This window comes from Lampetra fluviatilis, chromosome 20 (assembly GCF_964198595.1).
Source record: "Lampetra fluviatilis chromosome 20, kcLamFluv1.1, whole genome shotgun sequence".
In the NCBI taxonomy this organism is placed as follows: domain Eukaryota; kingdom Metazoa; phylum Chordata; class Hyperoartia; order Petromyzontiformes; family Petromyzontidae; genus Lampetra; species Lampetra fluviatilis.
In genome coordinates, this window is record NC_136294.1 from 5,890,667 (window position 1) to 5,962,755 (window position 72,089).

At 42.0% G+C, this 72,089-nt stretch overlaps 2 protein-coding genes across 11 annotated transcripts in view; both read left to right on the top strand.

Moving 5' to 3' along the window:
• BCL10 (BCL10 immune signaling adaptor) overlaps positions 1–3,498 on the top strand; it is an 8,237-nt gene extending 4,739 nt beyond the window's left edge. Inside the window, exons 2-3 of one of the 2 annotated variants that reach the window (XM_078865190.1) lie at positions 1–201; positions 1,249–3,498. The exon at positions 1–201 is cut by the window's left edge and continues 88 nt beyond it. In XM_078865190.1, the coding sequence (XP_078721316.1) occupies positions 1–201; positions 1,249–2,084 (1,037 nt within the window). In that variant the 3' untranslated portion in view covers positions 2,085–3,498. The remainder of the gene's footprint in view (positions 202–1,248) is intronic. The other variant, XM_078865191.1, reaches the window with a different exon arrangement.
• Positions 3,499–8,785: 5,287 nt separating this feature from the next.
• PNPLA7 (patatin like domain 7, lysophospholipase) lies at positions 8,786–49,982 on the top strand. Of its 9 annotated transcripts, none has more exons than XM_078865484.1 (39): positions 8,786–8,857; positions 10,699–10,771; positions 12,287–12,364; positions 12,906–12,993; positions 14,262–14,344; positions 14,527–14,624; positions 19,985–20,125; positions 20,872–21,031; positions 22,169–22,249; positions 22,728–22,856; positions 23,458–23,538; positions 23,885–23,908; positions 25,376–25,523; positions 26,273–26,359; positions 26,828–26,860; positions 27,262–27,359; positions 27,611–27,838; positions 28,621–28,698; positions 29,006–29,211; positions 30,215–30,346; positions 31,430–31,553; positions 32,266–32,379; positions 32,545–32,620; positions 32,811–32,963; positions 33,907–33,970; positions 34,110–34,278; positions 34,743–34,925; positions 35,813–35,931; positions 37,002–37,158; positions 37,638–37,754; positions 37,950–38,019; positions 41,900–42,016; positions 43,857–44,005; positions 44,969–45,121; positions 45,971–46,087; positions 46,368–46,455; positions 47,284–47,355; positions 48,683–48,789; positions 49,762–49,982. In XM_078865484.1, exons 2-39 carry the CDS (start codon positions 10,718–10,720, stop codon positions 49,831–49,833), a joined length of 4,248 nt encoding a protein of 1,415 aa, XP_078721610.1. In that variant the 5' UTR covers positions 8,786–8,857; positions 10,699–10,717; the 3' UTR covers positions 49,834–49,982. The 9 variants fall into 9 exon arrangements, with proteins under 9 accessions (XP_078721610.1, XP_078721612.1, XP_078721609.1 ...); XM_078865486.1 differs by lacking the exons at positions 8,786–8,857; positions 41,900–42,016 and adding exons at positions 8,870–9,189; positions 41,127–41,243; XM_078865483.1 differs by lacking the exon at positions 8,786–8,857 and adding an exon at positions 8,870–9,189.
• The last annotated feature ends 22,107 nt before the right edge of the window (positions 49,983–72,089 follow it).

The following is a 72,089-nucleotide window of genomic DNA, read 5'->3' on the forward strand; positions in this document are numbered from 1 at the left end:
GCAGCGATACGGAGGAAATCTCGTACCAGTCGACGCGCCGACGGCAGGCCGAGCGACTCATCGAGTTCCTAGAGCTGCATCCGTTCGGGTTGGATGGCCTGCTCAGCTCGCTTCAACACGAGGGCACGCAGAAGCACATCGTGGACCGGCTGAACAATGAGTGGAAACGGCTTAGGCTCACCAGGACTGCACAGAACCCAGGTTAGTGGTGTTGGAAGTGGTTAACTTTGGATGTGGAACCAGACAAATCTTTATAGCTTCATGTTACCAAATAACAACGTGGGTTACACGTTTTCATAGGTGTAAGCACAGTAGAGCCCCGATTTACGTCTCCCCTAAAAGGTTGCGTCGATTTGCAAATAAGTCGTCGCTTTATTGATACCACTGCCTGATTTGTGTCGCCTCAACCTCACACGTAAGTTGCTGACAGCATCGTCCGTCCTTTCTCGTATTTGTCGCCTCTCCATCTTCGCCTCTACCTACTGTGTACACGGACGACTAAAGAAATGTTACAATACTGTCGTGTACAATCTATTATTTCTGTAAGTATTTTGGTGATTATTTATACTGTACTGTATCTTATTGTACCCTGTATCATTTGTGTTAAAGTTAACCGCTGTACACTCGTGTTGAGTCCTGTATTTTTAGTAATTTTATGTAACGTTGTGGATATGTCTGGGATGTAGGTGCGCCCATAAACACACCGCATCACCGTGTACCCTCTGTTGTCTGGGTTTGGCGCTCGTGTGAAAATTGCTGTAATTTACGTCGTTTCGATATTCGTCGTCGCAACTTTCAGGAACGCATCCCCGACGTGAACCGGTGTATTACTGTAGTCTGAGACTTTAAATTAGCGTCCCATAGAGCCAACCACCATGGGTATATTGCACATTCCTCTTGTCAACATCAGTGTGTTTAAATGTTTCGTCTAAGAATTTATATAGATTTTGCAAGAGGAATTATTATTTAATTTAAATATTTGTTACCAAAATATATCGTGCAACTTTACATGTCTCTTTCATGTGTGTTAAATTATTATTTAAAAAATAATAATAATATTAATGCAAATTCTTTGGAAAGGAACATTTTTTTGTGTAATACCAAATGAACTTGAAACAATTTGTGTTCAGTAAATGTTATTCTGCATATGGCTAATACTGGCTATTTTCTTTCCCATGTGCTTCTCAATGCTCTCCGTTGGAAATGGACTCCTTTCTGGTGCCAATGGTTGTTCTTTATCCTCAACAGCCAACGCATTAGACCGCTCCTTCAGCAGCCCCAGCTGTTTCCGAACAGTGCATCCTGAGAGTGAGAAAAGTGATACATCACTGGGGTCATCATGCTCTGGAAGCAGCTCTTACCAACACAGCCTCAGTGTTCCGGACAACTTGACTGGGTTGTCTCCAGACGCGTTAAGGCGCTCTCCACAGTGCGTTGTTAAAAGTCCTCCGCAGCAGTACTTGCACGATTGTGACAAACATTGTACCCATAGCACACACTTTTCGTTCCAGATTTCGAATATAACTTCCAGGCCAGGTGGTGCGTCAGACCAACCGTCGTACTACAGCAACCCACATATGCACACCACCTCAACACACGGAAGAAGCTCTCCAACTGCTGAGTCGATGGCTTCAGTACAGCCATTAAAATCCCCCAATGCTGATATGCTGCACAGAATACAACCTGGTTTACAAAGCAATCTCGGTGCAGAATCTCCACAACTTCCCAGCTCATCAATCGATCATGCTGGCCCCAGCAATGACTGTATGCCTCAATCTTTGTCAAGTCAATCTGTTCCTTTGAGAGAATTTCAAAAAATGAATCTTAGAACATCTCCTGAAATTAGAAAACCAGTGGAATCTGATGAGTTTGGAATGATTTATCACCCTAAGAATGTCGCTCTTAATGCTGCTTCGACGGATAGTTGTGGGAAAAAGTCACCTCCGAGTACCACGACAGGCCTTGGTAGCTACATGAGCATTTCTAAGGTGTGGCCGAGGGGTTGTGAGCCAGGCCATTTGCCGAGGCCAGGTGAAGAGGGTGGTCCGCCACTGCCAGAGGAGGACCAAAGTGATGAGGTGTGAATGTATGCATTGTAACGGCAGTCCACATCTGTGCTCAGAGATTGTGCTCGGATCTACTGAAAGAAGACGTCTTATTAGATGCAGCAACAATTGTGCTGTCTCTTTATTGGTTCTTTTACGTTTTTTGATGAAATGCCCATTTCTTACCGGACTATTAGAATTGTGACGTCAAGTTTACTGACTAAAAGCCAATCTGTCGTGTGGGTCTTGTAATGTTAATTGGCTTCACATTGGCAACTTTTTATATAAATGCAGTTTTCCTCATGGAGTTTTTAGCATAAGGTACTGGAATTTGGATGCATACGGCTTGTTTTTTTTGCAACAAAACGTCTGTGAGTAAAAAGGGAATTACTTACAAAGCCTATATATTTAGGTGTGTCAGTAATTTATATCAGGATTCAATAAAATGTTCAATGCAGTCATTCTCAGTAATTGAATGAACGGGTTGGTCGATGGTGTCGTGCAGGAGTTTTAAATCATGCTAAGTCACTTGTTACCAGCATTTTGTCTAACTAATTTTATCACGAATTCCCCATTCAAAAAGTATTATAAAATTCAGTACTTGTGATTTGTTCCTGATTTCAGATTCTGAAAATCAGAAACTTGAGCCGAGATGCTAAATTTTGGATCTGACAAGGGTATATGCCTTTTGTGATTTTTTTTTTTTCACACCAAAGGTGATGTGAAGTGGCATTGATTGATGTCACTATCAATAGGACAAAGACATTAATTTGGTACATATTTTAACTCAGCGGTCCCCAACCTTTTTGGCAGCAGGGACTGGTTTCGTGAAAGACAGTTTTTTTCACGGACCGGGGGTGGGTCTTTCCCCCTTTTCAAAGAAGCTCTCCAGCGACGTTTGTTTTTTACTAAATTTGGCTAGGGTGAGCTTGTGGGCTTACGAAAACTGTGACTAAGACAAGTGCAGCAGTGCGGGAAAGAGGCGCGGACGGAAGTGGTGAATAATAAAACAATGGGGGCGGGCCACGTGCGGACTCACCGCTCACCTCCTGCTGCTGTGCGGCCCGGTTCCCAACAGGCCACGGACTGGTACCGGTCCACGGCCCGGGGGTTGGGGACCCCTGATTTAGTTGATTTGAGTTTCCAAGGACATTCGAATTTGTGCTTTGAAATCCAAAAAAACTTTAATCCGAAACACATCGCTAATATGTACACATTGTATATCGCCGTATATATTTCTCTGTAAATACCTTTGTCTTTATTTGACCAAAGAATGTTAGCATATCTATAATTTGGACATGCTGCTAGACAAACAGACTGTATTTCCCTTATCTTTGTTCGCCAGTTTTACACACTTTTTTTAGCTAGAATTCAACGTTTTATATCTAAATAAACTGATTTATGAAATGTGTTTTTATTTGTCTTTGTGGCATTGGAAAGTGCCGCTGTGAAATACATGCTGCTGAACAGTCCAGGGAAAATGCTGTACAAGGTTTGATTATAAAGTTCCAAGAATAGTTTTCCTATTGGAATATCCTGAGGATAGACCTTGCACGTTTTACTCCAATTGCAATGGTAGCGATCTACAGGTAATGGAGAGATCACATCAGCTCATACTGGTGTGTGGCAGGCCTGCGCAGCAGAGGAAAATTTGCTGTATGCCAGGATTTCGATGCAGATGCTGAGAATTATCCAATTTTTCTTGAAAATCATAACGCAATGGAATAGAAGTGCATACATGATCCCAGTCACGAAGCAAAAGCTGCCAGTGTAAAACACTAAATTGACTGAGGCCAAACCTGTGAATATGCTGACCTGTTTAATCATAAAGCACTCGTCACCATGCATTTCTCCCAATGGTTCGCAAAGGAGACATTCTGACTGTCTATGAGATAGAGTTGACGCTCAAAAAAAACATTGATATTGCAGCATAATGGCAGGCACATGCCACACTTTCTGCCGTTCCAATACCCCCCCCATCAACATCTTGTACCATGTGACTTTTCATTTCCAAAACAAAAAATTGCTCTGAACATAATGATGTTTGAGTTTGCAATAATAATTTTTATAATTAAAGCAACGTTATAGGCTACAGAGGATCATGAAAGGACTAACAGATGCGTTTCCAGAAGTTAAAGGAACGCTGGAAAAAGTGTCCGTTAAAGAGACCACTTTGAATAAGGTGGCAACCTCATCGGGAAGTGTAAGGATACATTCAAATGCCACTTGAAACATTTGTCAGTCATCCTGCGTTTTAAGTATTCCAATTTCACATTGGATTAAATATACCATCAAGGAATGCTAAGCTGTGGCCCTCCAAATGCTTGTTCATGCCACGTTGACAGAAGGGCTTGCAACAGAGAAAATGAGTATATTTGATCTATTCCATTTGACCAGAGGTGGGCCGACCCCATTCACCATACGTGACCTGCAAATTATACTGCTGGGTGGACAGAAACTGGGGAATTACGAAATTTGTCTTTCTTATTTATGCGCTTGGACATGGAGTTGAACCTGCAACCTTTGGATTGCAAGTCTAGTGTTCTAACGAGTACACCACGGCAGCTTAAAATTAATTTGGCATGGAAATGGAAATCTGAGATGACTGTTTAAAGTAAGCAGCTTTTTATTTGTGTTATTTTTACAACATTAAGACAACTGCACAGGCTTTTGCAATCCATCAGTTTCCAAAATGCTTCAGAGCAGAAGTTGAAGAGGAGTTTGTAATTATATTGTGTTTTTTAATCACAAGTTAATGTTTGTGCACTTGTGTTTTCCATGTTTCGTATCAAATTGCTCAAAGATCCCAAATGCAGTCAAGTATAGTTTTTGACGGCATGTGTAACACCCTTGTTTGTGTATGCAGCGCCGCCCAGTAACAGGATTAAGTACAACTAACATTGGTATATTGTATTGTGTTCTATGTCTTGTGGAATGTATAAGATGCCTTTATATGATGATGTTGATATTGTAATCAACCTGATCCATTGTCTATCCATGATGCCAACATCCCCCTAAGGGTATTGCTATGCCATTATCCATATAGTTCCTGCACATAAGCTGATATTATCTCACCGTCTCCTACGGTAGTCATCCTCATGACATTACCTCCTTTGGTTGTCATTACAACACCGGTCTCATCCAGAAGCCATCCTCCTTTCCAGCAAAATGTATTGATCGATTCCACATATATAGATTGTATGGTGATAATGTAATGTGTACTACTGTATATATACAATTTTGACTCCAAAAAAGTTAAATATTTGTTTCAAAACTATTGCTTAGAAAGATGCAAACTTTTAATAAAACCACGTCTCAGGTAATTTCTGACATGCAGGTGCAGAAGGTTCAAGTCTGGAGTTCAACTTCTCTGCATAGCAGCAGTTCTATTCATAATGTAGGGTAGTGGTTTTCGACCCGTGGTCAGCTAGGTCGTGGGAAGTCGTAGTTAAATTAAGCACAAAGTTATTGGGGCATAGCAGTCCGAAAACGAATGTTGACAGTTGACGGTGGGTTCAGAAGTGTTGGGAACCACTGTTGTAGAGAACTTGCTCAACACATTCATTAATGGTGCGGTTGACAACTGATGACGTCTGTGACAAAAAGCTTTATCGCTCACCAGATTTCTTCAGTATAAATATTCAGAAGCTGGAGATAGTTAATCGTGGTTATGCTGCCGAATCTTACTATCGAATTGGACATGCTGATCTGAAGTCCTGTAATATATTTTGGATACTGATTATCTGTACAAAGATGGACAGTTTACATCAAAATGTCGCAATTTAGAGAAATTAACAGTTGGATGGTACGTTTCTCATATCTATAGTTCTGCGATCTGGAGTTTATATTCTTGCGAATGTCTCTATGTTCTGGAGCTTAATACAAATGTCGAGTTCTGCTGGCCACAATGAGAGGGCTTCAGGTGAGAGAGTTTGTGTAGTTTAGCTTTTCCTTCGTTGGAAGCGCAGAACAGTGGTCTACCACATGTTCCCTAGTTTGTGTTTACATGGCTACAATCACACTCTGATGTGGCTTCCCTTTCACTTCCCAATTATGAAGGTGTGCGCATCGGCCTGTTGATGTTCAGATGCGGTCGATGGTTCCCACCAGTATCTTCGAGGAGGAATTTCAAAACCAGGAAGGTGCGATTTTTGGGTCTCGATTCAGGTGTTTTTTTCTGGGCTTCTTGAGTGAATCCCATATTCAGGGTAGGATGTGTCAGAGGCAGTACAGAAGTAGGTTTCTGACAGGTATGTATAGTATAGCAGTGGAGTTTTGAGTGTTATCCGTAAGTGTGTGTGCATTTTCTTTGGACAAAATCCAAGCAGGGTTCTTCCCTGAAATCCTGTAAAGCATAGTACAGCGGCAATCTTTACCGGATACAATGCAATCGACGAGTGGTTCTTAACCTGGGGTGCAAGATGCCCTTTCTGGGGTTGCGAGAAATTGGCAGATTTTTTTTTAGAAAACACAAATTAAGCACGGGGACGTAAGGCGCCGTCCATAAATGACGTCACGCGATTTTGGACGATTTTTGACCCCCCCCCTTCGTCACACGGCGTAACAACAAGTCAGACCACCCCCCCACAAATATGACGTCACAAAGCTCTGCCCCCCCCCGCCCCTAAAATAAAACATGTTCCAAATCGCTTTAAACTATTGTCATTGTAGTGCGTATTTAATGTGGCACTGCACTCTGATGTTGTAGGAGAAATCATTTATCAAAAAGTCAATTTGATTAAGTAGAACGTGTTGTCTATATTTATTTAAAGTTGCGCATTTTTATGTGACGTCACATTTCTCACCCCCCCTCCCCATCGTCACACATCGTCACAAATGTCTGACCCCCCCCCTAGGTGCGTGACGTCATTTATGGACGGCCCCCAAGTACAACTACTTAAATTTCGATTTAAAGCTTTCGTAACTGCAGGGATTCATCTTCTTGGTTCTTTCGGTAAAGTCACGTAGAAGGGAAGTAATAAAATATTAAAAATAAAACATATTTTTATTTTTATTATTTTATTACTTCCCTTCTACGTGACTTTACCGAAAGAACCAAGAAGATACAACTACTTAGTCTCATCAAACCTATTTATTTATTAACACATTTAGCGACAGGCAGCAGTGACAGTTCAGAACCACTACAATAGAGTTTTACGTAACTTTAAACAAATTAGTCAGGATATGAATCACTTCCCATCGTCACATTCAATGAGTAACGAATGGAATGTTAACGCCTGGCAGCAGAGGGCAGTGCAGAACATTCCACATTACTGGTGGGGAAACCTCTTGGTTACACCAGCCTACAGGGGATTATTGTGTCCGTCGTGCAGGGAGGGGCTGGGTGGGGAGGGGCTGGGTCAGGAGGGTGGGGTGGGGCTGGGTGGGGAGGGGCTGGTCACCCCGTGGTGCCCTTATAAAACTCAACGTTTAACCTACTCACGCCGGCTTCACAGTCGGGCATATTTGCGGAATACACCACGCCGCCGTTGACCCTGGCCATTGACCGAGCAACCCAACGTTCCTACCAGCTCCCTCCGCAGGAATGTGTTCCTTGAACTGTGCTATGTTCTCCGCCTGCAGCTACTGGCTTACTGATCAGCGTGGTGGTGGGATATGATCACACAAGCCCACACGACTCGCCAGGCGTGGGCAGGCCCTCATTCAGCAGTAGGTTGTGACATGAGCCACCGTGGCGAGATGTTAACTACCTCGCCTGGTATGTGTGGGTTCGATCCCTACCCTGACGACTGCTGTTTATTTGGGGCCGTCCATAAATGACGTCACGCTATTTTGTACGATTTTTGACCCCCCCCCTCCGTCACACAAAAAGTCAGACCCCCCCCCTCAAATATGACGTCACAAAGCTCTGCCCCCCCCACTCTGCACTCTGATGTTGTAGGAGAAAACATCTAAAAGTCTATTTAATTAAGCAGAACGTGTTGTCTATATTTATTTAAAGTTGCGCATTTTGATGTGACGTCACATTTCTCAAATCCAACCCCCCTCGTCACACATCGTCACAAATGTCTGACCCCCCCCCCCCCCCCGGTACGTGACGTCATTTATGGACGGCCCCTTTGTTGAGCTTTCATTTGTGGCCAGGTTTTTTTTTTTAAAGCTAATAGCTCAGTGGGCCTTATCTGGTAAGATAAAGAGTTTAGTTTCATTTCTATACATATTAAACTTTCACTCTACTTTGCACTCATATCGTATTGTTTATTATTGTAACGTCCTGACCAGCCCCAACTGGACACCTATGAAAAAAACCTTTATAGCTCATCGGATTCCTCCAGTATGAATAAATATTATGATTCCGAAGGGCCACCTTGATTGACCTCGATGTCATATTTCTTGTGGTGAAACAGACCCGTTGCCTATTTTGTTTAACATGTTCACAATGAACACGAGAGAACAACCAACAACTGAAGCAGTAATAGCGCTGTTCCCGAACTGCGACCCACCGATGAACCCCAATAAATGAAAAATACAAAATACGATTCACTTCCTAATCGTATCGTACTAATCAACCCGATCGAATCCATTCGTCCTGCACTACATTTGCGAATCGACGATGAATCGACACGTCCACAACGCACGATGTAATCGCACGAACACCGATTAACTGCAATCGGAATCGATTCACCACACACACACACCCCCACCACGATCAACACCATGGTCAATACCGCCCTCGTGATTGGTCGAGCGTGCCGCCCCTTGGCGGATGACGTCATCGGGGGCGGAGTTTGGGCGGGGACCAATCAGAGGCGCGCAGCTGTTGACAGGCAGAAGGCGGAGAGGGCCTTGAGGTAAGTGCGGCGAGTCGAGCGGTTGTCGATTTTCGCCAAACGACGCCGCGGCTTTCGCGCAATTCTCCACTGTTATCGTCCTCTCCCGCGTCTCTCTCTCTATAATGTAACTCACACGGCTCCGTGTAAACGTTCGGCGATTGTTGATGCCGTTGTCGCGCCTCTGGCGAGGTTGTTTTGGGGCGGTGGTTCGGTTTGTTCGCCGTGTGCCGCGTGCGTTTTGGCAGTGACTTGGGTAGCCGTGGTTCTATTTAAACGCAGCAGATCAACGTCGCGTTAAGAAAACATTGCGGCGAGATCGCTTACACTGACTCTTCACTTGTATTACGCCGGTAAGATATTGACAGTGCCACACACACACACATATACGACGTGAGGTTGTTAAATGTGTGTCCGTGGTGATTGTATTTTTTGCCCTCAAGGTCTCTAAATTAAGCACCGCTTGGTGAGACGATCCACTTGGTTTTTAAGGAGAGCAGTGGGGTTTACTCTGGGATGTACAGGTTCCCGTCTTAAGAACGTGGAAGCTTTGCTGCTTGGCACGGGAATACTGTATCTGAAAACGGATACTACTGCGGTGGGTCGGCACAATATCATGTTAGGTCCACCTGTGCTAATAAATACATGACCAAAGGTAGAAATTAAATGTTTTTGTTGACTAGCCAAGACTAGGGGTCATGGGTGGTCATAATAAGATATTAGACAATTTACATATTCATAAACTCCAATTCATCTGTAAGTTTGATCCATTGACAGCATCGCATCTGTTTCCATAACAGTACGATTACTGTGACAATTTTAGACCAGTTTACTCACAATATACGGGATATCCTTAATGGACCACATTTTCACTTCAAACGGTAGTTTTAACTCAACTGCATTTTTATAATTGATCACAGTCGTTTACGTAATCGCTGTCACTCATTGCAAATAAACACCGCTAGCTTTACTTATTCTGAGATCATGACTTTATCTGCCATGTACATCAACAGGAATCCCGCAACTGTTCTAGGCAGGTCACAGTGGGGTCATGACTCAACTGGACACGGTGGCATACCGTGAAGCTTGCACTTATATCGATTTCATTCATGACCACCGCCCACCGTTTTCTAAAAAGCGTCTCCACCAGCTTGCAGGAAACCTGAGCCTACTGTGGCCTCACGTGATTCTTGTTTTGCTTGAGAGTGTGAGATTGTATACAGGCTGAAGCAGAGGTTTGAGGAAATGTAGTTGATGGTTCTTGAGATTTAAATGGTCCGTGGATATGCTTCGTAAGTCTTATGATTCGTCGCTTCGTTGTGAAAACTTGGGCACCTGAGTACAGTACTGTGTATGGTGGGCTTGAGGTGAGTTGAGGGAAGTGTAAGGTAAACATTGTTTAGATTGATTATAGATGCAAGTAATAGAGAAGTAATACAAATGTACAATGTATGTTTGAGATATTTGCCTTCTAGCACAAGGCAGTATAGCTATAAAACAATCTTGACACGATTGACCTTTAGCTCGTCGTACTGTGGCCCTGTGTTGGTATAATTCTCTGATTCTTTGGCCCAAGAGAATTGTTTCTCATTGACCTTCAAAGCAATGATATTTAACCGTTAGCATCAAATTCTCCATAAAGGGTTCAAACTCTACTACAAAACAAATTGTATATATTGTACCCTGAGTCATTAGAACATTTAAATGATAAAACAAGCATGTTTTGTGCAATATCAAAGTTTAGCATTTGTGATCACCATCATTTGTTTATACAGTGTATTTGCGTTATACACGGGTTATCATAGGCTGCTTGACTTAACTGTGAACACCAGCTAAAATCTGTCTTTTTTTTTACAACACAGATCACCATTTCCTGCCACCATGGTTCTGGATGAGCTAACCAGTGCAGCAAATGCATTCAACATATTCTCACAGGTATTTTGTTTTAAACCACAGACAATACGAAAGCATTTTTATTTATCTTCTTGGTTCTTTCGGTAAAGTCACGTAGAAGGGAAGTAAATAAAAATAAAACATAATAAAATAATTATTTTATTATGTTTTATTTTTATTATTTTATTACTTCCCTTCTACGTGACTTTACCGAAAGAACCAAGAAGATGAATCCCTGCAGTCACGAAAGCTTTAAATCGACATTTTTATCTAGTATAACACATAGGCTTTCGCGATCAATATCATCTATAATACAGGTTCCTTTTTGGTTCGATCGGGTAAATATAAATGTGTCGTTAAACCCGCCATCACCAGACAGTCAATTAGTAAGGTTTCTCACGTAAACAGAACATGCCAATTCGTTATTAGTACAGCACACCGGTGTATTGGAGAACAAATCCACAACATTTACAGATTGTGTAAATATATAGATTGTAAATGTGTGACAAACTTTTCTTTACGTGACCTTACTAATGGGCTATGTTGGGTTGTGTCGGGTTTAACGACACATTTATATTTACGTGATCTAACCCAAAAAATACCTGTTATGCATTTTTATTTTTAGAGCACTAAAATGTAACAGCATTTAAAAATATTTTTGGTAAATGTTACATTTAGAATAAAAGGACATTAGGGATTGGACTTATTTTCAGATGTGTCAAGACATTTGTGGGGTTCATGTTAGGAGATGTCAAATGGAAGTGGTGGTGAGGCAGTAGAGCTATAAGAAGTCGTGTTGTATTTTGTTACAGCAACATTGTTCAGTTTAAGACATAGGCTTTCGCGACCAATGTCATCCATAATACAGGGTTTTTTTGGGTTAGATTGCATAAATATAAATATGGTGTTAAACCCGCTACCACCCGACACAGCCAGTTCGTAAGGTTTGTCACGTAAAGAGAAGAAACAGAACATGCCAATTTGTTACGAGTACAGCACACTGATGTATCAGATGGTGGCGGGTTTAACGGCATATTTATATTTACGCGATCTATCCCAAAACAAACCTCTTAAGGAGGAACATTGCTACAAATTGTGTGAGTTATAATGATTGGTCAACAGATTGTGTTAATGAATTTGCTCGTTTTTTTAAAGAGGGAATTGACAGTGTTATATATGATAGGTTATTTGCACCTTTTATCAGGGTAGAATGGAATTGATTATACGCTGGTTCTGATTGGTAAGATTTTATGTGGGTCTTCTGTATATGCAAGCAGACTTCAAAACCACATGTTTTCACTTCAACATAAAACAAGCAATTTTAACATTACAAAGGGCAAGGGTGTACCAAGGGCAGAAGGACATCAGAAAAAATGGGTTCAGTGGTGCAAGGCCATTGAAAGTGGTGGACAGGATAAGTTTGAAGGCTCAGTAGGAGGGTTCTGAAGATGCAATAAGGAAGAATCAATGGACAAGTTACATATTGTTATTTTATACTTTTCAAATGGATAATATAAGGAAACTTAAAATATGTTCATATCAACCTCTATTTCACAGCTAGACCTCTCTGCCAACAGCCCAGCCACTACATTGCGAATTCTCATGTTTATGGAAGAACAATTACAGATCACTATGGTAAGCAGTAGTGTACACTCCTTCATTTTCACCATTTACTGTATTGTGTGATGCCTTGGTTTCTGTTATATGAAACAGGATTGGCTAAGAGGTGTCTGCTTGACTATTGTGTCATTCAACTGTCAGTTTACCACATCCTTTATGGAAAGAACACCTTTGTTACAAATAACATTGGCTGGTTTCATGTACAGTATATTGAATGGGCTGGTTTCATGTACAGTATATTGAAAGGACTGGTTTTGTGTACAGTTTCTTGAAATGAGATTGAACCTACAATTAAATATACAGAAATATGTATAATATAACCTCAGCATCTACGAATTAAAATGACATTAGTTTGCAGGCATACTTGGAACTGAAACATGGGACATTTCCTGGTGACATGCTACAGCATTTATCTAATTACAGTTATATCTGTTAAAACGAGCATCATAGCTCATCGGATTTCTCCAGTATAATTACACATTATGATTCTGAATTAAATATTCTGATATGTTTGCATGCTGTTTACCATTTAACTTTTCTTAATCTTGTGTTTCAGGTGTATGGTATCCTTATTGGTGCTGCGGTGGCTTTGCTCGTAATTGCTGTGGTCATTTTCTTTGTCTACAAAAAACTCAAGCAGAGATGTGAGTATCTAGATTTGTTATATTGGATTGTTCTATTTTGAAAGGAATCATTTAGGGAGAACACTAGTTTATTTACAGATGCATTTTAGTGTTTATGTGTGTGCATTGGCAGACACATTGGCTCAGAAACAAATTTTAGGGATTTCGTTTTAAGATACTTTGCTGATCACTCGGCATACTGCAAGATATAGCCTATGGTTCATTTTGACGCTGGAGGCTGGTATTTAATTGCCCTTTCACGGTGGAATAAATAAGACTGTTGTTGGAATTATATATTGTGTTATCAATCACTGTATAGTATTTCATGAAATTGTAACATTGATCTTTATACCAACTAGCAACTCGGACATCCTTTTGACGTAACCGTCTGTCCATCCCAGCCAGCCAGGAAAACATTACATCTTATATAGAGCCCTGTCTCTCCACCTTTCTCTTGCCTTCTCTGTACTGTATATCTTGATTTATCTTCATATCTCACATTGGCTCTGTTTCTCTATTCCTCTTCCTCCTAATCTACTACCTCGTCCTCTATATTCCTCCCCTTCCACTGTATCTCACCCACTTCTCTCCCCCCTGTTTCTCTGTTTCTCTCACCTCTCACCCTTGTGCTCCTCATCCCCACCTCTCTCTTTCCCATCTCAATCTCTCTTGCCTCTCCCTAATCCTCCTCCCACACTGGTTGTCGCTTTCCCTTGCTCTCTGACTTTACTCTCCGTTTCACACTTTCACGTTCTCCCGGTACCTCTCCTCTCATTCTCTTCATATATCTCCCTCTATCTGTATCATCGCATTTGTGTGGGATACACGACCGGGGTGGAAGGGGGGGTGGGTGATGTCAGCACGCACGATCCTTGCTCAACACGGGATGTGGGTAACAGTTGACATCATCAACGCAGAAATGTTGATGTCATCACCACACACGTGCTATTTGCTGTGCGCCAGGGAGCCAGGCACGAATCCAGCCAGCAAACTTTTTTGGAATATAATGGTTAATATCTGGGAAATACATAATTATCCCAAAATCTCTCAAGGCATTAATTTATTATAATAAATTATCAGTTGAACATGAAAGTGCTCTGTTTTGTAGACACTTCCATATGTATAACTGCCCACCGACTCCTTTTTCAAATTTGGTGATTGTGAAATATCAGGGAACATTCTGTTTTTTAAATTAAAGTTTCATTTGAAAAACGCCCTAATTAACAGTAATAGCTCTACAAGAGGGATTATGTTAAAATTCTAACAGCAATAATTTGTGATTATTATAGACCTTCAAAGGCAAGATGTTCCAAGGTATAGATTTCGCAAGAGAGACAAAGTCATGTTTTATGGTCGCAAGATTATGAGGAAGGTAAGACGTTTTGAAAAGCCAAAAACACATTTTATTGCTTGCTTGTGCGTTAATCATAATCAAGGACATTAATGTGTTATAAATACGATCATATTTTCTGTTTGGGTAAGCTCTGTTCATGTGTGTCAGTGTCCCTAGATCATGCACGTGTAACACACTGCTTCCTAATATGCCAATCTTAGATGTCTCAGTCAACCTCCGCACTGGTGGAGAATGCTACGACAAGCACACAGAGGAGTCGTCTCAGAAAAAGACAGAAGGTCCTCAATTTGGCGAAAAAGTGAGTCTCACTACAACTACCATCTTTTTGCCTCTGATAGGTCTCAAATTAAACAGGTTTAAAGTGACAACGACACATGGCATATGTGCATTGCGATTTGGTGATCAGATGTTCAGTTCATTGATTGCATTTTGGGAATTGTAGAACATGGTAATGAGATGAAGCTTCTATTGTCAGAACAAAAACATTTAATTGCTTAAAAAAAATGTTTGGTCTGGAAGTTTTTGAATAAGGTTTATATATTATATGAAATGGTGCATGGTGTTATATGTCTTACCTGTATTTGTGTTTTAATGGTGTTTGCCTGCCAAGTGGAATGAAAAGGTAATTATATCAGAACTGCTGTAATTACCATTTTAAGCACTATACATGAACGATGAAAACATTCTCACACATTGTATGGCCGAATGTTAATTACTTAAGCAATTTTACTTGGAGAGTGTAAATGGTACAATAACCTATTTAACAAAGTCAGCATGTAAGAATAGCAGATGTGCAGTGGGCTGTATTGTATGTACGTTGAACCTCTTTCGCATCAAAAGTAGCCAACCGTGTTCATCGGAGGTGTGGGGGAAGGATGGCAAACTATTGTGATAAGTATTATAAGTGTCATTCGGGTCATGTGGGTGGTGGGTTCTGAGTCATTAGATGTAATATACACCTCCGTTGCTTTTAAAATCAGTTGTATTACACACCCACAAATTTGCAATGATTGTGTGTGTTGTGGGACACATAGTGTGCAGTCATTCTTAATATATACATGGATATTTAGTTTTTTCGTACACTGTAAACTCGGGGAAAGTGAAACCAATCAAACCTGTTTCGGAGATGCAGATGCAATCATGTCGTTTGATATGTTGGATTTTATGTTTTTTGTTAGGGGTCTTCAGCATTCCAAGACAATTTCGTACTTGCAAATGTGACCTTTATTATTATATTTTCTTCTTTTTATACCCCCTCCTATCCTTTCAAGTGCAACATTTGTTCTTTTACTTCAGGCACCAACTCGCAAAATGTCAGCAGATATATATCCTGACATCGTCAACCACTAGCCACTGCTAAAGTCATCACACTGTCGCCACCCCACATGGCCCCACGATGCCACTGTCCTCATTGCTTATTTAATTTCTCAATTTTTCAGTGTCTCAATGGCACATTATTTCCTTTGACTGCCATTCCATTACAAGCCTTGTCCATTGGCCATCATCCTTCAGTAATGCGCCTTGCCCATTTGCTTTCTTGAATATGATGTCTGATTTGCATTGTTGTCTCTGATTTGTTCCCCTGAACCACATGTTGAGAATGTCTCTCAATGTAATTCACAGCGTCCATCTCTCTGTGCTTATTTGCGTATGTCCCCATTTTAGTTGCATTTTCTTTGTTGGTATCCATGTCTCAGTATTAATACATTTTACTGGTAGGAACCTCCTGGTTCCACCAGCCCACAGGAGATTATTGTGTCCGTCCGTCATGCATCCAAAAATGGGAGGGGTGGGGCTGGGTGGAGAGGGGAGGGTAAGGAGGGGGTGGGTGGGTGGGGAGGGTGGGGAGGGGCTGGGTGGGGAGGGTGGGGAGGATGGGGCTGGATGGGGGGTGGGATGGGTGGGGTTGGTTGGGGAGGGGCTGGTCACCCCGTGGTGCCCTTATAAAACTCAACGTTTAACCTACTCACGCCGGCTTGTGCCCGCCCTCACAGTCGGCCATATTTGCAGAATACACCACGCTGCCGTTGACCCTGGCCATTGACCGAGCAACCCAACGTTCCTACCAGCTCCCTCCGCAGGAATGCGTTTTGATAATGGGTAACATGCATTCATTCAAGACGTTCTCCTTCAGAGACTTGGGTATGTTGCTTTTTAATGGTCAAATTCAGTATTCATTCCATCCTGCTCTTGTTGCCTCTTCAGTTAATAATTTTCTATCCAAATATGTTTAAATAATTGCCATGGGGTGCTGTATTTTCCAATTGTCCTAGAGCAATACCTTTTCTTTATTTAGCCAACTTTGTTGAACGTGACTTTTGTTTTTTGCCCATGCTTATATTGAGACGAAATTTGCAGCCTATTTTGGCAACTTCCTGTCGGTCATTTATAAATGTCTTACGATATCAGAAAATCGGAGACCGCTAATACTTTTTAACACCTATGTTTATGCCTTCATTTCTGCCATCAATTTTTTTGGGAAACATCGACTAATGTTGCATCGAATAGCACGAGTGAGAGCGTATCTACCTGCTCATCTCCTCATTTTTAGTTTGTCGCTCTCTTTATCCAACCTCAGTGTAGCAGTTTAATTAGTTATAAAAAGAGGTAAATTACTAATTCAACTTCTGAAGCGCCCCGCAGCGGTGCGAAGTGAAATCTCGAGAGGAGAAATAGTCAACGTGCAGGCCAACGTGAAAAGCAAACTCGCATTACAAGCAGCTGCAAAAGCATACTTTTTTACATTTAATTTGTTAAGGCCTTATTTTTAATTCAAACTGCTTTAGTCATCTAAACTCTCACAAATGGAGGGTTTCATAAAATATTGAAATTATCAAACCATTTGTAAAAAAAAATATTTATATATTTCCAATTAAACGATTACATAGTATGTGGCATTGAGATTATTTTTGATAGTGCACACAAGTTTGATGTTAGGGAGATGAACATGAGAATGTATAAACACTACTGGTATGTAGCTTATGTAACATACTGGAGATGTGCCAAGTGCAATGTTCAAATAAGTTATGTTGAAAGGCATAGGCATTTTATGTGATTTGGCCTTTGGTCGTGTACAGTCCTTGACATCTTGAAACGTGTTCTTTTCAGTTATTTATATAACTTTTAAAAAATTGTGAATAGACTTGAATGGTATGTGACAATTTGAGGTTATAGACATTCACTTTTATTCCTACAGATCCTGCCACAGTCGATATTTCTCCAAGTGTACAAAGTTGGTTTAATGTTACCTAAGTGTCACTAACCTTTGTTGATTTGCATTATTTCCCCTGGTCATTTTAAACATTACAAGCTATTTATTAAACACTGATGGCCTGTCCTGTATACCTTGTGCTTTGTGTGCTAAGGCACTGGAGACATTTTACTGGTAGGAACCTCCTGGTTCCACCAGCCCACAGGGGATTATTGTGTCCGTCTGCCGTGTAGGTTTTTTCTCTACCTCCCCTTATTTTGAACTTCAGAGAAAACTTGTTTTAACAGTTGGACAAGTATGTGGTTTGTCTGGACTGCTTGGAGATGGGCCATCTTTAAATCATAGGGAGGTCACGTTTGGCCACCTCCATGCTGTCTGGTGCAGCAGAAAGTGGCGCTGTACCTTGGCTTATTGGTTCATGGGGGAGTGTGTGCAGGCCTCAGAGTCTGGTGGTTCCCAAAGGCGCCCCCGTGCCCCCTGTCTCATGGGTCTTGTCTTCTGCGGTGGTGCTAGCTATTACTCGCATGCAGCTTTTGCTGTTGGAGTGTCACAGAGCTAGCTGTGTCCATTGCGGAACTTTTTTTCGAGCCATGCGAGTCCCGCGACTTTATCTACTGATTTCCAGCATCCATCATAGTCTACCTGCAATAGAAGAAGCATAAAAAAGGAACAAAGCAATCTAGAATATTGTGCCCTGGCTATATGAGTTAACGGCAACACGGACTGTAAGTACCTGCACCATCAATGGAATTTCCTTCTATGCGGTGCACAGATTGTTTTGTCATCTATTGCCATCTTGCTGTTAACTTAGGATTTGTCTGAAAGAGTCCTCCCGTAAGTTGCTGTGCTTTCCACTTCGTGCCACTCAGGGGTATATCCACCCTTTAAGGCTAGAAGGGGCCAAGACTTGAGGGGCCGCCCATTCTCCATGACAGTTCTGGGAAAAAAGATCCTTAACTGAGGGAACTTTCACCCCCACTGACTCCCAAGTGCTGATGGTACGGTCACACAGTTTACCCCCCCACCCACTCCTGTTTCCCAAGATCCCTTCAGGGGGACATCTCATGCTATTTGCAAGTATATGGGATGTCAGTCTCTTTGACTAGTGAGTCCGGGCTACCGTGAGTGGAGGCTACTCTCTTCAGACACCAATCACATCCTGGTATGTCTGCCGAGGGCCATGCAGCCATCGCGGTTGCCTCCGCGATTGAATTCAGATGCCCTGTTGCATCTTCCCCTGGTTCTAGATCAGCTCGCAAGGCTCTCCCATTCAGAACAACTCCCTGCCCCCCTTTCCCTAAGTGGAATGGGGAGGCGGCTTGCAGTTTAATTTGGCAACTTGAATACAGTCTTGAATCACCCTGTGTCATGAGCATGCTGATAAACAGCTCTCCTTCTTTGTTACCGTGCACTCCACGAGGGTGGTGCTGACATTCTGGGCCAGCGCTAAAAAGGTCACCTTGGAATAAATTCATGGGGGAGCCACCTTGGCATTTGCTCTTTTATTAATCTTCCATTACAGACTCAACATCCTAGTCTCTGCTGATGCAGCCTTTTTGTCAGGCAGTGGGCTTTTCCACTTATATTAAAGGAGTGTTGTTTGCTATGTTAGGGGAGACCTATCGGGTACCTATCGGGTACTAATGTAGCTGCTACCAGGGCAGACAAAAATATAATATCTTTGTAGTTGCATGAAAAATAATTTGATTAGGCTATGGCAGCATCCACAAGGCTCCTGCCAACACCCCCCAGGTTCAGTAGCACGGCACTGGCCTGATATCAGGTTGTGAAGACTTTCCCCTCCACGACTGGTGAGGTCAGTGAATAGTTATTTTATATGCAAACACTTACGTTCATGCCTCTGGCAGCTGTAGATATGTGTATAGCTTGGGATATTTGTGTATGTATGCTTGGATCACCAAGCAGGGTGTGGTCGACTCCTCTCTCTTCGTGTGTATGGAGGGGATGGGAAGCTGGCCAGAAAAGATGCTCTTTCTGCAGTCTGGTGGTCTCCAGAGGAAATCCCTATCAGTAACTGATTTGGTGCTGCAAATGCCAAATTAACCTTTATGCTCGTGCTAAAAATTTAATTGTTGCCAGCTTTTGCCGAATACTGATTCCAGCAATAATACCATGAAATTTCACTGCACTGTAATCACAGTATATTGCTTACACAGCTTTTGTATTGTCATGTGTTTACCTAAGTTGTCGGTGTCATAGTTATTTTATTTACTGTACAGTATGCACTTTGGCCTGAATGATCGTGAAAATACTTGGTTATTGTTGAGCCATGGAAAATGTAAAAAAAAACATATACAAGTTTTATTTTTAATTAAAATATTGTTCTTTCCACAAATAATTCTACGTTTAATGAAAGGCTGTTGATACCACCAGATATCTGTTGGTTCTTTCGATGAGATATTAAACTTCTGGTCTATTCTTTGCAGAATATTGCGCTTTAAAAAGGAGCTGCCAACGCTACAGCCGAAGGAACCACCGCCAGCTTTGTTAGAGGCTGACCTGAGTGAGTACGAGGTGTCTGACTCAAGGCTGCCCTCCGAGGTCCTCTACATGCTGAAGAACGTACGGTATGTATGTGTGTGCTAATCGTCGGTCCCAGGGAAGGACGGAAAACTAAACACAAAAATCTGTTCTAAAGAAATTAGTTTTCTTCATCGATTTAAAAGTGGATAGCTCCAGTGGCTTCCTAATGTCGGAAGGAAGAGTTCCATCTGTCTGCAGAACCGCATCTGAAAGCGAACAATGCAATGACCGTCTTTGCCGCTGCGAGGATAACCGGAGTTTGCGTGATGATTTATGCTCCTTGACGAGGAGTGCACACCATTAATTCTACAGTTGGTGGTTTACTGCCATAATGATTTGATGAATTGTCAAGCTTTGGCATCACAGGTTAATTTCAGAATAGATTGCTTTGTTGAACTTGTGCTGTATGTTGAATCTCTAGTTGTATTATCTTTTATTATTTGTACTGCACCTCCCATGTGGTATATTTTGAGGTACCAGAATAAAGGGATGTTTGAGATAATAACAAGAGAATCACTCGGTAAAGAAGTGCTTAAACAATCCAGTCTAGACAGTTTACACAAACAAGCATGACTATACAATATGTTGTGGGTTAAACATATTTGAAACATGATTCAATGCATGTATAATGAGGATAAGAGTTGATTATAATAAATTAATCAAATAATCTTAGCATCCCTAGTATTTATACGTGCAGTATATGAGAATGTTGATGATTATAATACCCTAAATTCAGCAATTTGTGAAATATCAATTGTGTGTTAATGCTGTTGTAATTTTTCCAATGAAGGGTGCTTGGTCACTTTGAGAAGCCCCTTTTCTTGGAGCTGTGCAAGCACATGGTGTTTGTGAAGTTCCATGAAGGAGAGCACATCTTCCGGCCAGGGCAGCCGGATGACTCCATATACGTGCTGCAGGATGGCCTGTTGGAAGTGTGCATCACCGAGAATGTGAGTGTGAGCAAGTTGCATTGGATGTGCCTTTTACATTGAGGACACGTATAGCTGGAAACAAACCACCTGAAAGAAACTTGCAACACAAAAAACTTTTTTTTTACGTACCTAGTCTGTTATATTATTATTATTTTTTAAAATGTTCTTGCTGTGGATTTCACACTTGATGATGATTGCTTGTGTTGCAGTCAAAACGTCGTGAGAATTTTATTGTTTTATATTTATTATTTTCTTATTTCCCTTCTTCGTGACTTTACCGAAAGAACCAAGAATATGAATCCCTGCAGTCACGAAAGCTTTAAATCAAAACCTAGTCTGTTGTTGCAATGATGCTACTTGAGCACACTATGGTGACGTGGATGACCTATGGATATTTTTTATCATAAACAATACACCGTCCTTAGTCAATCCGCTGCTGGATGAAGTCCTACCCATGCCGTGATGGTTCTTTTACTGTAATTCACACTTGTCAGTGTGACGAGAGGGCCCAAAACTGATTCAGGTATTACTTGCCACTGATGTTAGTTGTGGCCAACAATCAAACTCCGATCTCTTTGAGTTCATAGTACAGTATGTGTTGAGGTACAATGTGTGAACCATTGTACCTTAACACAGCTTAAAACTCGTGTTGGAGATGAAATTGTAAGCAAAGAGTTTGTCTCTTTTGTGGTGCATATTTTTTTATTAGCAGTTAATGGTTAATTAAGACAGTGGCTATGTGTTGTGTGTTTTTGAGGATTTGACTATTGCTTGATCACCATTTGGAATCAGGCAGGTATACAGTGGTTGCTCTGCACTGTGATGCGCAAGTTTAGAATTTTGTTGCACATCTTGAAGACATTACCAGAGCAATGGAGTGCAAATTCAGGCAATCTGGCTCGACATTTATCACGTATTTTCCTTTACATGCGCTTTAAAAAAAGTTTTGTTATGTGATTATTTCATATTTTTTACATAGCCTCTCTGGTCAACAGCTTTGTTTTTTCTTTCCACACCAATGTGTTTTTGTGTACTGGACATTGAAGTCAGAACAGAGTTGCTTGTGATGTCTCTATGCATTGCAAACAAAAAAACAGATGAATGTAAATATGTTTGTGATCATTTTGTGTTTGATTTTTGTTTGGCCTCGGCTAGGATGGAACAGAGGCTGTGGTCAAGGAGGTACACCCAGGGGACAGCGTGCACAGTCTGCTCAGCATTCTGGACGTAATCACAGTACGTACCCTGCAGTAGGTTATGTACGTCCGCAACTGTGCCCGCAGTGAAATAGAAGTTTGATTTTGTGAAGATCAAGCAAGTTTTTAATTAATAGACCACAGAGAGTGTCAGATTTTGTACCAGAAAGAGCACCACTTATGTAAACAAAAATAAAATTGACTTGACTTTCTCGCATACTAAGTTGTAAACAGCATCGCTTTACTATATAAAAACCGAGTTGATTGTGACCCTTGGATTAACTTTTGGCACAACAGATAGGTAGTTGAATATTTTCATATGTGATCTGCATACCTCAAAGTTTACCACCTTTGTGGTTGCGGAGTTTTGTAATCATCTGATAAAAATGTCCAGCTTGGCTACTTGTATCAAAGTATTTGAAGCGGAACCAGATTCAAGCGACGCACATTATTTTTCTTTACGTTTCTTTAAAGCAGGAGGGAAGAATGTTGCACTGATGCCATCTTGTGTGTGGCAGGGTTACCCAGCACCTTACAAGACAGTGTCCGCCCGGGCAGCTGTTAACTCAACGGTTCTTCGTCTTCCGGCAGAAGCCTTCCAGTCCGTCTTCCAGAAGTACCCAGAGACCCTCGTCCGAGTTGTGCAGGTGAGAACTCCATTTATTACATGCTGATAATGAACCGTTGTCCTTTGGATATACAAATAATGTTATGTTCATGTTTACACTTGGTGTTGTTGCACTGGCTAGCACTTTTCTTTTATTGTGCATGAAAGCATTGCTCCCTTATCCCTGATGCTTTATTGATGATGTGAAGTAAATTCAAGCATGGCTCATCATTGCCGCACACACGTTATTGTTTATTGACATCCTTGACTGATGTAAAGACATTCAACCATTTTTCTTTCCATCCATAGTGGTATAGTGGTAAGTGCACTGCATGATGAACCTGTCCACCTGAGTTTGATTCCCAGTTATGGATAACATCGGTGGCGAATTACATTTTAACTAGTCCTTGGGGTACCTCTTCACTCACCTGTATTAATCAGAGTGGTGAAGTATGGTCAAACAATCCCCATGATGAACGTGGCATGGGAAAGCAGCGGATTGACAGAGCTGTCAATATTTTTTCTAATATCTAATTTACCATGAAGTGTTCTCGGCTGGGCTCACCTTGTGACTTTATATGATTATTTTTGCTCTCCTACGCATAACAGAAATATTAATGTAGTTGGTGTGGTGTTCACAGATTATTATGGTGCGCTTACAACGAGTGACGTTCCTGGCTCTTCACAACTACTTGGGGCTCACGAACGAGCTCTTCAGTGCAGTGAGTACTTATTTAAAGGCTGTTGAGTAAAGAATGACTTGTGTTTCGCACGGTTTGGGTAAACACATAAAAGTGCACATGACACAATTGTTTGTATAAAGGTAACTGCTGGTGCAGAGATGTGGGACAGTGTTTTGTTCAGGGCATGGTGACGCTCCGATTTAAACTCATTTAAACTTGCGTATATGTGAAATGTTGATGTAATTTTTTTCAATTGCAAAATAGGCAAATTAGATTTTTTTCTTTAACGTTCTTTCGCGACTTGAGGTATTACACATTCATTTCCTTGTTTTCTAATGTATTAACCTTGTCGAATTTTTCCACATGTCGTTCATAATACAAAAAGGAATGTAAAAAGATGTCAAAAAAGGTACGAATGTTTTATTTTCATAGCAAAACGAAAATGTCATGGTATGCAAATCATGCATTATGATTCCATTAACGCAGCACTAAATTTCCACCCGCTTTGTTGTCTTGCTATAAGTTTTATTTTCATTGCGAGTATCTGGTGCACTTTCCGCAGCTGGCGAGAGACGTTCGTTGCTTTTGCTAGCCATGAATTGCAATCACACGGCACTGTCACTCTGCTTTTTCATGCGTAGTGCATCGCTGGGATGACCACAGTTCCTAGTTTTAGAGGCATAGGCCGAGGTTACTTAGGTAGTTTGTGGGAAAGAAAAAACCATGATTGCACCGGAACACGTGAATGAGTCGCATGTCTCGTAAGCCACCGCATTCTTCATGAATTTCACATTTTGATCTTATTCTGGTTAGTATAGTTCAATAACCTCATGGCGTATTATCCATCTGTATAGGTAACGAGCTACCACCGGGTTACAATTATATATTTACCAATATTTTTGCATCGATTATGAAATATCTATTGTCAATCGTATAGATTTTATACAGTCCATCCAGCATTAAATGTGAATTTGTTGTCCTCTGCACGGTAGCCACCTGTTATTTTCATACCTTTTTGACCATTCCCAATTACTTAAAAAACACTTTATGCAATTAAATAATGGATTTATCAAGTATGTAATGCGACATCCTTTTAAGATGTTGTACAGAAACAATGGGCCTCTGTAGTTTATAAAGAGCAGGAAGCAGTAAGTTATGGGCAGAGGTCGGTAGCTGCGATTCAATGGAGGATCTTGGAAGATAAGCAAATACGATCGTGAACATTTTCCGGGATTGCGTTGGGAGCTAATGGAGAGGTTGGGAGTTGGTGCATATGAGCAGTCTGGCAGTAGAATTTAACATCATCTGGCATTTGGAGATGAGCGATTTGTGGAGGTTATAGAAGAGAAGGTTGCAATAGTTAAGTCCAGATGTGATAAAGGCACCTGGGGAGAGTCTTAGCACCAGCCTGGGTAAGGAAATTATGATTGTGGGAGATGTTGCACAGATGGAGGAATTGAGGTCCTGCAGAGTTGAGATATGTGGGAAGGGTACGGGAGCCCATAGTCAATGTCAACTCCAGGGTTTTACAAAGCAGAAAGGTGTGCTGGTGATCCCAACATAATTGTGGAGAGCATGGCTTGGTTTTGTGGTGTCAAAATCACCAGACGCATCTTGTAGAGTTAATGATTATGCACTCTCAAAGAGTGTAAGACAGTGGCCATAGCTTCTGCTTGCATTTTTCATTGCTTGTAGAATTGGCACACGTGCACATTTCTATTTGCTTTCACTATTGCAAAACTGTAAATGGCTGGTATCTTAAAACCGCTTTGTTGAGATTGCAACGCTCTGTTGATATTGCTTCTGAAGTAACGTCCTGTCTGAAGTTTCACGCTGGTAACACATCACAAAATACTTCGCTTGCCTGACTGTCCAGGAGAGTCAAGCCATCCCACTGTCTAACCTGGGCAGCCTGTCTCCAAAGGCCAGTCCGGTGAGGTATGGCAAGCGTGGCTCTGTCACCTCGCTGGGGACAGTATCCGAACAGCCCACCAAGTCTTCCGAGCCCCAGCCCACACCAGCTGGTGAGTGCATGTCATTCTAAGAGGCATTTACAGCTTGGTTGTACAACGCACAATGGGAAATGTACATTAGTTCTTGGTGGATGGACACTTGCGCGCATTCACAGAGAGATTTGTCGACAGTTCAAGTTCATTTATTAGGTATAGCCCTGTGAGCCATTCGGCTCTTGAATCGGGTGCAACCGCAACAAACAAAAAACAAAAACACGTACATGTACAGACCATATTACAATTACTTTTGATCATTGTTGGATGAGGTTCCCCCTCCATTTTGTGCAGGTAACATGGGTTATGTGACTTAGCCTTCACCATGCTAAGACATGCAATATGCAGATATAGTCAGGGTAATTTCTGCATGGGCATTGCAATGTTTCAGGCCCTTAATACTTGATGTTAAGCAGTTGGCACACCCACTTGCTTCAATCATTGTGAACACCACCTGTGGGTGGTGATTTCCTCTAGTATCTTTCTTCCCCAAACTCAACTGTGTTTTAAGGTCATGCAATTCCCATTGTAAGATTTGGTTAAAGTTTTACCACAAACCATTGTACCAATACTTATTTTTCAGGATATTTGGGTTGTTTAATACAATTTTATTTAGAAGCTCTACAGTGTAAAAAAATAGTATAAACTGTACACAAACAACACGTTTAGATATACTGCGCAGACAACTCTGGCAATTGCTTGAAAAATTACATAACTGCACTATACTGTGATTATTTACGAAGTATATGTTTCATTCTGTACTGCAGGCTCAGAGGGTGCAAAAAATGCTGCTCAAGAGCGCAATAGTCGCTTAAACATAAGTCGTTCCATTTCCATGCCTGTGGATATCACAAGTAAGTAAGAATGCATTCGGATGTGTTATGAGCAGTGGCTGCGAATCGACAGTGATGTACTCAACAATATGAACAAATGAAAGCTCAAAGCCAATGTCAAGACATGTTTTTATTGGAATGGAATTTCTTGTGCTGTGACTGTTGTTTCTTGTTTGACCACAAATATGTTCAATAAGTACATTTTTCCTGTCTCTTTGGCAGTACTGCATGTTTGCTTTGGGTCATTAACAATTCAATGGTGGCTTTTTTATTAACCGAAGGCACACACTTAAATTGCATTTGCTTCATACATACCCTAATTTTTTAAAAAATCCTTTACCGATGTTTCACTTTTAGAAATTATATTTAGAAAACGTTGCTGTGGTGCTGCTGCGGTAGCATTAAAGCATATTGGATGCTTTAAGCTGGCCCTTTTGGTGCTTGTTGCACTGTTATGCTTGCTGTTATATCATTTCTCTGTCACAACAGGCACAGATCACAATCCCTCCAGTCCTTCCGCTTGTAAGTAAATGCTGCATGGCTCTATGGGCTTTTAGTCCACCTCATGATGTTTTCATGATAATGGTCCTGATCTTCAGAAAGCAATTGTTGCTCAATAATGCAGCACTGGAAACAAATATGTGAAAAAAAATGCAAAAATGTAACTAAGTTGTCTAAATTGCACATGCTTCAACATTTCATCTCTTGTCCTAGTTTCAGCTCACAGTGTCCCTTGTAGGAAATGTTTGAACAAAATTTGTCAAGAATTCTCACATCTATTCTTGCCGATTTTTTATTATAATTTCTGGACAATGTAAACTACGTCTTTATCAAAAGCATAGTTATAATGGAGAGATGAGTTGCCATGCAGCATGTTTATTTACTGGTTTGTTGGGTGTCCATGGCATGTTTTTTTGGTTTAGGCCCATCCAAAGCATCGCCTACAGACCTGGACATGGCATTTCAAAGGGCACGCATTGGTACATCTCCAGAGGAGGTGGTCCCCTCAGTGCCCGAAAAGGTACAAACATGACTTCTGATAGTCAGATATTTGTAGTCGTCCCTGAATAATATTCATCTTAGTATTCTTTTTTGAGGATTAAAAGCACCTAAATCTGAAAGTTTTCAAATGTACACCAATATATCTAAGAATGCATGGTTTTGACATCCTTTGATCTGGAATTGTAAATATACATGTTTCATTTTGTACACACACACACAAGATTTTCAGAAAGTGGTGATAGACGTATGATTGTCTTTACTTTGGCTCAGCAGATGGCAGTACCAAAGGATGGAGTCAAGGAGAAGCGGGTGACCGTGATGGAGCTGCCCTCCATAGTTCATCATTACCCGGCATGCGTGGAGGGCGACGATTTCGAAATGAGTCCCAAAGAGAGCAAAATTGAGGGCCATAATGTTTGTGGCTGGGGGGACCGAGACAAGATGAACAGCAAGCTGGAAGCAGCCAAGAGAGACTTGCTAACTCTCGTCAAATTGCAGGTGTGTACATGTACTTTTCCTCGTACCTAGTCTGGCACAAGCGCTGTGGTGATGTTGCTGCCAGGTACAAGTGTGGATGGCCATGGTTGTTCGGTTGTTCATGTTGCGTTTGTCGTTGTTTGTGTATATGTAACAAAAATTATAATTGGTTACTTTGAAACATTCAGAATAGTCTACATTTGTATGAGTTCGATTGTGTATGGAGGTCACAGATACTTAAGAGACCTCGACAAAATTCCATTCAGTGAGTTCCTCAGGCAGATGTGTTGGTTTGGATATACAGTCCACATGCCTGGCCAATGTGTATGTCCATTCAGCTATTGTTTGGCCATGTCGACCCTAAATGGGCATCCTGCGTGATATACAACATGTGCGGCAATGTTGTGCAGGAGGATCTGGAGATACAGTATATGGACTTTATGACGACTGGTAACAGTTGTGTCAAGATTGGCTGCTATGGAATAAGGCTGTGAAATATGCTCTTTGTTAAGGAGCCATGAACACAAAAATGAACAAGGTGTCAGGTGGCTAAAACACAGTTGGCAGAGTACAGCATGTAGATGGTACATGTGCTAGTCACCTGAGCCACTGGGTGTCCTATAGCCTACCAGCGAACCTTTGCCCCTTCACATGTCCTTGCTATGCACCTAGCCTGGCACGTACCATGGTGAAGCAGCTATTTTTATTATGTACAACATGTAAATGTATCCTCAGGTGTATGGATGGGTCCTCAGGTTTAAAGAGCCTCGAAATAATGTTTAGCTTAATATATTTTTCTACAGGATCCCTCACTGCTCAATGATCGGGTAACCTTGCACAATGTGAAGGCTGGTGCGATGGTGGCCCGGCAAGGAGATCAGGTGAGGCTTGACCAGCGAGCTGTGCATGTATGTGACATAGTGACATAAGGAGATTCATTACTCTAAAATTACATGAGTTGGTACTCTCATTGGTGTCATTATAGCAGTGTGTTTGCTGTTTTATTTTACTGTCTTTACCACAATAAAGCTAACTTTTGTTACAGCAGCATCTTAGGTGATTAAACTGAGTGTACATCGTGCCAGCGTTTTATTAGCACATGTCAGCTTTTGGAAGCATAAACCCATTGCTTTGAGCGATAAAGGGTGCCCATTAATGTGTTGTTCTCATCGCCCCCATGTGGTGCAGGATGTGAGCATCCACTTTGTGATTTCGGGCTCACTTCACGTGTACCAGCGGCTCATCGGCCGCGAGGAAGAGGTGCTCCTCTTCCTGGCTCACCCGGGAGAGATCGTAGGACAGCTGGCTGTGCTCACAGGCGAGCCTCTCATCTTCACCATCCGTGCTGTCAAGGACTGCACCTTCCTGTGCATCTCCAAGGGCCACTTCTACGAGTAAGGTTACATGTCTCCGTGTTGTCGGCAGGCTTGAGATGATGTTCACTGCTTTGGCTGTCCCTAATTGCTATATTTTCTCGGGATGCTGTCGTGTAATGCTTAGCACAATGCAAGTACAATTCAGAGGTCACTGGCTCGATCTCCTGTCTCTGCCCTTCAACAGTGTACAATCGACTGTACAGTGTACAGTACAGTCGATTGGCAAGGTCACGTGGTCGTTTAAAGTGTGGGTAATCTCATCTCTTCCTAGACGTATTATCTGGTGTGCTATAGTAGGCCAAATACCCTCGAGAGCTCTCGAGTAGAGGCCATTCTGCCAACAGTGGCGTGAGCAAGTAAGTGCAGTTCTGCGCCTTTCCCTTGGTTTACGTTGATGACGTTTTTGAATTATGGGCTACAATTTTGCAATGATGGTCAGATATGAAATGTGTTTTTACCCTCTTAAAATCCTGGTAAGTTTGGTCATTAAGTCTGGTTTTCAAATTCACAGCAATATATTAGTTTAACTTCATATACTTACAGTAAAACCCAGGCAAGCTGGATGAATAGGGGGGAGCGCTGGTCCGGATAGCTAAAAAGTCTGGCAATCAAAAACCACTAATGTATTGCCGCGAGTAAATTGTAAAACTTTTTATCTAAGTATTTTACACATTATACCATGATGTGTTCTTGTTTACTATAGTTTGCATTTATATTACATAGCATATTGCAAAGCATATGCTAAGTCATTTATTTTAATATATTCTTTGCATTTAATATACATTTTAGATATGTTTTAAATGACCCAACCATAAGTGCAAAATCTGGTGAACTGTGATCTTTTATACTTTTTCAAACCTTTACCCATTGATTTATTTTCTATTTGGAATTATTGCAAAGTTTGGCTCTACACATCGCTTTTTCCATTCCTGTGTCCAGGATTTTTTTCTAAAATAAAAATGAATCCCTGTTGCAAAACTTCCAACCACAGTATTATTGCCATCTGCGTTTTGTCTTTCAGGATAATGAGAGAAGAACCCAGTGTGGTGCTGAGTGTGGCGCACACGGTGGTTAAACGGATGTCCGCATTTGTGCGACAAATCGACTTTGCGCTCGACTGGGTGGCGGTGGAAGCGGGGAGAGCTGTTTACAGGTCGGTCTTGTGCCCCACTCGCACTTGGCCTCTTGGCCCATGTGTGATCTTTCCCGATTATGAATTGCTTTGTTCTAGATTTTAAGTTTTCGTGACTGCAAGGATCCATACTCTTTGCTTTTTTCGGTAAAGTCACGTAGGTGAAAATAAAATAAAAATTAACCAGCTAAATTAAATCACGACCTTTTGGAAGCAACACAAGCATCCGTCATCAGGTGTGACTGCTCCAGCAAAATTACTGTAGCTCTCTTCATACGCTACAGTACATCTAATGACGGATGCTTGTTGCTTTCAAAACGTCGTGATTTAATTTAGTTGTTTTATTTTATTTTGTTTTCACCTACGTGACTTTACCGAAAAAAACAAAGAGTACATTGCTCTGTTATCGATGTTTTCTTTTACCAAGTGGCACTTTACAATACTGGTAGATGTATCTTCATCATTGCGCTAAACAAATCTGCGATGCATTTTATCGCACGCACCTATTTAGGATGCGGGACATTTTTCAAGTTACAGGGTATATTTTTATTATGTAGGAGAAACGTGTACAGTGTAGGCAGATACGCATTACTTCCCTTGTGCCTCGCCATACTCTTGATATAATTCCAAAGTCGGTGTGATCAGTATATACTTACTGGAATAGGTAGGAAAACATGAAAGACTTTCGTATTTCAATATTTTGCACCATACATGACCCAAGTGCAAACCTGTTTTGATAATTAGCTTGTATTGTTACGTGCGCTTTGCCACCCTTGAAAATCGAAACTTTATATTCTTGGTTCTTTCGGTAAAGTCACATCCACAGCAAGAAAATTTGAAATTTTCTTGCTGTGGATTTCACACCTGATGACGATTGCTTGTGTTGCAGTCGAAACGTCGTGAGAATTTGTATTGTTTTATATTTGTATTTTATTATTTCCCTTCTACGTGACTTTACCGAAAGAACCAAGAATATGAATCCCTGCAGTCACGAAAGCTTTAAATCAAAATCTAAACTTTCTTCAGGATACAAATTTAAAATGGTGCCCATATTTAAAACGAATAGCTTCTTCGTAACATTAACCCCCTACCAATGCGTTACAGACAAGGGGACAAGTCGGATAGCACGTACATTGTGCTCAGTGGGCGACTGCGGTCGGTTATCAGCAACGACAACGGCAAGAAGGAGCTGGCGGGAGAGTATGGCCGCGGGGATCTCATCGGAGTGGTACGTGACACAGTGTTCTTCATTAAGGATGGTTTGAGCTGCACTTAATAATAACACTGGTCAACACACTTTTTCTGGCATAAGGTATTCCAACGGTTTTAAGGTAATTTTGGGGTGCTGATTCCAAATCTGGCATCAGTTTTTGTCTATCACATCAGGGTTTTGAGATATCAAATATTGCATTTTCAATAAAAACTGCAGAAGAAAGATATTAAATAAATGTGGATATCTACATAAAATGAGATTATGAACAAACTATCCTAAAAATACAGCACCATATTTAATACTAAAGCAGTCACTGACTCGCAACAACTTGCAATCATAAGTGACAGAGTAAATTTTGGGTAAAATCAATGAAAGTGGGGTATGCCGATAGCATACAAATGAGATGTGATAGATCAAATCTGAGATCAGATTTGGAATCAGCACCCCGAAATTAGTCTAAAACAGCTGCAAAAGTCCAGGCCAGAATTTTTTTTTTTTGTTGACCAGTGTAATCGAGCGTTCACAAGTTCTACTGAGTTTATACTCGTGGTAATTTAAATTGTTACAAATGAATTGCACGTCATTTTACGTTGTCCCCTTTTCTTGCCGTCTGTTATATTTTTAGGTGTGCTCATTTGTCACGTAACATCGAGTATAATGTTGCTCATGAACTTGGGAGTTATCCTGTGTAAGAGGAGCTGACAGTGTTGTGACCATCCCTTGGCAGGTGGAGGCCCTCACGTATCAACCACGGGCCACCACGGTGCATGCCGTCCGTGACTCAGAACTGGCCAAGCTCCCAGAGGGGGCCCTCAATACAATAAAACGACGATACCCTCAGGTTAACCACACTACCATGCTCATTGCTACCCGATGCGTGCTAAATGTTTTGCAAGTGCACGTGGGGGTGGAGTCATGACGCCGTTAGTACACTGCGCTAGTCCTGGCACATGCGTAGTGTTTGTCAGTATTTTGTCGTCAAGCTGTATGTCATGTGCATCGGCAGGTGGTGACACGGCTCATACATCTTTTGGGACAGAAGATTCTGGGAAACCTTCAGCAAGGGAAAGGACCTTTGGGAGGTGAGCAGTGCAGTATGAATCGAGAGTCCGTTTATGAAAAAGCATGTTTTACATTGACACTTGGAAGGCTAAGTAATCAAATTCAAAACTTGATGTTGAAGTTAAATTCACTCGTATATAAGTGTCTTATATTTGCAAATGTGCGTTTGTTCGATGACAAATGATTGAGATTGCTTGGTTTTTCATGCAGGTGGTGGACTGGGCATTGCCACGGTGCCAAATAATCTGGACATGGTCGCAAACCCGGCCAGCAACTTGTCCACTGTGGCCATCCTACCAGCCTCAGACGATGCCCCCATCACCACCTTCACGCTGGAGCTCATGCACGCCCTCTGTGGTGTTGGTAAGCTTTGCGCTTCACTCTGTCGCATGTAACGATGCCTATGACCATAGCACTCAGAATTAGGCGAATCTCGTCAGATATTGGAAGTCAAGCAGGCTTCTGCCTTGGATAATGCTTGTCTGGGTGACCACCATGCACGCCATTGTTTTCTTAGGCAGCTGTAGGTTCTACCTGGTGTGCAGCAGAGGGCAATGCAGCAAAGAAAATTGTTGTGCTGTATCTATATATGCCCATATCTATGTTCCCTGCTTTCACAAACCCACAATACATCAATTTGGTGAAGTATGGTCAGTCCCCCATGATGGACATGGCATGAGGAGGCCTTCATCCAGCAGGAAATTGACATCAGGGCTACACATGTGTAATGTAGCTCTCAGAGACATTGTCTTGTTCAGTTATGTATATATTTATTATGAATAAAGTCCGCCCACTCACTGATAATTTAACACGTAACCGCGAGTTGACTATATATATAGTTGGGTAACTTCTGTGACTCTACGCGACGCTCCCTATGCAGTTGGCTGACTACGTAGGAGCGGACGCGTAGCAGTCACGGAGGCAATATTAACGCGATGACAGTTTCTTGGTTCCCCCACAGCAGTTCAGAGCCCTGTTCCATGCCGGCTTTTATCTACCCCTCGACCCGGCCACGCCCCTTCACCCCAACACTCTCTACCCTCATCTGCGCCTGTTTGTCCCTGTCTCAATTATTATTTACGACCACTTGGGTCCCGTGCTATCCTTACGCGACCCTGTCAGTGCCCGTCACGTCAATTAGTAACCACGGGCACGAGGAGCCGTACTGGCCCTACACGTGTAATGGTGATGGAGGAGTGGACGTTTGTTTCTTTGTTCCACTTCATGCCCACTAGTAGGTAATATTTTTTTTGCACTTGTCAACACGAAGTAGACTTCGTTCATGCCTTTACCTTGTGGTTCACAGGTCCTCCACTGCTGTTGAATAGTGACATCATCAAGGAGCGGTTAGGGCTGGCTGCCCTTGACAGGTAAATTAAATTATTCAAAGCTTAACTGAAAAAAACATGATGTCACATTCACCGCATACATTTTTTGGGGGGCAGGTTCCTTCTTGAATAATGACTAACATTTTTTGTAAATTTTGGTTTTGCCACATTGTTAAATTAGCCTGCACGAGTACCGACTGTCAAGCTGGCTGGGCCAGCAGGAGGACATCCACCGCATCGTCCTGTATCAGACCGATATCACCATGACTCCGTGGACCCAGCGGTGCCTGCGGCAAGCCGACTGCATCCTCATTGTGGGCCTCGGAGACCAGGAGCCAACTGTTGGCAGCGTGAGCACCCACAGCCAACCCACACCTGCTGTACCTGAGGATTGTATTATGGTTGCCACTGAGATGAATTGGCCCACTTTGTATGGTGGTTTTAGTAATACCAAAGAGCCCAGGGTATATATTTTCTTTTAATGCTGTGTGTTAAAAGTTTATTGCACAGAGATGAGACACGTATACATGCGTGGTGTGGAATGGAAGGATAGCGATTAGAGAACTGTACTTATCTCAGAATCTCTGGCTTTATAAATCAGTGACAGATGTTACCGACCTGGCATGAGCTTCTGTATGATCAACATTGCTTCAAAATGAGTGCATGATGTGGTGATGTCAACATTATAAACGGAGAGGCAGACTCTGTGCCACACCCTCAGTCTATGCCAGCTCTCGAAAATAAATTACCCAATGGTTCCCAACATCATTGCTTTCGTGCGTGCGCGATGGTGGGTACCGCCATCCGCCCACAGCTGGAGCGCATGCTGGAGAGCACGGCCGTGCGAGCGCTGAAGCAGCTCGTGCTGCTGCACCGTGAGGATGGGCCCTCCCCGGCACGTACCGTCGAGTGGCTCAACATGCGCAGCTGGTGCTCGGCGCACTTGCACATCCGCTGCCCCCGCAGAATCTTCTCTCGCCGCAGCCTCCCGAAGCTGGTGGGTGTGTAGTGCTGCGGTGGGCTTTTCATTTGTGTACTCTTTCGGTAAAGTCACGTAGAAGGGAAGTAATACAATAATTAAACTAAAACATAACAAAATAATTCTCACGACGTTTCGGCTACAACGCAAGCAGCCGTCTTCAGGTGAAGAATGAGACACTGCCAAGCTTGGAGCTCTTCTTCCACCGCCAACCCAGCTTATATATAAGCTCCAAGCTTGGCAGTGTCTCATTCTTCACCTGAAGACGGCTGCTTGCGTTGTAGCCGAAACGTCGTGAGAATTATTTTCTTATGTTTTATTTTTATTATTGTATTACTTCCCTTCTACGTGACTTTACCGAAAGAACCAAGAAGATGAATCCCTGCAGTCACGATAGCTTTAAATCGAAATTTGTGTACTCGTGACGTCATATTTAACGGCTGTGTAACGACGTTTCAATCCCTTCATTTGGAATTGTTCCTTTCACTTTCATCACTGTCATCATCATCAGCAGTGATCTATCCTCTGCTGGTGAAGGCCTCAAAAAACCATTTGGTTTTAAAACTGTTGTGCCCAAGATATAATGTCTATGTAACAATGTGTTGATTTATATTTTAAAATCGTTATTCTCACAATATATGCATCAAATCATACACGTGAGAATATTTTTTGTTATTCGTATACATGTGGTAGGTAATGCGTTCCTTTGACCCCTTCACTCACTACAAGTCCTACGTTCACTACAATGGAAAGAAAAACCTATTGATTCTTGAATAGAATCCCAACCCCGAGTTTTGACAACTCATCAAATTGCAAAGGGTCGGATCGTTTTCCATGTCTACAATTTTGTCTCTAACATGCTATCCAAATAGATATTAACTGCATTTTTTGTTATTCTGTTACAGAGAGAAATGTACCAGCGGTTGTTTGAGAAGATCCCTGACAGACACAGTGACTTTTCACGTCTGGCCAGAGTGCTCACTGGAAACACCATAGCACTGGTGTTGGGTGGTGGAGGTGCCAGGTGAGAGCTCACCTTTTGCGATTTAAAGCTTTCGTGACTGCAGGGATTCATCTTCTTGGTTATTTCGGTAAAGTCACGTAGAAGGGAAGTAATAAAATAATAATAATAAAACATAATAAAACAATTCTCACGACGTTTCGGCCACAACGCAAGCAGCCGTCCTCAAGTGAAAACTAGACGCTGTCGCCTCGACAGACCTGGTTTTGAAAGACGCTGTCGCCTCGACAGACCTGGTTTTCACCTGAGGACGGCTGCTTGCGTTGTGGCCGAAACGTCGTGAGAATTGTTTTATTATGTTTTCTTTTTATTATTTTATTACTTCCCTTCTACGTGACTTTACCGAAAGAACCAAGAAGATGAATCCCTGCAGTCACGAAAGCTTTAAAATAATTTTATTATGTTTTATTTTTATTATTTTATTACTTCCCTTCTACGTGACTTTACCGAAAGAACCAAGAAGATGAATCCCTGCAGTCACGAAAGCTTTAAAATAATTTTATTATGTTTTATTTTTATTATTTTATTACTTCCCTTTTACGTGACTTTACTGAAAGAACCAAGAAGATGAAGCTCACCTTTTGCCAACATTTCTTTTGAGTTACTGACTTCTTAGCGTTGGGAATACTGTCTGTGTGGTTTAAATTCTCAAGACCTTGGCCGACTATTGAACACAACTCTTGTTTTTATAGCACGTCACAAATGGGACTGCATGGTACTGCTTAGGTTGCCTACTGAGTGTTTCGGCCTAAAGCGAGTCCACTTCTGTGGGAATAACTAAATTAGTGCCTAATTGTTGGATTTAAGAGTGGCAGAATTAGTGTTAAATCCATAATTGAACACTTTCTTTGTCGAATTACTGCTCACTCGAGCCCCTTTACAGCCAAATTCTCTGTGGCCCAATTGGCATTACTTTTATAACTACTGGCCCAATAACTTGGGGTTTTTATTCCATCTCAAGAAGAGAATAGCATATTTGATCAATTTAACAGCTCAGCCTACCTGTGTGGGCTGGGATACACCCCTGACATTTTTGACATCCTTGGGCACGTGTGTATCTGTGTACAATGTAGGGGCTGCTCCCAGGTGGGCCTCATTAAAGCCATGCAGGACGTGAGCATCCCCATTGACATGGTGGGAGGCACCTCCATTGGCTCCTTCATAGGGGCCCTTTACGCGGAGGAGAGGAATGTGGGACGGGTGCGGACTCGTGCCAGGGAATGGGCCATGGTAAGGTGACACCATTGCTCGAGCTGGTCCAGCCCTTCAGAAATCAAACTTTAAATTTTCAGGTGAACAACTTTTGTACGACCAAATGATAAATGCACTCGGTCTGGTCAGATCTCAGAAACTCGGCAAGGCTGAGCCTGGTTTAGTACTTGGATGGGTAACCACCAGGGACCAGGAGATGGCAGTGTTGAGTTTATCCTGTTTCATTCAAAAGCCAGAAAGCTCATTAATGTTATTGGTCGAACATCCAAATGCAGGAACCTCCTGAAAAAAAAGTCTGGTAAAAAAATAGGCATTGTTCTTATTTCTAACTTGTGAACACATACTGCTGGAAAGCATTGGTACAACAAGTAATTAAGCTGCAGGACCAAATGTTATTTTTTTTTTACGCAGTTAAATGTATTACAGTAGTGCACATGTGGGTTTTATTTCACTCTCTCCTTAGTTCTTGTATTCTTTTCTCCGAATGCGTAATGTAGGAAATGAAGTCGGTGTTCAGAAAAGTGCTGGATCTTACTTACCCGATCACCTCCATGATGTCAGGACATGCTTTCAACCAAAGCATTAGAAATGTGTTCAAGGACAAGCAGATCGAGGTGAGTGTAAATTAAAGCAAACATGCAAGCGTTTAACCAATGTAATGGAAACTTTTGTGAAAGTTAGTGTTAAATACCCGCAATTAAAGTGTGCTTTCGTGGTTATACAATCGTAATGCATGTCATCAAAACAAACATTTCACTGTATTGGATTGTGCTTGTAAATTCTGATAACATTTCCTCATTTTATTACAGGACCTTTGGATTCCCTACTTTAATGTTACAACTGACATTACTGCCTCTACCATGAGGGTGCATACCGACGGTAGGTTCTAAATTATCATATGTTCTTTATTTAAAAATTCAACCTTTTAAAGGTAAATGGAAATAGTTAACTCCTCTCCTTAAAATTTGCATTCATTTGTTTTTTAAGTTATTGTTTACTAATTATTAACAAACTCATTTGGGGTGTTCAAGTTTTGCATTTCCAGGTCAGTTGCTTTCATGTTTACATCTGTAAGAAAAGCATTGCAGGAATGGAATTCGACTTGTGAAGGGGTAGAATCCACCATGGAGAAGCATCGGATTTTATTTTTCCTGTGCCCGTCTCATGCACTGTGACTACAAAGGCCGAATTTGTATGCACCGAGTAGCACAGTCAAAAAGCTACATTGTCTATGCTGATTTCAAAGCTAATGCAATGTGCTTCTGTCCCATTAACACTGGGCCAAGTATACAGAGCATAGGGATTTAACACTGGTGTATACATTGTGCATACTATATATTTATAAATTATGGTCACGTTTACATTGTGAACCATTTTTCTAATTATTTGCAGTCCGTGTGAATGCATTGAGCACTGACTGCTCAGTTTGCCCTATTCGCTCTCAACTGTTACTGCGTCAGTGGGTTGGTGACTCCTTGTTGAATTCCACATGTCACAAAATGTACACCCCCTTGGCAGCGCTCTCCAACCATTTGCCAATGGATAGCCATACCGTTCCACGCTGTGTTAATGGGCGTGCCGAGTTACAACCTCACCGTCACCCAACATCATACACCAAACTGCAAGATGCATGTGTTGCCGCTTGTCATTTGGATAGCCATGTCCTATATTTTTTAGAAGCCATCTGTCGGCTTTCATTTACGAGAAACATCGGTGACAGTGACTAAATATGCTGGTCACGCACAAAACTAAATATTAACCATTTTATAATTATGTATATATTCATTAATAATACAAAGAACGTAGATATAAAAATATACATTTTCTGTTCGGTGCATCATATAGCCATGAAATGTTTTTGTACTGTTTGTTGTTGTAACCTTTTTACCTGCCCCGACTGGACATTTGTGAAAAAGAGCTTTATTGCTCATTGTATTCCTCTAGTATAAACACATTTTCTGATTCTGCAGTGTTTTTAATAGATAAGTTACTTGTGAGAAATAGTGAATGGTTGCACTAATGTTCAAAATTATACTTATAAAACGATGTTTATAACGCAATGCATTTTAAATAACATATATCACGAAGTGCTGCACGGTAACATTTTGTGATTTGGCTGCATTAGATGAAACATTTGAAGACATTTTAAGTGAGGCTTAAAATATATATTTCAACTTTTCTTATGTATACATTTACATTGATATAGAGTATTATTATTTGTGTATTTGGCTGAATTAGGTAAAACATTTAGGTGAAACATTTGAAGACATTTTAAGTGAGGCTTAAAATATATATTTCAACTTTTCTTATGTATACATTTACACTGATATCGAGGATTATCCTTTGTGTATTTGCAAACTCAGAGTAGTTTAATCATGTTATGACACAAGCCTCTAACCTATGTATAATGATGACATAAAATTTTACATTTGCGCCATTGAATCGTAATGTATATCATATTTATATAATATTAGTCTTGATTTGAAGCTTTCGTGACTGCAGGAATCCATATTCTCTGGTTCTTTCGGTAAAGTCACGTAGGTAGAAAAAACAATACGAGAAACACGACGTTTCGGTCGCAACACAAGCTTCCGTCATCACCTGTATTATTTTTTCTATCTCCGTGACTTTACCGAAGGAACCAGAGAGTATATGTATTATTATTTGAGAGATTTATCACAGTTTTTCCTATGACTGATCTAGACATGAAGTAATATTTTTTTGTCCTTAACATGCAATCATGACTGTTATTGAAATGTTTAGATGTACGTTAAGTGCTGTCACCTGGGACATAGTTCACTTAGTACATCCATAATACTACAGTATTACAATCTGTCTCTAATTTGGAATCTATTATACAAGCCGTTCCAAATTTGAAAATGTAGCAGGGGGTGCTTAAATTGCTTGATTGTTGTGGCATTTCTAACACTTCTAGCCTATTAATACAACAAAAAATCTGAAGTTCTATGCATCTAACCTTGTGTGATCTGTGAATTGTTCTAAGGGGATTGATTTTTACTAATGAATCCCGAGTTTCCATGGACAATTTAATATCTTCCTTGAGTTACATTTCTATGAAACAATAACTTGAAATTATATGCAACAATTATCAAATTTTAACACGTAGGCTTTCATGACCAATATTATTCATAATACAGGTTTTTTGGGTTCGATCTTGTTTTTTGTGTATTGGAGTAACTGTAAATGTGGATTTACTCTCCAGCACATCGGTGTGCTGGAGTAGTAACTAATTGGGACATTTTGTTTACATGACAAAGCTTACGAATTGGCTGTGTCTCGTGGTGGTGGGTTAACATTTATATTTACCTCATCTAACCCCAAAAAAGCCTTTTATCAACGGTAATCAAAACAAACGAGATGTCGTGATTATTGTCCATGGAGACAGGGGCGGTGCCAATGAGTTTTTCAACTACCTCTGTTCTGCTCTTAAAACAAACAGACACTGGCCCTTTTACCTGATATCAATATTTTAACATGATTAACTAAAAAAAGCAGATTCATGTGCTATTGTTACACTGTGATTTGGACTTTTGCTTTTACAATTTATTGAAATCAAATTTTGTGTATTAGAGCTACATTTTCTTTACTTTCGTATGATTGCGTGATATAATTTTGTGATTTATCCCCCCCCCCTCTACTTTATCTAGATCCTAAGTTCACTTTTTTGTTTCATCATAACATGCGACATCACTTCCGGTGCCCCAAACTATTTCCGTTATATTTTTTCGATCCGACAATTCTTTTTCATCAAGTCGCTCAAACATTCTACCCAAGTCACATTTACTCGCCTCATTAAGCACTCATTTCTCGCAGACTAAAGAAAAACCTGTGCGTTTGAAGCACAATGTGTGATTTGAAGCACACTGCGCGATTGCCGCGTAGAAAAATCGTGTCCTTTTAATGCCTTGCCTTTTTTTTTGCCTCTCTGTCTCGCGCTGATCCGCGCTCCCCTCCCCCCCACCCAGGCAGCGTGTGGCGCTTCGTCCGGGCTAGCTCCTCTTACGCCCCTTATGTGCCCCCGCTCTGTCACCCTAGGGATGGACACTTACTTGTGGATGGCTGCTATGTTAACAATGTCCCAGGTCAGCTTGTCACTCCGTCTGATGTTGTGGCCATTCTCTCTCCCCTGTGTCCGAAGAAAGCTTTATCCCCACGTGCTTCGTGTTGCGTATAGCTGCGGCCGATTTGATTGCAGTCATAGTTTCTCTCATGCTGCCAAAATGAGATGCCTCTAAAAATATTGTATTCTGCTGATGAGAATCTGCATAAGCGCAATTCAGATGTTCTCGCAAAAATCCCGGCCAAAATATATATTTTGGCCTCTTAAAATATGGCTCTAAGCAACTGGTTTATGCATGAGGAATTCCACCGATGTTTTGAAGAACACCAGATAATAATGGTTCTTCTTTAGGATAAAGCTTTCATTCGATAACAGGAGATGGAGAAGATGCCTAAACTTGCATCATGCAGTCAAGTCTACACTGAACGAGGACGTAAAAATAGCAGCATCGGAACAAAAATACTTACAAATGGTTGAAAATATATACAGCATTAACAAACTAAAATCAGGTCATCGACAATGAAATTTAACGACGACATTTCGGTGCATATGATCCTTATTGCTGCTTCAGTCCACACTCTGTGTCGACTTTCCTGCAGTGATGCCCACGTTCGTCTCGATGATATAGGAAGCGCTCTGCTTCTCTTCCTCTTCCTGGTTGGGTGTTTTCCCCCGTAGGCTCACTGTGGCGATACACGCGAGCTAGCATGTCTCTGTCAGGGTACCTCCCTCCTCTCTGTGACCCCAAGGATGGCCATTTACTCATGGATGGAGGCTACATCAACAACTTGCCAGGTAACAAGGTTGCCATTTGTAACGGAGGATGAACGAACAACGTGTCACTTCTCGATTGCCCATCGCAACTCTGCCCCATTTTTGGTAACCTGCGGAGGCACAAAAGGAGTGACCAGTCAGAAGGAATGAATGTAAGAACTTGTGTCCTTGCGAGTGAACACTGCGCCATCTAAATTGCGTCACTGTCTGGCTCTCGGAGAAATATATCTTCGTCAAACCACCTATGCACTGTATAGTAATGCTGGCCAGTACATTTTTTGTGGGAAGAACATTGGGTATGCTGATGTTATAGAAGCAGACAATCATAGGCAGAGAAAAGAGGCTGGACATCAACAGCGATGTGGAGGTGACAACACGGATGACTTGAGGGTAAGGATTTTCAGACATACAGGGGCAGCAGAGGAGAACGAGTGACGTCCCCACTGAGTGATGGTTCACTGGGTTTTGAAAGCCACATTGCTGGATGGGATAAATGCATGTTATGCTTTTTGTTAGTATTTTGAGATTTTCTATCATAGCAATCAGATGATAGAAAAAATAATAGATATCAAATACTATTATTGATAGATTGTTTTGATCGAAAAGTTCAATTTATTCTATCCTGCTTGGGCAGGTCATATTTCTAGAAGTAATAATGGTCGACAGTCAAGAATCACAGGAGTAGCAATGGTTGCCAAAGGAGGTAACTTTTGCCCGAATATACGTCCAGCGCAGAGACGGAGCAAATGAAATAAAGTTTTGTGCAGATGCCAGAAGGATTGCTATTTCGCAGGCCTGTGAGGGATGGCGACTACTTGAAGACTTTCATTCAGCTGTGGATTGATTTTGGATGACGATGTAGGGGCATGAGGCTGTTGCTATGATCAGTTTAGAGACTTATTAACCGTAAAGGAAAGTAAGCCTTGGGTAGAACACGTTGCTTGAAGGGATAATGGCCAATAGCCAAAACTGGTGATTGATAGGCAGTCAATGGAGATAACGCACCAAACAGGACGGTCACTGCAGGGATGGAGTTAAAGATATCGGCGCATGTGCTCGAGCGAGATGGATTGTAGCTTCGCATTGGCGTGTGGAGGCCTTCTAGCAGTGGATAGTTAACATACATATGTAGATAAGTACGTGAAAGGGTCCTTACATTTTTTTGGGAAATTTGGGGGATGTCCGTTATACTGAAAAAAACAATACATAACTAAATGTAAATGACTTATTCACACGTAATTAATGCCTAACAGATTTAATCAGCACAATAACAACACTTTTAAAGCAATCGCTATGATAGACTTAATCTGAGTCACTTGCCATCACCATGAAGCAGAGGTGAAATGCTGATTGTTGGAATGCTAAAGAGAGTTTCTAACAGACGTGAAGAATTAATTTTGTTCCAAAATGAATGTAAATACATTTTATAAATCAGAGTTCACTTTACAGGGCACTGGATGACCTGCTCACTGAATTTCGTACCATACATAGGAATATAGCTTAATAAATGGTCGTTCACATGCATAAAATTGTATTCACTGCAAAGTATTCGGAATAGCACATTTACATTTCAAAGTATTGCCAGGCACACATTGGCATAGAGCTGCATTCTGTAACCTTCCGACCACAGCTTAATTAGTGCAGAAATAGTGTCCTGATTGGAGTGTATTAGTTTATTTTCTTATTTTTTTAAAAAGTGTTTTTAGGTAGCCTTTCCAGCTGATTCTGAATTCTGCGTTACTCGAGTCTTGTCTCTGGGAGGTCTTCCTGTTTTTGCATTTATTTTTTTCCAGAAAGCGATTCTTCCTCGTGTTGAGACTTGGGGAGTGCTCTGTGTTCATCGTACATATTTGCCCCACAGCTGACGTGGCCCGGTCAATGGGGGCCAAGACTGTCATAGCCATTGATGTGGGCAGCAGAGATGACACAGACCTCACAAACTACGGGGACTGCCTGTCAGGCTGGTGGTTGCTCTGGAAGAGATTCAACCCCTGGGCTGAGAAGGTCAAGGTGAGGAGATGTTTTTCGTAAGGTTTTGGCATGTTACAAGGGCATGGCTGATGTCATGAGCTGCTGTTATTCTGGATTTCGTCTGCCCAAAGACTTAAAGGCATGCAGAGTTTGTATTTGGAGATACATTTGCACTTTGATGTGAGCCACGTGTACGTATGTGTGTTGAACTTCTTTCGCACCTTGCGTAGCCAACCGTGCTAATCGGAGGTGCGACATGGTCAACCTAGACGAGTTAGTGGGCCACATGATTAGCCCTCGGTGGGCCTCAATCTTGACATCGTGCTTGTGCATGAATCATGGCCCCACGCATCACCCTCGACAAACTTGGACCAGGCCATCACGATTGGCTCACCAAACCAAAGTGCTGATGATTTTGGTTATACTGTGATTCGTGGCATGTTTCCAACATCACTGTACATCGCTCAAAATACGTTTTTCCCAAAAAGTAACTTTTGCTATCAGTATCATATCTTGATGTGAAGAAATCACAATTCGAAACTTTCAAGCAGTCCAGCACATTGTCTCATAGAACAGGCTAGGATTATTTTGGACATCTACTTCTGAATTCATTCTAATTGGCATTTTTAATAAAACTCGAGGCACACATGAAACATAAGTAATTTTTGGTATTTGGTGCCTAGGCTTAATGCCATCCATTTGCTCCGCTTTAGAATCCAATTTGATCTCAATTGTCTGAAACCCAGATTCTCAGCAGTGCCAGCTCAGCTCAGCATTGACGATCTTCTTTGTATAGCTGATGTAGGTGTAGGGCAACAACTATAATTTTACATCGAGGTGATTGAACCAGATCATTGTGTCAGGAGCAGCGAAATGTATTGCTGTGATGATGCCTCTGAATTGTGAACCGGGCATTGAGCCGTTATACGTTCCACTGACGGGCCACCTGTCACCTGAAACAGAATTTAACGTGGACATGCCCTTGTGGCGGTTGATTCGTAGGTGCCGGACATGGCAGAGATTCAATCGCGCCTTGCGTACGTGTGCTGCGTGCGGCAACTGGAGGTTGTGAAGAACAGCGACTACTGCGAGTACATACGCCCACCAATCGATCGCTACAAGACCCTGGACTTCGGAAAGTTTGACGAGATTTACGTAAGTGCTTAATGCTATGAATGCCTTGACAGTGATTGGTGATTATCAGCTTCTCTTTAATATGATTTCTTATTTTTCCAATGCATTGTGAAGTATATGCTGTGAGCCTTCACTGTGATCTTCAAACACCACCTTGATGTAACAATAATAATCCATTACTTGTTTAGCGGCGGTGCAGTGGTTCATGCACTGCGCTAGGAACACAGACCCGAGTTTGATTTCCAGCCTTGGCTAACAAGCGACATCTGAACCAATCCTGGGCCGCTCCCTTTTACCAACCCGCACTAACCGGTGTAGTGAAGTATGGTCAAACAAACCCCCATGACCAACATGGCATGGAGAGGGCCTTCGTCCAATGGTGGATTACATCGCACAGTTTTAGCTTATAATATGAGGATAGAGAATAGAAACGGATTTCGATTTAAAGCTTTCGTGACTGCATGGATTCATATTCTTGGTTCTTTCGGTAAAGTCACGTAGAAGGGAAATAATAAAGTAATAAAAATAAAACATAATAAGATACAATTTTCACGACGTTTCGGCCACAACGCGAGGACGGCTGCTTGCGTTGTGGCCGAAACGTCGTGAGAATTTTATCTTATGTTTTATTTTTATTATTTTATTATTTCCCTTCTACGTGACTTTACCGAAAGAACCAAGAATAAGAGTAGAAACGGTTTTGCTACATCTATAATTCATTACAATGCAGGTTACATGGAAAAGTGCAAGTTGCAACACCTCTCCAAATAAACAACATGTTACGTGATATGTAGCGCAGATGTGCGGCTCAGTGACACTCTTTATTCACTGCCTGTTTCTGTGTTTGTCTCTGGCGCTGCGACACTGCAGGAGATGGGCTACCAGCACGGCAAGACGGTGTTTGAAGCCTGGGAGAGAGGCGACGTCATTGAAAACCTGTTGAAAGACGGACAGTCGGAGGACTTCTGCAAGAGCAAGAAGCTTGATGTGAGTGCCCTGGAAGAAGAAAAATCCATCTTCTATAACTCCTAACTTTTTATGTACAAACATTTTCCGCACACCAAATTTGTATTGTCTTTTAGACTGTGGGTTAACTTGTTTACACAGTAAGCAATCACTATTTGCAAAATGTATAAGTTCAAATACAACATTGTTTCACTAATGTGATTTGATTCATATTGCTTTATTGTTTCATAAAAACATGATAATATTATGTTGTAAAATACATTTAAAAAAAATCTACAATATGCTTGTATTATTTTCACAGGCGCTGACATGTCCAAATGCCTCATTCACTGATCTCGCTGAAATTGTGTCAAGAATCGAACCAGTTAAGGTCTTGCCCTCCGTGGAAGGTGAGAATTCCGTTTCGGGCATATACAAATATACGTGTAGAGTTCTAAATGTTAAGCTGTATATACTGGTACTTGACAACAGGAAAGTAAATGGAGTGTCTACTGCAATTTTTTAATTAATATACTTCATGATTTTTGTTACTTATGTTTATTAAGAGAGTAAAACCTTATATCACTCTATAAAAGTCTAATCAAGTGTTTTTTTTTCTTGTTCTGGAAAGCGATGTGCGGTTATTGTGTTCCAATACTGCCATGTACTTATACTTGCATGCCTCTTAAGTGTGAATCGTGAAAACCACGTGTAACAGGTGGGTCGCAAGAAGTGCTACTGCCTCCCGATAAAACACCTCATTCAAGACCCAAACATCATCAACCGCATCAGAACGTCAGCAGGGCAATGAGCACCATTTCCACAGTGCCACTGCGGCCTTGCAACTCAACTTGTGGAGCAGATAGTAAACCCCCACTGGTCTGCGCTCCTTCAACAGACGAATATCAAAACTGCACACAATTTCTCCTGAAGCCCTCTCTTTGCTAGCAGACCTCAACATTGGCGTTTAGCTCCTGAACGCATTGCCGTACGCAAGAATAGAATGAATGAGGATTTCTCGTGTCACTAGAATTATCCGTATGCAAATGTGGCACTAAACGCTACTTTTTCATCACCAGAGGTGCAAAACGGCGTTAGAGAACACCGTCACAAGGCCTTTATAGCAGAGGACTTAACAGTGCTTATTGCTAGGCACACGTTGAGAATTAAGCATGTCCTAATAGCTAATGCAGGGTTGCAACGAAGTTGGTGGATAAACTTAGCTGTGTTGTCTTCAGACGAACGGGATTATGATGCAGGCGATGAGGGGCTGGATGAGGATTACCTCAGTTTCCAAGCAACCTTTCATGGTACAGCTATCGGCTTGAGTCATTCTGCCTGAACCTCAAGTACTTGGCTTGCATGCGTGCCTTCTTTAACCTGCTCATTTGCTTTTGCAGTGTTTTTTTGAGTGAAACTGTGTGCGGTGCCTTAGTGTAGTCATTGCTCTGGTTCATAGCTTGTGTGGTTATTTTAGATGTCATGCATCGTGCTTGTGAAGGCGGTTAGTCTTGTGGAGAAAAATGGCTTCATGAGAAACTACTGGAGCCTAATTTCTGACACAATCTACCCCCTCCTATTTTTTGCAATAATTATTTAATGGATTTGAAATTGCACAAAATTGAATTCTAATACGTAGCTCGTAGTTTTGCCATTTTCTCAGAATGTTTTGAATGTAGTGGTGTTTCTTACTCGCTCCATTTAAATATGTCTCAGTGAAGGTGAAGTAATTATTTTTAAAGCACTATAATGGTAATGTCTTATAGCTCACCTATATTTCACATGAAAAAACATGAATTTTATATTTATCTTTTTCGTAAAAAAAATGTATGCACAAAACACCACCAGGTTGGTAACCAAAGGCTTGTGGGTATGCAATGCCAGTATATACAGAAATAAACCTGCATTGAAGCCAAAATCACAGCGTGCATGATACTGAAGTATGCTGGCAAGTGTTATCCAACCCATCAATCAGAATATTTGACACCTGGATCTGCTTATTCTTGAGATAGATTGGAGCATTGGTTATTGGGTGTCCCTTCCAGAGAGAATATGATCCAAGAATATGCCTTTCATGCTATCAGCCAAACTTAACTTGATAACATAAGGCTATCCCACTTCAAGGTAGTATTACACAGCCTTGTTACTTGGTGTAGGGGCGATTTGGAATGTGGTATGCCAAATGTATCTGCACGCTTCCTTAGGTAAAGCAGGTGTTGGGTGATAATGCTCTTTTCCCATCTGTTGGTTTGTGATGTGTGGGCTGAGTTTTTTTTTAACTCCAGTGGCTTGCTGCAGGATTTCACAACTGAACAACACGTCTTTGTTGTGATTGTTGTATCCACACTAATTGCAATGTATGGACAAATAGTAAAATTCACCCAGGTGGGACAAATCACTTATGGTAATGATGTTCAATGGATTGATATGTAGTTTTCAAAAACTGTATCACTTAAATAAATTCATATTTTTGTGGGCCAAATAAGCTTCAGAATAGTTGGGCAGGCTCCTGGTGATTGGCGATATTGTGCGATTGGTTGGTATGTGGCGACACCGATGCAGCTCATTTGTCACGTTGGGGTGAGGTCACAGTTTTATTCCAATGCTTTTCATTTTTTCAATGTTTTTTTTGGACAGCGGACGAGTCGGACAACCAGACAGACTACGAGGACGAGTGTGCGGACCAGCTGTTGGCTGCAGAGATTGACGATTGCCTTGCTGAACACGAGGATATGTTTGAAACGGTACGACAGCCGTTCTGAGCTCAGATATGGTGAAAGAAGTGCCGATTGCCATTTGTGTTGATATAAATTTTATTTTGAAATTTAGCAAAATTGCTTTCTATTGCACATTCAACTGTTTCATATATGATGCAATACAAGTTGCTTTTATGGTGCCTTTGGAAACCGTTGCAGTTAAGGCCTGTCCGGCTGCTGGAGTTTCCAATCAATGATTACATGAAATATATCCAGGTAGTCCCCGACTTACGATGGAGATACGTTACGACGACCCCCATGGTAAGTCGAAAATATCGTAAGTCGAAAATGGCCTAGCCTACCCAGGAGTTTTAAAGAATGGTGATAATTTAGCAAAACAGAGTAATTTACAGTACTGTATAAACTATATACTGTATGTATATATTAATTACAATACTGTATTGCACAGTAAAATATAAAGTAAAAAAAACAAGGTAAATTCTTAGCCTACCTATATGAACTGCAATTTCATAGAAAGTTTTTTCAGGAAACAATCCTATCTGCTATAAAAACTTTTAACATGCATTGAACACTGAGACAACTTAACTCCGTCGACCGCTGGTGAGAGTGAGGCATCACCACACAAGGCGGGAGATGCGTTCAGTACATCTCGGCAGCGTCCCAACGTACAGCGTCGTACCTCGTACGCTGCTGCATTTGCCTGCCGCGCGAAATGTAAAACATTTTACAATTTTGTCATATCGCCATCGTAAGATCGAAATATCGTAAGTCGGATCATCGCAAGTCGGGGACTACCTGTAATTGGTACATGCTGACAGTTGGTATCAGATTCTTGAATTGGTGACGGTCCCAAGAACTGGGTTTTAAGTGTTCCCATTTCAGAGAGGGGATGCATGATATAGTTCCTGCTGTAAAATTTGAAAGCATTTGACCATTCGAGAGATGAGTACTTCAACAGGAACTTACATTCAACGTGTGTGTTCTGTTGTTTATCTCCAGGACGAAGAACAGCAACTGAGAAAAAGGAATCCTCATCATCTCAGAGGTTTTACTGAAAACGATGTTCAATAGAGAATTGCACTTGAGTGGAAGTGGTTTGTTTCAGCAATGCAAGCAGTCGGGAAATATCGTGTGAAATGAACAAATTGGTGAGAAGTTTATACGATCAAGAAAAAAATAGCCTCACTTCTTTGATTAATGAACATAATGTTCAGCTCCGCCTTTTTTATGTTAATGTTTATTTTGTAATTTTTATTTACTACTGATTAGTCCTGTAACAAATTGCACAGCTGTGTCTCTGAAAGGGTTCATTAAAAGTACTGTATAAATGGAGTGGACAAATCATGCCATTCCAGGGATTTAATGTCAGTGTACCTTTTTAAGCCAAATGTGCCTTAATATAGGTTGTCCAGAGTGTTCCCATCAGGCATTTATACAAGTGATTATTGAATATTCTGTAGTATCTGCTTGTATTTCTTCTTGATTGTCTTGATGCACTTTGACGAGTGCACTCTGCAGAACCCAACATGTCACATTTGGCTCGTTGGAGAGAACTTTAGCGTAGCACTTGCGTGCAAATGATGCAATGGGAATGATCATTTGTGTTCCGCCACAATTTGTCAAAATCTAATCATGGAGATTACGCTACCAATGGGTAACGCCATTCGCACACACATGTAGACAAGCGTGCACTCATTACATTTAAAATCCCAAGTTTAATAAAACATCAGGGGCATAGTGAATAGAGATGGTGAAATGCTACTGTAGAGTACAGTGTTCAGAAAGGATCAGGGCTACCCAATCCGTTCCCATAATTTTTTCCGCCTTCAGTCTGTTGTCCTTCCCCGCACCTCCGATTAGCATGGTTGGCTTCGTACGGTGCGAAAGAAGTTCAACGTACATCGTGTGGAACCCAGTGAGTGTAATTGGAAAACAAGCACATGTTACGCGCTTTTATGAAGGCACTGTGTGTGTGGTAAGCCCCATGTTGGCCCTGACCAGGAGCCAAATTCAGACGTAGAAATTAACTTTTCTTTGTGTCCCTGGTGCAGGCTGTTGATTTCATGGTACAGTGCAACAAGCAATGCAAACAGTAGTGTTTAGTTTATTGTCAGTAATGACTGTATTTGCTCATGTACTCACTCGGCTGTAATAATTGCTGCTCTTATGTCTTGTTGTACCATTTTATTTGAAAGACTACACACATCACACTGTATGTACTGCATTTGTAGCTAATATGTTTTTTTGCATGATACGTTTTTCTTTATATTGCCAATATATACTATTTAACTGGTGGTTTTAAAGTGCTGTTTATAAAAACCAAAGACGTTGTGCCAATACAGTGGATATATTTTGCCGTCTTAGCATTGACATTTCTTTACTGTTTTGCGATTTAGAAGTTACTTAGCTCTCACATTTTCCTCATGTACATTATGCTGTGATTGAAGGAATTTTTGACATTTAATTGTTTTAATTTGCAAGTCTACACGATGTATAATTTTAAACGTTCACTTTATAAAGTGGTGAATTGCTGAACGTTGTGCGTGTTTTTTTTATGTAAATATAGTTATATTCTTTGGATCTTTTGGTAAAGTCACGAAGATAGGTTCAAATTAATAAAAAATAATAAAAACTACGACGTTTCAATCACAACACAAGCGATCGTCATCAGGACGATCACTTGTGTTGTGATCGAAACGTCGTAGTTTATTTTATATTTTATTAATTTGAACCTATCTACGTGACTTTACCGAAACACCCACAGAATATTAATTCCTGAAGTCACGAAAGCTTTAAGTCAAGAAAATATAGTTTTATTTTGCTTTAAAACATTGGAGTGGATGAATGAGTCATTTTAATATTCTGCTGGTTAAATGAAAGACATTTTTGTATAGTTAGCAATGCGGGTCAATGTTTTCTGTATTTAACTGGGAATGCATCCTGCCTCAAAATTAGGTTTGACAAGAACAGTTAAAGAAGAAATGACAGTCCCTAAATATCCTTACATTTTTGGCAGTGAAATAGACATAAGGTACAGCTGTGCACAGTGGTTCTACGCTGCGCTATGGACCCAACAACATGCGTTGGATGCTCAGAAGTGGCTCACATTAGTGACGAATTACATCTGAATTCCCCTGCTGACCAGCACAGCATGGTGAAGTTTTGTCAACAAACCCGCAAGATTGATACTGCATGGATTGGTTGACCTTCCTCCGCACCTCCGATTTAGCACGGTTGGCTACGTACGGTGCGAAAGAAGTTCAATATACATACATGGAGAGATCTGAGTACAGTGCTGGTTTGCTAGTGGGCAGCACTGTTAAATAGCCATAACAACATGAAAAACACTCTTAAAATTGTTTATTGCATTGCCATTTTTAGATAATTGTATATACCATGAAATAGTGGTTCCCATGACCTTTTCCAATATAAATATCCACATATACCATGTACGTTGATGTTGGGTGTGTTGATGTTTTACACTCTATGCCTGTCGTTTAAAGTTGCCTAATTTTGTAAAGTTTAGTTTCATTGATGGGTCATGGAAGTGGAACACTAATTAGTTCTAAAGTTGTTAAGTTTGACATTTTCTGTTGATCACTAGGATTGTGTGCAGAATTTCACCGAGGTGGGTATACAGTATTTGATGACCTCTTCCAAGTAGATGGAGGAGGTAAACAGGAGGGCACCTAGGGGTTTTGGCTTTTGTGTTCATGAGTGATGCTGTCTCAATCACTTGGGATTTCAACATTGATGTTTTGACACATTGCGGAAAGATTTAATTGGAAAACAACTCATTTTGTAATTTTGGCCTCAGCCATTGCTGTACATTTTCACTTTAGGAGTGTAAAATTGAGCAAATGTAGCCACAGCCAAAGCACCATGAAGAGTTTTAAATGAGCAGTGAAAATGTGGGGTATCATGGTCAGGTGATGCAATTTGGCATGGCTGCAATACGCTTTTGTGCAATTTTAAATTATTTCCATTGAACAGCATCGATTGCGATCTTGGAAGAGAAATATTGGTCAAATATGCTGAATGCCTGGGAGTGCACGCTATGTTTCCACTAGGGGTCAGTCTTATACTAGATGAGTAGATGTAGCTTGAAGAGAAATCCCTGCTGCCCCACTCACTGGCTTGTGGTACTTGTTCGAGTGACAGACGATGAGTCTTTCTTAGCGTTTGTAATGGAAAATTGGCAAGCCAACTCGAAGTTTATTATTTTTTCACTGTAACCCTTATCAACTTGTCTGCTTGACAAGTGGTTTTAAGGCTTAATGGATACAATTTCTCACAGTTGTTTGATTGTGGACATGCAAATAACTTCCACAAATAAAACAAGTTCACCTCAGTTCACTTGGTGTCAGGAACCTTGAGTCACCCACAATCCCAGCTGGAAATCAGCATTGTATAACCCCTCTTTGATGGTGTTTATAATGAATGATTTTGGCCTGAGTTAATGCAAGTAAGAATACTGATGCATTATATCGGAAATGCAACGTGATAATTGTTTTCTGTATATTGAGTAGTTTATGGGGGTGTAAGATGGTTCCGAGCTTATAAATTCACAGACCACGACGAAGCGGTGGGTAGATAAACTGCAGAAGGCGTATAGCATTTCTTTAAAGTGTGATTTACAAACGTGCAGATTATATAAATAAATATTAAAGATGGCCAATTCTATCATTTGGCAAGCCTCATAGCGTGCTCGGTATTCCTGGTGTAATTCTCTTGCGTTTCCGATAGATTCGTAATCCGTTTTGTAAATCAAATCAATCTTGGTGCTTACGCCTTTTTTTTACAAAAAAAACACGGAATGGAAAAAGGCAAAAAACTACGGATTCAATAGAGCAACATTTTAAGAAAACTCTGTAAAACCTATATACACGTGACTTTTCAAAATAAGGGTTGTTGCTTATTTTCTAAAATGAGTCCCCGAATGCGTTAATTTACATATTCGAGTTGTATCGGTTGTAATATAATCTGCATACGTAAAGCATTCGGTAACTTAACCGTAGTTTGAAAACGTTGCATGCTCTCGGAGGGCGTGTGCCAAGGTTGTAGCAGCTATTGTTTTTTTTAGTCGAGCCGAGAGGTCTCGCTCACATGCCACCGTGGGCTTTCCTGAGGCCGTGATTCGGGTGACTTGCAGAGAGGGCTGCCCTTTTGCGAACACAAGGGCGGAAATAACAAATGTCTTTTCCTGTAAACCCATTTGCCCTCTAAATTTAGACCGAAAAACAATTTTAAGCAATTATTACTTGAAAGTAATTTTTCAAAACGATGTGGAAAGCTTTCTTCGGATTTATTAAGCAAAGTTATTTTTTAACAGTGCTCTTTGGTCATGTAAAGTGTAAGCACGCTTTACGGTCTGTAATGTCGTGTGTGTTTTTATGAGTATTTAAACTTATCTTGGAATTTTATTTTATATTTACTCCACTTGTCGACATCATTTGAACAATCACGTCCCAACCGGTTGTTTAATATATGTGAGTAACTGTTGGCTGGAGCTTTAACAAGTTCGCAATTTCACCTTAGCCCGATGGGCAGTTGTATTTGACATGTGTGGAGGTTGAATTTGCCTATGTCATTGTGCGTGGCGCACTGCATCTGGCTAAGGTTCAGCATCTGCTGATATATTACCGGATGTGGTGAAGTCCAATGTGTTACACCTACCTATATTTGGCTACTTCCGTTCCACCCACACCACCCAATCCATCGCCCACCCACCACACAAACTCGGCACTGCTTTACTTCTGGAAACTGACATATGCGCGCATACTTTTTTTTTACAAACTAATAATTTAGCTTGCATACGCACACATAGTCATGTAGTTTTAAATGTTGTCGACCTCACTTCGTACCACATACAATTCGTATTGAATGCTGAATGCAGCACTCTTGTTTAATTTTTCAATCTGATGAACTTTTTTCGGCAGTTTGTATACCAAAGGAATGCATTGTTGAGAACGAGATTACACAGATTAACTGCATGAGTAATCCGTTACATATAAACAGGAAGGAAGCTTTCAAAACCATTATTTTCACCACCTATGACCAAAGTACCTGGAATGCACCCAATCTTTTTTTTCAGATCTCGCAAGCTAAGCAGGTTTGAGCATTGGATGGGAGACCACCATGCCACTGAGGTCATTATAGGCTGCTCAGGAGCTATGTGGGGGAGCAGAGGGCTTTGAAGAACAATCAATTGTTGTGCTGTACTATGCTTCCATATCTGTGCTCCCCACCTTCAACCCGCACTGACCTGCGTGGGTGAAGTGTGGTCACATATAACCCCAACGACCCACGCAGTATATTTATGTTGAACTTCTTTTGCACCGTGCGTAGCCAACCGCGGCAATCGGGAGTTTGAGGAGGCTCTCATCCACCATTCGATTAACAAACAAAAAAAATGGGGGGGGGGGGGTTGCTGTACACGTACGATATTTTCACCAGGAATTGTTTTCATTACTCTATTTATCATGAATGTTACACGTCAAGATCTCAGGACACGCTTCCCGTGTCGTAGAACTGTATGGCAGCGCTCTCCGTTACAACCGTGCGAGATGTCCAAGCGGATGTTTTTTTTTCTCTCCTTCCCCCCCACCACTGCCCCCACTTATATTTAGCTGGGCAATTAAAAGGCTGAAAGCCGCTGGGGTGCAGTGTGTGATTACGGCTTCCTTCCCGCGTGGACCCAGATAGCCATTAATAACCAGCTCCCAGAGATTTCAGCGTGAGGTTGTCATACAGATGTGGCATAGGTTTGGCTCTCATTCTTTTGTACGTGTTTGTGTAATACGTCTCGTGTGTGTGTGTGTTTTGGATAGTTTCATAACTCGTGCATGAATATTTGCAGACATAAAAACAAAACCCCACCACCATCAACGTAAGGAAATTATTACTAAGTAGCCCCTTTTGCCCGTCCAAGGACCGGGTGTATTGCGGTAAATCTGAAACTTGCAAGCGAAAATCAGACCACGACGTGACATTCGTTGCATCGATGCGTGTGCAATTTGTAAGGGCGCTGTGACACAGACCTATTTCATGTAAAGGTTATAATCCCTTGTTCATCATGACGTCCTTTTTACTTCGATGTCTCAACAGCATGGTGAGGGTTGTGAGTTGACGCCGATGAGGGGGGAGGAGGCGCCTCGCCCCCCCTCCATGTGGAGTGACGTCAGCCGCTAATTATTATTAATGGAGGGTTGGGTGTCCATTTAAAGGACGTCACCTTATAATGATTATTAATGAGGGGGGCTGTTCGATGTGGAGTGACGTCACCTGCTCATGATTATTAGATGGGGGGGGGGGGTACTCCGTATTGAGTGACGTCACCTGCTCATGATTATTAATTAGGGGGGCTGGTCAATGTGGAGTGACGTCACGAGCGTTAAGGACACACATTCCTGGGTGATTATAGTAGGTATTTAAAAAGATATATTTTGAATAAGTAAAGGCCACAGCATAAAGTGTCCAGACGACCGGCATCAACATGTGTAGCGTTGGAGGTTCCCGGCAATGATCTAGGTAACGATGGAAGAGAGAGAGAAAAATGAAAGGGCGAAATGTATGTCCTGTACGTACACTGAACTTTCGGATCGTACGGAGCCAACCGCGCTAATTGGAGGCGCGTGGGAAGGAAAGGCCACAAACGAACACACAAAAAAGCAGTTCTAAAGAAATGAGTTTTCAATCGAGATTCAAAAGTGCAAAGCTCCAGTGGCTTCCTAATATCGGAAGGAAGAGCGTTCCAGACGGCCGCAGAAGCGCGTCTGAAAGCGCACGACGGAGTGACCAGCGTCTTTGTTCGATGACCGGCAGCCGAAAGGGGAAGAAGAGAAAAAGGAACGTGTGACGGGTGGATCAACTCAGAAGGGCGTCGATAAACAGGAGAGCATCTCGTTAAACTCGTAGCGATCCCTGCAATGTAAGGATATATTTTTTTGACACGAGATATGTTGAAATAACTTTCAGATTAAAAAAATGCAGTTTCATACAAACAATAAAAATATAAAGTCTTGTGTCTTCTTTAATGATAAGTGTAACGTAGTTTTCTGCTATTGTAAGATTGTAAGAAATCAAACTGCCTTGTTTTGATCAAATCCATGGACAGGATTTGGTTCCACAAGACTTCTTGCTAGCACTGCTTATAGCTACCTCGTCCGACTGCAGGGTTTCTCAATAGCTTATCCAGTATGCCATAAGTTATGTTTCGTTGAGGAATATTGCTAAATATTGTCAAATTGACGTGAGATGCTTGAGAGCGACCACATGCTCAACTCCTCACTTGCCGGTAAGCTTATTTACTTTAGTCTCTTTATATTTGCAGGCCAAACTGACAATGCATTGACAGTGATATTTATTACAGCATGGGAGGAAGTGTGTTTCAGGATAATGTTTGGAAGGGTAAAGTGAAACCTGTTTAATGCCAGGTCTTTCAGATAAGTGTGTGATTGAGTCTCAGTATCTCACCTCGGATGTGCTAAATATTAATGCAAATGAAGAATCGTTGCACTTTATTGTAAGGCCAATACACGAAACTCTAAAACAATGCTTCTTCAAAAAGTGGATACAATTTATTGTTCTTTTGCATACCTCAATCGGACTCCCATTGTCCATAACTCATGTTATCAGCAGGACCAGGCCATTCCGTGATTCTCCCCATTATTTTCGATGTATTTGTCCCATCACCTCCCGCCCATGTCTCAGAAAAGAGGAAGCATTGCATAGGTTCATACTCTTAGGTTTTTTCGGTAAAGTCACGTAGGTATTTTTTTTCTAATTAAAAGTAAAATAAAAAATCACGACGTTTCGGAGGCAACACAAGCTTCCGTCTTCAGGTGGAACCGTCACAGCACGATTGCTGTATCATTGCTGATATCATTGGTGATACAACAATCGTGCTGTGACGGTTGCCTCCTAAACGTCGTGATTTTTTATTTTACTTTTAGAAAAGAATATTTTACCTACGTGACTTTACCGAAAAAACCTAAGAGTATGAATCCTTGCAGTCACGAAAGCTTCAAATCTAGAATTGCATAGGTTGTTGTGGGTAGATGCTATATTTATCCTATTATCTGCTGTGTTCATGGATAAAGATGGTTGCGTAATGACTCTTGAGAGATAGGACAGGAAGCTGCAAACTTATCCACGATGGTGTTGATGTACAGAGGGAGTTGTGGATTAATCTGGGAATCATTGTCAAACGCGAATAAGATAAGAGGGCCGCGTATGACAGCCAGCAATTCCGTTGTGTTCGCAATGGGGTGCACAACTTTTGGCCAAAAATTGTACATGGCAGCAAAGTCATCCTAGCTAAAACTGACACGATGTTAAGGCTTAATTTCTCACAAAAACTTTACGTTATGAAAGATAGGTGTGTTAGATGTCATCGTTCTTAAAATGAAAATAATATTTTATGTGGTCTTAAAATACATAATTACCTATTTTATTTTTGCCAAAAATTGTCCTGAAAACTAAATTCAAATTTGAATACATACACTTTTTCACATAAAGTAATTTTGTCTCATAAATTCTATGACAATCCGTGATGCAATCGTAAATGTAATGCCGTTTATAACCTTACGTGCCAGTTGGCAGTTGTGAGTCTTGAGTAACCACAGACGTACAGCCATGTTTGAACACAGCCGTAAACATCGCTTATTTAAACAAAGGACTACACGCTTCTCTCAAGCTCCTTATGGCCACGTTCTCTTATTTGAACGGGTAGGCGATCTCCAGTGACTCACTGCAAGACCACGAAACTCGGCAGCGTGGAAGAGACAGCAACTCTGACCTACTTACATACAGAGCGATTCTTCTTGCTTGTCTCTTGCATAACGTTTCTCTTGATCCAGTGCTCCTCTACATTGCACCCTTATCAGCTTTTCAATGCGCACACACACGCGCTTGGCTAATCTGGTAATCGTTGTCAAACACAAAGGCGGAAATTGTAACAATCCTGTTTAAAAAAAAAAATCCCTTATCGCAAAATAAGCAACGCTCACGAGGAGCGGAGTCACAATCATTGTCATCCGATGCTGGTTCTCAGCTCCTTGAGATGTGGGGGAGGCACGCACGTGCGATGGCAAAGGGATGTTAGAACGGCCTTACCCGCGAACAGGTGGGTGTCTTCCGACATTGTTTTCTTAACCTTTTGATCGTGCATCACCCACACAGATGGACATCTTATATCCGGCACGTGGTTATACTTGTAGTGTCCGTACAATGTAGATGTGCCTATGACCCAAATGAGCAGGAATGTGCCCTGCTTTGTCAGGTCTCGGGAAGGTTGAAGGAGGGTTAAGCCTGGATGGTGCTGGGATGGACACCCACCATGCGTAACAGGTATTATAGGTTGCGGAGATGCATCGTGGGCAGCAGAGGACAGTCCAACACATATTGGCTCCCTGCATTTACCAACCCACACAGACCGGTGTGGTGAAGTATGGCTAAACCATCCCACTATCTGAATGGCATGGAGAGGTTTTCATCCAGCAGTGAACTGACAAGTTTAACATATATGCTGGCCATTCACTTAAATAACATTAATGAAAGTCCTCTCCTACAAATTGTATATTTACATGCATTTATAGGTACATAAAGACAATATCTTCCATTTAGTATTTTATATGTTTAGGGAAAGTGCAGTGGTTAGCACATCACGCTGTGAACCCGGCGACCAGAGTTTTATTCTCAGCCTTGTCTGTATGTTGAACTTCTTTCGCACCGTCTGCAGCAGTCTGGAACGCTCTTCCTTCCTATATTAGGAAGCCACTGAAGCTATGGGGCCGTCCACTTAGTACGTACGCAAAAATCTGTCAAAACTTGACCCTCCCCCCCTCCCTGTACTCACGCGGACTTTTTACCCCCCCCCCCACCTGCGTACGTTCGTCTGACCCCCCTCCCCCAACCTCGAATCCTATAGAACGGCCAATATTTAATCCACGCAGAAACGATCAAGGATTCATAATATTAACGTGTTTAAGCAAACAGACAGTCCACCGCCGGCCTATCTAACTCATTTGAAGGCCAATGTAGACAAATTATTATCGAGGCTTCACCCCCCACCCCCCCTCCTATGCGTACATTGTCAGTAGACCCCCCATACACAAGCGTACGCGTTTGGGTCAACCCCCCCCTCCCCCTCCATGCGTACGTACTAAATGGATGGCCCCTATGCACTTTTAAATCTATATTGAAGACGCATTTCGTTAGAACTGCTCTTTGAGTTTAGGTTGCTGTCCTTCCCCTGCACCTCCGATTAGCACGGTTGGCTACGTACGGCGCGAAAGAAGTTCAACGTGCATGCATCCCAGCAATTGACAAAGAGCTCCATGCTGGAGTGATGGGACCAGCACTGCACCCAGCCACATTTGTCTCCCTAACGTTAATACCACACAAGGCATCGTTTACGGTTAAGTCAACCTCAAGGAGACCCAGACACAAACTGATTATGCTTTGCCGTGGAGCATTATGGGTAAAAGCACACAGAGAATAAGCAGAACTCAGCAATTGTTTAGGAGAGCAAACTCTGGGCCAAGGTTTGGATACCACTTGCTACTGACGTGTGTTATGACCAGGAATTAAACCTGAGTTGCTGGGTTTGCAGCATACCGTGAAATGACTGTCACCACTACCCCAATACATACATGGCTAAATATAGAGAGTGGAGTGTGGCGCAGTGGTTAGTGAGCTCAGCTATAAACGCGGTAAACCTGAGTTCAGTTCCCGATCATCGCTAACGTCAGCGGTGAGCGATGTATGCACTGACCGGCATGGTGAATTTTGGTGAGATATGTTCAAACAACCACCTTGACTGAGAGGATACAGGAAGGCCTGCATCCAGCAGTGGAAGGGGTTTCATTTGTGGTGTTTATAAAACAAAAACCCATTGCACAGTGGAAAACATTTATGAAAGTGATCAAAATAAGATCGAGTTTCACTCTTCAAATATCATAGCCGCAGTGCCATTTTCTGTTCCAGAGGTGCCAGGTTCGTTGCTATGTTGAGGCCACAGGTAATTCAACATTTGGCAATTCCTTAGTAACAGATTTGATGTTTATCTGATGGAACAGTTTATCGCTCTTCACCTGCAAACTGACGGGCACATCAAAGGACAGCGGAAATCTGTTATCACTGCACAATAGCCTATTACAACTGCTGTGACTCACTGGACAGGACCGCTATTTAAATTCTTCCCTCTCTCACTGGACAACTTAACGTGATGCTTATCGCAGGCCTCTGTCTGCAAAACGATAGCATCTAGATGAGTACTCGGGAGTCCACAAGCGGACATGTGTAACTAAGTAATCTGCAGTCATTCCCATACACGTTGAGTTGAAGGTGGGAGAGCTATATGAAGTTCTTTGTTCAACGGGTGTCCGATCCATGCTCGGTTCTACAATGACGGAAACATTACAGAAAGTTACATAGATGCATTAAACAATAATTTGTAAACTCTTACAAAACAACAACATACTATGGAAGAGGGAAAAAAACTGGAATCGTTAACTGATGCAAACATAGGAATACAGTTAAAAGTGCCAATTTCGTAATTGTCAAATCATAGTTGCAAATCATTGCGCCAAACGTGGATGTCGTTGATATGAAGCGTGAGTTTTAAGGGCATTTTCTTGACAGTAAAATCCACCGAATTGAGAATCTCACATCCTCACATGCCTCTCTCTTCTCTATTTTCTACACGCGCTGTAATGATATTGTCCAGCACCTCTGACAATCAGCACAGGCCAAATAGAAACGCACGCGCACGCACAAAGACGAAAGCCAAATACAGAAATGAAAAGTCGACACCGCCACGCGCGTTCATCACCTGCAGTGGTTATTGTTAAAGTCGGTTGGCGGAAATTGAAAGCGAATGGAAAGAACAAATATTGTTATTTGATGATTCACGACGCCTGTCGAATGCTGTCTTGCTCACACGCATGGTCAGAAGAGTCCAGCAATTGACTCTCGTGAAATTCATGGGAGGTAGGGGTGTTTGTTTGTTGTAGTACAGAGTTAGACTGATGGCCTTAATCTAAGTTGTCTTGTGGTTGTTGTTGTTTGACTTGCATCCCACTGAGATTTTTGCACACAGCGTTGGTGTACGGTGCTTTTTCTGCAATATTTTTGCTGTCTTTTCTTGGATTTTCTGTTTGCACATAATCACTTTAAGATTATTTCTTGTTCACGTTTTTGTTTTTTTTGTTTGTTGCGGTTGCACCCGATTCCAGAGCCGAATGGCTCACAGGGCTATACCTAATAAATGAAACTTGAAACTTGAGGGGGGGGGGGGAGGGGCGGCTTCGACACATCCGATCACGGTGCTCGTCAGGAGAAGCAGATCACGGATAATCTCCTGAGATGCCCTGCAGCACCACAATGCCGCGCCTCAAGACGTTGGCAATGCCAACACCAGAAGCTGTCGTCTGTGCAGAAAGTCGGGAAAAGACCGCGAAAGGTTTGGGGCCGTCCATAAATGACGTCACGCAGCTAGGGGGGGGGGCAGACATTTGTGACGATGTGTGACACAGGGGAGGTTTGAGAAATGTGACGTCACATCAAAATGCGCAACTTTAATAAATTTAGACAACACGTTCTACTTAATTAAATTGACTTTTTAATTGTTTTTTTCCCTACAACATCAGAGTGCAGCGCCACATTAAATACGCACTACAATGACAATAGTTTAAAGCGATTTGAAGCATGTTTTATTTGGGGGGGGGGCAGAGCTTTGTGACGTCATATTTGAGGGGGGGGTCTGACTTTTTGTGACGCCATGTGACGAAGGGGGGGGGGGGTCAAAGGTCAAAAATCTACCAAAATCGCGTGACGTCATTTATGGACGGGCCCTTGGACAGGTGATGACGACAACGACGAAGCAATTTGAGTGCCAAGCTGGTCATGCAACCCTGTCCACATTTCCGATGCATATTGTCGTTATTATTTTATATACGTTCTACATGTGTCGATTGAGTTTGTGCTTGAGCTTACTACTCATTACAGTATCATGCACCCATCCTGTGGGAATCCTTCCGTGGGGTCGTCTTATATAATTAATAAACCAAATTATTTGAAGATGGATTAGTTGCTTCAGATTTCAGTTTCATTTATTAGGTATAGCCCTGTGAGCCATTCGGCTCTTGAATCGGGTGCAACCGCAACAAACAAAAACATGAACAAGAAAACATCTTAAAGTGACCACGCAAAAACAGAAAAATTCAGGAAAAAATAGCAAAGTCTTCCAGAAAAAAACATCGTATATCAATGCTGTGTGCAAAAATCCCAGTGGGATGCAAGTCAAACAATAACAACCATAAGACAACTTAGATTAAAGTTATCAGTCTAACTTTGTACTCCAACAAACAAATATGGCTAAACCAAAACGTTTTCAAAATCACCACAATAAAGCTATAAAAACAATGTAACAGTGATCATAGGAACTGTGATTGAAATTTTACAATAAACGATATACGTAACATGTACTACCAAACTTTGCAGCCATAGCTGGCAGCATGAGTCACTCCATAACAGTAGGAGTATCAGTAGGAGTATCAAACATTTTTCAATGCACCTTTAAGATCAGCACACTATAATCAAAACACAGATCATACTTTGCAGTGGTCATCCGGAGCGATACATTTGATTTGAGGCCACTGAATAGCAATGGCAGCTAAGGGTGTACAACTCCTCTAGAGCAGTATTGAGTGAAGATCTCACAGGTAGTGATCCAAGTTGCAGTTTGTTAAATGAAGTCCTCCTTTATCTCTCTGAGTTTGTCATAAACAATCGTGCCAGTGTTAGAAAGAGGATGTTGTTGAAGCTGAATATAAACAGGAAAATATATATTTTTAAAATGTATGTCACCCATGAACTACCGCAGTATAATCAATGGTTTGTGAGGCTAAATGTTTACATTTCTACATTGTCTGATGCCCCTTTTTATCTACATCAACTCCAGTGCGTAAACAAACACGAGCTTTTATCTCTCGATGCTGCCGTCTCACGATGAATTTCCGCCACGATTCTGGCGGTCCAACTTGTCACATTTGGCAATCATCGGATGTGTGCCAAGCGCACTACGTAACCATGCCCCCCCCACCCCCCCCGGATGAAGTCGACTGATGAAGACGCCGAGTTGAGCCACGTGTGGTGTGAGATTAGCGATGAGTGGAGGTTTGAGTCACGCTGGCACCTAGGACACGCACATTCATCTCTCCGTAAAGACGCCACCGGCAGGCGCACACGGGCGTGAGAGGCTCGGGCAGACGCACTCTTGACGCTAGACGTCAGGGCGGTGCAGCGAGTGCCTCCACGATTGTGCTTCGCAACAAGTTTCCACCCCGGGTTTGGTTCCTGATCCAGGTGCCTGCCTGCGTGGAGTTTGTACGTTCTCCTCCTGTTCTGCATTGGTTTTCCTTTTGTGAACTCCTCCAGTAGCTAAAATAAAATAAACATTTCACGTAACTGGTATTGGTCAAACATCCCAATGCTGAAAAAGACACAATTGAGATTACCCATTGCAACGTCATCCAAAACTTGGCAGGACCCTCCTGAATAAGTCTTGAGACTCCAATGATATTTCCCTGGGTAAATAATAATAATAATGTGGTAGTTCAAGTTGACTGCTTTTGTGAACTCCTCCAATAGCTCAAATGAAAAAAAAACATGCATTGTAAAATGGTATTGGCCAAACATCAAAATACTGAAATAATTACACAATTGAGATTATCCATGGCAACATAGTACAAAACTCGGCAGGACCCTAATGAATAAGAGTCTTGAGCCTCCGGTGAGCTTTCCCTGGGTAGACAATCATAATAATAATGTGGGAGTTCAAGTTGACTCCTTTGAAGTGTTTGTGAAAGCCAACGGCACAACCACGTGCGGGACCTAGCAGGGGGGTGGTCCCAGGTGACGCTTGCGGCAAAGCGTCCCCCGCCTCTTTCCCCGAGTGAGAACCGCACGGGATGCTGCTGGATCACATTGGTGTGAAAAGGTTTCGGTTTCGGCGCCGAAAGTTGGCAAATGGCCTCTTTCGGCATACTTCCGGTTTCGGCCGAAAGTAAATTTTTTACTTTCGGTTTCGGCCGAAAGTCAAATTTTAACTTTCGGTTTCGGCGAAAGTTAATTTTTTACTTTCGGTTTCGGCCGAAAGTCAATTTTTTACTTTCGGTTTCGGCCAAAAGTATTTTTTTTACTTTCGGTTTCGGCCGAAAGTCAATTTTTTACTTTCGGTCTGGTTTCGTTTTCAGCCGAAACCAGAAATCCAGTTTCGGTCGGCCTCTAGTGAAAAGCAAATCGTCCAATGGGCTCTAACCAGGAGCGGAACGAGTGTGGGGCAGGCAGGGGGTGCCTTGCCCCCCATGCTGACCAAAGCTACGAGTTGGGACCCCCTTGACAACCACGCACGAGTTATATTTTCAACAACAGTGTAAAAGAACAAAAACTAATGATGTGATTAGGTAAGAGGAGCCGCGATAGATAATAGCCTCGGTGCGACTGCGTGAGAAAAATCGAATATATTGGGGCCCCCACCTGCCCAATTGCCGCACCCCCTGAGCTGATAATGTAGTCACTGCGCCACTGACTCGAACATTTTGCTCTCAATCCCCCGCAACATCCGATGAGCACGGTTGGCCACGTACGGCGCGAAAGAAGTTCAACATACATTCACATAACGTCATCATATTTCCACGTAGGGATGGGCCACAGTGCTGCGCTCATATGTTGGCACTCGGCGGTGACCACTCGTGACGCCCCCAAATCTGGGTGAAACATCTGCGCCGAGGGCAGAGAGCTCAACGGGAACACGAAGTGCGAAAGTCTCCGACGCAACCGATCTTCGCTCGCGGCATTCACGACTACAATTTGCATAATTGCCGGTATTGCAGCTATTATGTTATTTTGTGAATTTCACATCTCATTTCGGCCGCGCGCACTCATTCATCATCATTTCTGGCTTCCTGTACAGGTCCCTAATGAGGCATGGCGTCAGCATTTGAAGTCTATTCATATGGTGAAAGAATTAATGGTACGCGCGCAGAGGAGTACGAGCATTTTGGACATCGCTTGTTTAAAAGTGCAGACCTTCCGGGGTCTGATAGCGCTCTGCGGCATAACACATGTCCAAGTGTGGTGTAGGATGCAGATGGAAAGAATGAAAAAGAAGGATCATGGGGGGTTAGAGAGGGAGCGTGCAGGATGGGCGTGTTGAGTGCTGTCACCCCATTGCAGAGTCCATCTGTGGCGCGCGGTAAATGAACTTGCACAAGTGAACAGCTATGTAGGTTGAACTTCTTTGGCACCGTACGTAGCCAGTCGTGCTGATAAGAGGTGCGGGGGAAGGACAACAAACTATACGCAAAATCTAGATTTAAAAGTGCGTAGCTCCAGTGGCTTCCCAATATTCGAAAGGAGAGCGTTCCAGACGGCTGCAGAAGGGCATCTGAAAGCACGCGATGCAGTGACCGTGTGCAAAACAATGCCTGGAGGCATTGTGGCACATTCATGAATTCTGCGAGTCAAAATGCGGTGTGTTTATTTTTTAAATCGGGAAGAGAAGTGCGGCTTTGCTATGGCAGATGCCATGGGTTTCTTCAATGCTGCCTTGCATTGCAACACTATTCCTGTGAGGTCTGACAATTAAACAGGCTATATTTAAAACGAATACCTCTTCAGGGTCATATTCGTTAAAGTTGATGTATTCCACACCGCGCTGCACACGCACACATACGAAAAAAATATATATACCGGACAAACTGCTCTCACCCAAGGAAGGAATTTTCTGTCAAAATAATGATAATTATATATTGGAGCTCATGTTCATCAACAACCTCATTTGGAACTGTTGCGCTTTTTATGCGGTCTTTGTTGACGCAGAAGTCAGCTCAATTAATTCATTCTAGAAGTCTCCCACAAGCCGTGCTATCTTGCAGTCGATTTGGGGGACGGGGGGGGGCGGGAGGGGCGTTTATTTCACGCAACATGTCAAACATTTTTATATTCTTAGGTTTTATCGGTAAAGTCACGTAGGAAAAAAATGTAAATTAATAAAAGTAAAAAAAAAATCACGACGTTTCGGAAGCAACACAAGCCTCCGTCTTCAGGTGGAACATTCAGGTGGAACAACGTCAAACATTGCCGTTGCACGACCGAGGTGTGTAACACGCGCGCGTAATCTGTGCGCTTTTCACTGCGCGTAATGGAACGGCTGCCACTCCGCACGGGAGGCAGAAGCGTCGTCACTCCTACAGCGGCCTTCAAACGATGCCAGACCGTTCGCAATGGACCCTCGTGTGAGCCGTTATAAGTGAAAGACCGACACCACCACCACCACCTCTTGGCATCGGTCTGCCATGTACGTGATAAGCGCGTCTCTTCTGTGCGGCTGCCGTGTCAACGGTCAATGGAACCTGAGGCTCTGTGACAGCTTCCATGACACGCGAGATGGAGCCACTAATTTAACCAACTCCCCCGCACGCACGCACACACACAGCTCCCTCGCTTTTATCGCGGAGTGAGTCGGAGCATTCCCGGCGGCGCTCACAATTGCAAGAATATTGTCACTGTCGCATAATAGCCGACTTGATGGCGAGCCCGCGTATCGCCACAATCCTTCAACGGAGAGAGAGAGAGAGAGCCCGCGGAGTCTCGTGATGTATCTGTTTACTTTTTGGGTTCCCAGGCTCCGGTCGCCAGGTCTGCGAGCCAAATGCCCTCCGGTGAAACAAAGATGACTCTGTATTCAGTCGAGAAAATGTGGAAACATCTGCACCGCATCTCCGCCACGGGTCTTCGAGAGTTCTGTAGATAACGTTATGGGGCAAAAATACATCGGGTGACCCGGGTGTGCAGAGAGGGAACAGCAGGAGAGGTGCGTGAAGGAGAGGTACTGTGGGGAAAGGGAGAAACAAGTTAATTACATTTCGATTTAAAGCTTTCGTGACTGCAGGGATTCATCTTCTTGGTTCTTTCGGTAAAGTCACGTAGAAGGGAAGTAATAAAATAATAAAAATAAAACATAATAAAATTATTTTAAAGCTTTCGTGACTGCAGGGATTCATCTTCTTGGTTCTTTCGGTAAAGTCACGTAGAAGGGAAATAATAAAATAATAAAAATAAAATATAATACAATTATTTTAAAGCTTTCCTGACTGCAGGGATTCATCTTCTTGGTTCTTTCGGTAAAGTCACGTAGAAGGGAAGTAATAAAATAATAAAAATAAAACATAATAAAATTATTTTAAAGCTTTCGTGACTGCAGGGATTCATCTTCTTGGTTCTTTCGGTAAAGTCACGTAGAAGGGAAGTAATAAAATAATAAAAATAAAACATAATAAAAATTATTTTAAAGCTTTCGTGACTGCAGGGATTCATCTTCTTGGTTCTTTCGGTAAAGTCACGTAGAAGGGAAGTAATAAAATAATAAAAATAAAACATAATAAAATTATTTTAAAGCTTTCGTGACTGCAGGGATTCATCTTCTTGGTTCTTTCGGTAAAGTCACGTAGAAGGGAAATAATAAAATAATAAAAATAAAACAATAAAATAATTCTCACGACGTTTCGGCTACAACGCAAAGCAGCCGTCTGAAGCCGTCTGAAGACGGCTGCTTGCGTTGTAGCCGAAACGTCGTGAGAATTATTTTATTATGTTTTATTTTTATTATGTTATTACTTCCCTTCTACGTGACTTTACCGAAAGAACCAAGAAGAAGTTAATTACATTTAGGGCAGGGTATAGCTGGGGCATGCATGCACCAGTGTGGCTACCTGGTGCGATGTGTAAAAACATTGCCACGAGGGAGACAAAGGCGGTCGGGTGTGGTGCTGGCCACCCACCCACCCCCTCGTGTGCCTTCATATGCGCTCATCGCTAACGGTACTTGGCTCAACAGTTTGTTAAGGATTTACTGGGGATCTTTGTCTTATACTGAGCCTGCATTGACGGTGCTGAGTCCATTTATCTACTCATCGCTGTGCTAGAGCCACTCAGTGTTGTGAGTTGAAACCACGTTTCACCGTTTTGCTTTTGATGAGGCCACGATGCTTTGTTAAGAGTGGCTACACATTTTGAAGCGAGCAAAAGCATTGGGCCGCCGTTGAATTGTTTTCGACGTAAAACGCGGACGTTTTTGCAAACATTGTAGACGGATGCGTCACGTGATTCACACAGCGATAACGTGATTCAAACACGCAGACTTGATGTCATCCAAATGTGATTTATGTAGACAAACAAACAAAAACCACTTTGTTTTCTTTACACACGTGGGTAATGTTGGCGTGAGTGAAGTGGAATGTGATACGCCTGCAGGTCTGAACGTTTCGACGGCAAAACGCTACACCTGGGGTTAAACTTGGCTCGCTTCGATTGCGATGAAAGATTTGGGGTACAAGATGATTGTATACAAAGCAAATATGAATATCAGTTGCAAAAAAACAACAACACCATGGTAAAAACGCATCTAAGTTTACCTCCGCAAATGAAATTCAAAACCATTTGAACTCTTTAGAATCTTTTTTTGTCCAGAATTTTTGAAGGATTATTTTTTCTTGCTTTGCCATGAATTGAACATCACCAGTCCATCACACATGCCAAACATTTATATAGAACACAAACGGGAAAGTGCGGAAAGAAACCTGGGGAGGCGCATGCTTGGAAATACATTGTGAGGCAGAGAGAGAGAGAACCTACGCAGGTTAGTGACATCATTCAAACCGTTAAGAATATCGGGCGTGGGTAGGTCATGCCACGAGAAAGGATGATGGCCAACAATGATTATAATGATGTAGTAGCCGAGGGTTATCCACCAAAGAGATGGAGGCATGGAATCGCTTTTGTGTGCAGGTGCTGGGTGGATTATTACATCACAGGAACGTGAGAGGTGGCGGTGGCTTGGGCAGGCTTTCATCTCGCAGTCGATTGATCATGACCGAAAATGATGAAGATGATTTAAGCAAAAGGTTATTTATTTAGCATTTTTTTTTGCAGATACGTTTTCATTCAGTGATGACGTGAGAACTGTTTTTGTTTTCGAGCTATCGTCACCGCATCTGATTTGTCTCATACAGCTACGATGAGCGGGAGTGGTGCTGATTCCGCTGGGGGGAAAAAAAGTTACTTTCACAAAAAATAATTCACAGTGCAATGCTTAATTTGTGCCGTAACTTCTTAGCGTTTACAAAAAGGTCGCGTGACCCCCCCCCCCCCATACCCCCGTTGTATAATCTACAGCTTGTTCTTGGGGATTGGAACTTATCGACAGTCGCACCACGGGAGCTGCCGTGGTGCGTGATGGCAATCCAGAGGTCGCCGGTTCAATTCCACTCCAACTCCTGGGCGAGGCGGTTGAAACGAGGGACAACATTTCTCAAACCCCCCCCCCTCCGTTCTCTGTCCCTCAAACAGCACACGCGTGGTTCACCACAGTCGATTGGCAGGTCGAGTGTGGTGGGGTAAAGTGTGGACAGCTCTCGCCTCGTCCAAGACGTCTGGCCAGCCAGGAAGTGCAGGCCAAGTGGGCAGATGCCCTCTCGAGGGTATCTCTGGAGCTTTCTCTCTCGAGGAGGTCCATTTGTTAGCAGTGTGTTGAGTAGGTAATTGCAGGGCTGCACTTGTACCTTCACCACAATGCTAATGCATTAAATGTAATAAATCCATAGGCGGGGTGCTTTTGGCATCTCACGCATTGAAACATTTAGCTTGATTATTCTTTGGTTCTTTCGGTAAAGTCACGTATAAAGAAAAAAGATAAAATAATAAATTAAATAATTTTATCTTTATACGTGACTTTACCGAAAGAACCAAAGAATAATTCCTGCAGTCACGAAAGCTCCAAAATGAAGACATTTAGCTTGAATCTGTCCGGTACTTTGTTTCATTCATCTCATCTTGTAACACCTACAAATGCAAGACACCATCGTTATCCAAATTGCTTTCTGTTCATGATTCACAATATGTGCTAGATTTGATTGCGTTATAGGCTTTAACCGGTCTTGGACGTGCAATCATCATTTTACGTCTTGTGAAATGTATTTGCCAGTCCACTGCTGGATGGAGGCCTCCCCATGCCTTTAGTCAAGGAGACTGTTTGACCATACCTCGCCATGATGGTCAGGGTGGGTCGGTGAAGGGGATGACCGAGAACTTGGTTCTGATATCCCTCCCACACTAGTGGTATATACTAAGCATCGTACGTCTTCCTGTTGTAACGCATCGGTATCATTACACTGCACCACCCATCTGCACATACTCTTAGTTCTTTCGGTAAAGTCACGTAGATAAAAAATGAAATAAAAATTAATAAATATATATTTTTATTTTTATTAATTTTAATTTCATTTTTTACCTACGTGACTTTACCGAAAGAACTAAGAGCATGAATCCTTGCAGTCACGAAAGCTTCAAATCTAGGACCATCTACACATCTTCGATGACACTGCACAACCATTCAAAAGGCACGACCATCACCACAGCTGAGAGAGAGAGAGGTTCCGATAGAATGAACGCAGACTCGGGGAAATCGCACGGTCCTCGGTCAATTCCGTTGGTTGTCACGGCAGAGATGCGCGCGCCCGCACTGCCCAGTGGGAGGAACGTGACCCTTGCTCCACGTGCGTCACTGAGACTGTTGAACCCAGGTGCCGGGCGGGATCCACGATGAACGCAATCACGCGAAGAACGAGGCCCTTGTTCCTACTCTTAGTTCTTTCGGTAAAGTCACGTAGGTAAAAAATGAAATTAAAATTAGTAAAAATAAAATAATAAAATCACGACGTTTCGGAGGCAACACAAGTCTCCGTCATCAGGTGGGACCGTCACAGCCAGATTTGCTGCATCAAGCGAGGCAGGGATTCCAAGATGCAAGCTCTTAAATACAAGTTAAGGGCGAGGAGAGGGGGGGGGGCTTATCAGAATGTGGTAGCCAATGAATGGAACGTATCGGAAGGGGGGGGGGGCTAAAAGGGGGGGTTAACCCAAATGCGTACGCTTGCTCCTGGCCGCGTCCAATCAACGATCGACGGTTTAACAAGTTGGAGGGCATCAATTTGGTCCGTACGCAAAAAATCTGCCGAAACTTGACCCATCCCGCCCTCCCTGTACGCACGCGGACTTTTTACACCCCCCCCTCCACACCTGCGTACGTACCCTTGACGCACCCCCCCGCCCCCCCGAATCCTATAGAACGACCGATATTTAATCCACGCAGAAACGATCAAGGATTCATAATATTAACGTGTTTTAAGCAAACAGATAGTCTACCGCCGGACCTTCTAACTCATTTGAAGGCCAATGTAGACAAATTATATCGAGGCATCACC

Bases quoted from the DNA above. Each gene is read 5' to 3' on its own strand.
- PNPLA7 (XM_078865484.1), top strand. From the start codon at position 10,718: ATGGTTCTGGATGAGCTAACCAGTGCAGCAAATGCATTCAACATATTC. The intron at 31,554-32,265 runs GTACGTGACACA...ATCCCTTGGCAG, and splicing joins GCGGGGATCTCATCGGAGTG to GTGGAGGCCCTCACGTATCA. The intron at 32,964-33,906 runs GTAAGCTTTGCG...TGTGGTTCACAG, and splicing joins GCACGCCCTCTGTGGTGTTG to GTCCTCCACTGCTGTTGAAT.